General features: G+C 53.7%; 1 protein-coding gene across 1 annotated transcript; it reads right to left on the reverse strand.

The window, feature by feature from the left end:
* Positions 1-30,169: 30,169 nt before the first annotated feature.
* Positions 30,170-54,438, reverse strand: TESPA1 (thymocyte expressed, positive selection associated 1). Its single transcript, XM_074935057.1, has 11 exons — positions 54,326-54,438; positions 43,570-43,776; positions 42,793-42,835; positions 39,986-40,035; positions 39,559-39,612; positions 38,944-38,980; positions 38,400-38,501; positions 36,831-37,039; positions 34,730-35,940; positions 33,169-33,253; positions 30,170-30,649 (listed from the first exon to the last, which is right to left on the reverse strand). Exons 2-11 carry the CDS (start codon positions 43,733-43,735, stop codon positions 30,492-30,494), a joined length of 2,115 nt encoding a protein of 704 aa, XP_074791158.1. The 5' UTR covers positions 43,736-43,776; positions 54,326-54,438; the 3' UTR covers positions 30,170-30,491.
* Positions 54,439-70,592: the final 16,154 nt, after the last annotated feature.

Raw genomic sequence — 70,592 nt, forward strand, 5'->3', positions numbered from 1 at the left:
GTCTTAATACTGAGCACTCTTTGATCTTCCAATTCCATCTGCATCTTCCCAATTCCCTGCTCCTAGCCCTGTGGCCGTTTTCACTCCTGTGTATTGGCCTCACTGGGGCAGCATTTCCATTTCAGGAAGGATCCCTGTTTGGCTCAAATCACCCCTGGATGTGCCATTAGCCAGACTGGTTCACCCCTTGCCCTCCTGCTTCCCTCTTTGCTCAGGGGGTTCTGTGTCGCCATGACTCAGTTATTGGTCCCTGCAGGAGCATCCCAGCCAAAATCCCAGAGTTCAGTTTCCTGACTTTTCACTTTGGAGCCTTTCTGATGCACTTCTCCTTTGTTTGAAATCTCCTTTTCTACGGTCTAGTGTCTCCAAACAAGTATTTGGTACCTTTCCTTTTCCGAGGGTCTTATACTTACCCACCCAACTACAGATCTTCTGGCATCAGCTGTTGCATGGAGTCGAATGCAGTCTCTGGTCTTGTGCTCTCTAGAGCCAGCGGTTCTAAGAAGCCATCTTTTAAAGTGTCAAGAAATTGCTTCTCTAAATCATGACCCCTTGTGAGACTCATGCAGGTTGTGTGTGGAAATTGAAATCCCCGATTAGCATCAGTTTGTTGGGGGACATCTACACTTCAAACTGGGGGTGTTATTCTCGTTCAAGGAGACACAAGCTCTGATCAAGCTAGCATGCTAAAAATAGAAGGGAGCGGTGGCAGTGTGACTGGTGGGAGGGGCTATCCATCCCAAGTACGTACCTATGGTCTTGGACAGGTATGTACTTGGAGTGGCTAGCCCCTGCTGCCACTCATGTTGCTGTGGCTGCTAAGCATGCTAGCTTGGTCAGAGCTAACCCAGGTATGTCTTCGTGAGCTGAGAAGCACACCCCCAGCTCGAAGGGATGACATACCCTAAGACTTTGTTGCATCTTTGATCTCCCTTAACAGTGTCACCGACTCTTGCAATTGTAGTGTGGTATTTGGAGTTTTCCCTAAAGACCCTGCTCCTGGAATCAAGTGGTTGTCAGATAATCTCAGCTTTCATGCTTTTAAAGAAGTTTCTAACCCATGTGGTTGTGCGGGGAAGCTGGACAAGGAGCCCTAAAGATTCCCAACCAGAAGCAAATAAACAGAGCCCAACATTTATTATTTGTAAACACCTCATGATTATTACATCACTTCCATTATGTGGGGGGCTTGGTCCATGATGATGGAGTGGGGCTGGCAATGAGGTAACAATGGGCACCCTGTCTCCTTTTCCTGCTAGTCTATTTCTATTCTCATAGCTTGGAGTTTGGAGCCATATGGGTTCAGTGGTGTGGGCCGCTCCATTTCAAATGTTTGTTTTTGTTTTTCCTGAATTGTTTTAATATTGTGCTGTTCCCCCACCTCTTACACCCAATCTGTGCTTCCTGCATTGTTCACAGCCAGCTATTACAGTATCCCATTGATTTCTTTCCAGTCCACCATGTTTTAGTACTGCTGATTATATAACTGCCCTCTCCCATTGCCAGGCATTCTAGTTCACCTACTTTTTGCACTGCACTTCTGAAAGTCACTCCTTTTAAGAACTGTTATCAAGCCTGTGGTAGGACTAAAGTTCCTTTAGCAGACGGTCGCCTTTGTGTGAAATGCAAACGCAGGCTCTCCTTTCACGCAGGATTACACTGGCCAATACAATAAAGCATGAGGGCCTGCCAGTCAGTTTCTAATTTAAGCGCCACTCTGTTCTGAGTAAATCCATTGTTAATAATTCCACAACCAGCCTCAGGGAACAATTACACTAAGAGGAGCTGTCAGGAATAACTGATTTCATTTCCCAAAGGGAGCTCTTCACTGCAGAGGCTGGCAGCCCAGCTCTGCACAGGACAGGCTTCGCATGTTAAAGCCAGAATTTCCACAGGGGTTCGGCACCCATAATCAGGGCCAGATTTTCAAAAGGTTTCAGCAGCTCCCATTCAGACCTTGTCTTCACTAGGAAAATTGGGATGTTCTTTTAAACTATGCATTAGATTCCCCCCATACTCAAGCTGTCCCCCAGCTCCCTGCAACCCCCAGTGCTCACCTCAACCTGCGAATATGTGTGAACACTACATAAGAACATAAACACGGCATACTGGGTCAGATCAATGGTCCATCTAGCCCAGTATCCTGTCTTCCGACAGGGCCAATACCAGGTGCTTCAGCGGGAATGAACAGAACAGGGAAATTATCAAGTAATCCATCCTCTGTCATCCACTCCCAGCTTCCGGTAGTCAGAGGTTTAGGAACACCCAGAGCATGCGGTTGCATCCCTGACCATCTTGTCTAGTAGCCACTGACCTATCCTCCAGGAACTTATCTAATTCTTTTTTGAACCCACTTATACTTTGGGCTTCACAACATCCCTGGCAATAAGTTTCATAGGTGTGTGTGTGTTGTGTTAAGCAGTACTTCCTTTTCTTTGTTTTAAACCTACTGCCTAATAATTTCATTGACCCTTGGTTCTCGAGTTATGTGAAGGTTCACCGGGGGAAGGAGACCAAAGCCCTGAGGTAAGTGGGGAAGTGGGATACCGGGAGGAAGCACGAGCAGGAGCGGGTGAGAGGGCAGGGCTCCTGCCTCATACAGAGAAAGAGGGACGCGAGTTCTCTCAAGTGCCTATACACAAATGCAAGAAGCCAGGGAAACAAGCAGGGAGAACTGGAAGTCCTGGCACAGTCAAGGAATTATGATGTGATTGGAATAACAGAGACTTGGTGGGATAACTCACATGAATGGAGTACTGTCATGGATGGATATAAACTGCTCAGGAAGGACAGGCAGGGCAGAAAAGGTGGGGGAGTTGCACTGTATGTAAGGGAGCAGTATGACTGCTCAGAGCTCAAGTATGAAACTGCAGAAAAACCTGAGAGTCTCTGGATTAAGTTTAGAAGTGTGAGCAACAAGGGTGATGTCATGATGGGAGTCTGCTATAGACCACTGGACCAGGGGGATGAGGTGGACGAGGCTTTCTTCCGGCAACTCACGGAAGTTACTAGATCGCAGGCCCTGGTTCTCATGGGAGACTTCAATCACCCTGATATCTGCAGGGAGAGCACAGACAATCCAGGAAGTTTTTGGAAAATGTAGGGGACAATTTCCTGGTGCAAGTGCTGGAGGAACCAACTAGGGGTAGAGCTCTTCTTGACCTGCTGTTCACAAACTGGGAAGAATTAGTAGGGGAGCAAAAGTGGGTGGGAACCTGGGAGGCAGTGACCATGAGATGGTCGAGGTCAGGATCCTGACACAGGGAAGAAAGGAGAGCAGCAGAATATGGACCCTGGACTTCAGAAAAGCAGACTTTGACTCCCTCAGGGAACTGGTGGGCAGGATCCCCTGGGAGAATAACATGAGGGGGAAAGGAGTCCAGGAGAGCTGGCTGTATTTTAAAGAATCCTTATTGAGGTTACAGGGACAAACCATCCCGATGTGTAGAAAGAATTGTAAATATGGCAGGCGACCAGCTTGGCTTAACAGTGAAATCCTTGCTGATCTCAAACACAAAAAAGAAGCTTACAAGAAGTGGAAGACTGGACAAATGACAAGGGAGGAGTACAAAAATAATGCTCAGGCATGCAGGAGTGAAATCAGGAAGGCCAAATCACACCTGGAGTTGCAGCTAGCAAGAGATGTTAAGAGTAACAGAAAGGGTTTCTTCAGGTATGTTACCGACAAGAAGAAAGTCAAGGGAAGTGTGGGCCCCTTACTGAATGAGGGAGGCAACCTAGTGGCAGAGGATGTGGAAAAAGCTAATGTACTCAATGCTTTTTTTGCCTCTGTCTTCATGAACAAGGTCAGCTCCCAGACTACTGCACTGGGCAGCACAGCATGGGGAGGAGGTGACCAGCCCTCTGTGGAGAAAGAAGTGGTTCGGGACTATTTAGAAAAGCTGGGCGAGCACAAGTCCATGGGGCCGGATGCGCTGCATCCGAGAGTGCTAAAGGAGTTGGCGGATGTGATTGCAGAGCCACTGGCCATTCTCTTTGAAAACTCATGGCGATCGGGGGAAGTCCCGGACGACTGGAAAAAGGCTAATGTAGTGCCCATCTTTAAAAAAGGGAAGAAGGAGGATCCTGGGAACTACAGGCCAGTCAGCCTCACCTCAGTCCCTGGAAAAATCATGGAGCAGGTCCTCAAGGAATCAATTCTGAAGCACTTAGAGGAGAGGAAAGTGATCAGGAACAGTCAGCATGGATTCACCAAGGGCAAGTCATGCCTGACTAATCTAATTGCCTTCTAAGACGAGATAACTGGCTCTGTCGATGAGGGGAAAGCGGTGGACATGTTATTCCTTGACTTTAGCAAAACTTTTGACAGGGTCTCCCACAGTATTCTTACCAGCAAGTTAAAGAAGTATGGGCTGGATGAATGGACAATAAGGTGGACAGAAAGCTGGCTAGATCATCGGGCTCAACGGGTAGTGATCAATGGCTCCATGTCTAGTTGGCAGCCGGTATCAAACGGAGTACCCCAAGGTTCGGTCCTGGGGCCGGTTTTGTTCAATATCTTCATAAATGATCTGGAGGATGGCGTGGACTGCACCCTCAGCAAGTCTGCAGATGACACTAAACTGGGAGGAGAGGTAGATACGCTGGAGGGTAGGGATAGGATATAGAGGGTCCTAGACAAATTAGACGATTGGGCCAAAATAAATCTGATGAGGTTCAACAAGGACAAGTGCAGAGTCCTGCACTTAGGAGCGAAGAATCCCATGCACTGCTACAGACTAGGGACCGAATGGCTCGGCAGCAGTTCGGCAGAAAAGGACCTAGGGGTTACAGTGGACGAGAAGCTGGATATGAGTCAACAGTGTGCCCTTGTTGCCAAGAAGGCCAATGGCATTTTGGGATGTATAAGTAGGGGCATTGCCAGCAGATCGAGGGACGTGATCGTTCCCCTCTATTCGACATTGGTGAGGCCTCATCTGGAGTACTGTGTCCAGTTTTGGGCCCCACACTACAAGATGGATGTGGAAAAATTGGAAAGAGTCCAGTGGAGGGCAACAAAAATGATTAGGGGACTGGAACACATGACTTATGAGGAGAGGCTGAGGGAACTGGGATTGTTTAGTCTGCGGAAGAGAAGAATGAGGAGGGATTTGATAACTCCTTTCAACTATCTGAAAGGGTGTTCCAAAGAGGATGGCTCTAGACTGTTCTCAGTGGTAGCAGATGACAGAACAAGGAATAACGGTCTCAAGTTGCAGTGGGGGAGGTTTAGGTTGGATATTAGGAAAAACTTTTTCACTAGGAGGGTGGTGAAGCACTGGAATGGGTTACCTAGGGAGGTGGTGGAATCTCCATCCTTAGAAGTTTTTAAGGTCAGGCTTGACAAAGCCCTGGCTGGGATGATTTAGTTGGGGATTGGTCCTGCTTTGAGCAGGGGGTTGGACTAGATGACCTCCTGAGGTCCCTTCCAACCCTGAGATTCGATGATTCTATGATTCTGTGATTTCCTAATGTAGACCAGGCCATAGTGTTAAGTTGTTGTCTTGTACGTTATGTTGTTGTTGTATCTGATCAGGGGTTGTAGCAGGAAGTTCAGTCCTGCTGGTGTGTGCTGGAGTTGGTACTGTGATTCAATAAGCTAATACCTTTCATTTCACATCTTTCAGGGCTTATTACAGGATATGAGATATTACATTGGAGGAACATGGCGGCCATATATAAATATGTAATAGATCTGATTCATAAGTCAAACAATTGCACATATCTAATTTGGTCTGGGTTTCTTGGGGTAACAGGCAGTTTGCCCCGTTTGACCCTCAGTTTTCTGGATCTCACAGCCACTTATTTCTGGTTGGCTTCACTCCTATGGTTTCCACACCTGTCCATGATCTTTGGTTCACGTATCACACACTATAGGTGTTCAATACAGGAAAAGGGGGAAGTTATTTTTTTCTGTCACCTGGCAGGGGTTCTCTTTGGTTTGAAGACCTAACAATAGTTAGGAGATTCCTTCTCAAGTATCAGATCTCTCTTTTCCTGAGAATTGTGTATTTTAGCTTTAGCTTAGTTAATGCTCCCCAGACAAGATGTCCCACTTGTTGCGAGGCGCCTATGGATCATAAGAACATAAGAATGGCCAGACTGGGTCACACAGAAGGTCCACTAGCCCAGTATCCTGTCTGCTGACAGTGGCCAATGCCAGGTGCCGCAGAGGGAATGAACAGAACAGGTAATCATCAAGTGATCCATCCTAGGTCACCCATTCCCAGCTTCTGGTAAACAGAGGCTAGGGACACCATCCCTGCCCATCCTGGCTCATAGCCATTGATGGACCTATCCTCCATGAACGTATCTAGTTTTTTTTTAACCCTGTTATAATCTTGGCCTTCACGATTTCCTCTGTCAAGGAGTTCCACAGGTTGACTGTGCGTTGTGTGAACATGAGCCTCATTGTCTTTAGCGCTGAGAGGGAGCTAATGGTTTGGAATATGCATAAAGGAGATGGGTTTCATAGTAACAGCCGTGTCAGTCTGTATTCGCAAAAAGAAAAGGAGTACTTGTGGCACCTTAGAGACTAACCAATTTATTTGAGCATGAGCTTTCGTGAGCTACAGCTCACTTCATCAGATGCATTGGATGCATCCGATGAAGTGAGCTGTAGCCCATGAAAGCTCATGCTCAGATAAATTGGTTAGTCTCTAAGGTGCCACAAGTACTCCTTTTCTTTTTGCATAAGGGAGACTGGTGGCAATCCTAGTGGCTGTAGAGGGAGTTACAAGGCAGAGAGAGAACTCTAGTTGTTAACAGTGTGTTTTCAAGGCATATGTTAATGTTTGTGCACATGACAATTTACACAGCCCTCTAAGGCACTGGATACCCCATTCATTCCCTTTCATGTTGATGGGGTGCCCAGAACCCCCCTCCCCTTCAGCAATGTTGATAATCTCTGCCCAGCCATTTGCTTGAGAATCATGCTAACAAAAAGGCAACAAAGGCCCTGTAATGAGGAACATCACTTCAGGGAAGGCCAGGTGGGGGCTGGGGAATTTACTCCCCCCCCCTTGATTTTCACCCTCTTTCTTTCTTTCTTTCTTTCTTTCTTTCTTTCTTTCTTTCTTTCTTTCTTTCTTTCTTTCTTTCTTTCTTTCTTTCACTCATCCCCCTCTCCACCTGCCTAAATGTTGTCATTGCTGTATCTGTTGGCCAGAAGCAGATATGAACCTCATGCTGTATTTTGTCAGTTTCATTGGGTTGGGGGCAAGGGAGCAGGGCTGGGGTTCTCCTTAGGCACTGAGGGGGAAAAACCCTAAAGTAGAAGGTTTTTAGAGATAGAACTCTTTCCTATTGGCTTAGGTGTTGCCTGGTAAAGGAGGGTTTGGAAACTGGCTGGAGGCACCTGGGGCTGGGAAATCATCTCTCAGGTGTGTTGGTTTATGGCCAGTTAATCTCTGTGGGAGCAGAAACAAGGACCTAACCCAGCTCATGGGGAAATGTCAAGCCAAGGGGGGGATGGACCCCTGTGCCCCAAGGGTCACAAGGAGGCAGAGGATTTTCCATCCGTTCAGCTGCTGCCTGGGCTGTGCAGGAAACGCAGCCCTCTGAGTTAGGGGTGCCAGGCATCCAATTTTTGACCAGAACACCCGGTTCAAAAGGGATCCTGGTGGCTCTGGTCAGCACCGCTGATGGGCCATTAAAAGTCTGGTTGGTGGGGCTGGCAGGCAAAACATAAGGTCATACATCGAGAAACAAAGAATGTCAGTCACAGTTACAAGATGGGGATTGTATCCTGGAAACCAGGAACTCTGAAAAAGAGTCATGATGGAAAATAACCAATCATGAGCTTACGGTGTGATGCTGTGGCTATGAGGACTGTGACACAGTGACCCATTGGCAAGGGGACCCCTGTTGTTTGCAAACAACTCTTGTCTTAGCCCTGACATATTCACTACACCAAACACATGTCTTGCAGGGTAGTTATCCAGAAGGAGTGACATGTAAGGTATCTAATGAAAGCTCATAACTTTTCAAGACTCATAATCATTGCGAGGTGTATATATGGGTAATATTTGTGAATGAATAATATAACTACATTGAAAGTATGCTTTATGATTTTGGAGTAAAAGTTTGTCACCATCTACATCCCAGTCTGTAACATCAAGTCCCACATGAACCACTCCATGATCTTGTCCAGGACTTATGTCAAACTGACAGGGCTATAATTTCTGAGTCATCCTGTTTATCTTTTTTAAAATACTGGCACAAGATTAGCTCTCTTCTAGTCTTCTGGAACTTCCCCAGTGTCCCAAGACTTATTGAAAATCAATACTAACAGTCCAATTAGCTTCTTAGCCAGTTCTTTTAAAACTCTTGGCTGCAAGTTATCTCAGTCTGCTGATTTAAAAATAACTGACTTTTGTAGTTGCTATTTAACATCCTCCTGAGGTACTAGTGGAATGCAGTGTGTTATCATATGATATAGTCATATCATCTATTTTTCCCAAATACAGAACAGAAATATTTTTGAATATTTCTGCATTGTTATTTATAATTCTACCAATGTCATCTATTAATGGACCAGTACCATTGCCAGGATTATTCTTGTTCCTAATATACTTTAAAAACTCCTCTTATTGTCCTTATCTCTGCTGGCCTAGATTTCTCCTTGTGTCCCTTATCAATTTTCTACAATTGCTGGCTTCTGATTTATATTAATTACTATCATTTTTCCCTTTCTTCCATTTGTTATATATTTATTTATTTGTTATATATATATTTGATAGCTGCCTTCACTTCCCCTCTAAATCAATATTGCCTTTGTCCTTGATTGTGGCTTTTTTGGGCATCTAGTAAAGTGTTCTTAAACAATTGTCAGTTTGATCATGTGCTTGATTGTTTGAAAAGTGTGAATTGGGAGTGCTTTGTTCCAGGTGAGCCTTGAATGGCCTGACTGTTATAAAAAGGCAGTCAGCTGCGAACTAGCTGAGCAGCAAACTGAGGAGCGGCTAACAGAGGGAGTTTGCCTGGGGAGAGCCCACTGAGGCTTTCATCTTGCAGGCTTCTCTGAGCCCTGGTCTACACTAGGAGTTGAGGTCAAATTTAGCAGCATTAAATCGATTTAACCCTGCACCTGTCCACACGACGAAGCCCTTTTTTTCAACTTAAAGGGCTCTTAAAATCGATTTCTTTACTCCACCCCCGACAAGGGGATTAGCGCTGAAATTGCCCTTGTCGGGTCGAATCTGGGGTAGTGTGAATGCAATTCGATGGTATTGACCTCCGGGAGCTATCCCAGAGTGCTCCATTGTGACTGCTCTGGACAGCATTCTCAACTCAGATGCACTGGCCAGGTAGACAGGAAAAGGCCCATGAACTTTTGAATTTCATTTCCTGTTTGGCCAGCGTGGCAAGCTGCAGGTGAGTGCAGAGCTCATCAGCAGAAGTGACCATGGTGAAGCCCCAGAATCGCAAAAGAGCTCCAGCATGGACCGAACGGGAGGTACGGGATCTGGTCGCTGTATGGGGAGAGGAATCCGTGCTATCAGAACTCCGTTCCAGTTTTCAAAATGCCAAAACATTTGTCAAAATCTCCCAGGGCATGAAGGACAGAGGCCATAACAGGGACCCGAAGCAGTGCCACATGAAACTTAAGGAGCTGAGGCAAACCTACCAGAAAACCAGAGAGGCAAACAGCCACTCTGGGTCAGAGCCCCAAATATGCCGCTTCTAAGATGAGCTGCATGCCATTTTAGGGGGTTCAGCCACCACTACCCCAACCATGTGCTTTGACTCCTTCAATGGAGAGGGAGGCAACATGGAAGCAGGTTTTGGGGACGAGGAAGATGATGATGATGATGAGGTTGTAGATAGCTCACAGCAAGCTAGTGGAGAAACCGGTTTTCCTGACAGGCCGGAATAGTTTCTCACCCTGGACCTGGAGCCAGTACCCCCCGAACCCACCCAAGGCTGCCTCCCGGACCCGCCAGGCGGAGAAGGGACCTTTGATGAGTGTACCTTTTTAAATAGTATACATGGTTTAAAAGCAAGCGTGTTTAATGATTAATTTGCCCTGGCATTCGCGGCCAGTACAGCTACTGGAAAAGTCTGTTAAAGTGTCTGGAGATGGAGCGGAAATCCTCCAGGGACATCTCCATAAAGCTCTCCTGGATATACTCCCAAAGCCTTATCAAAAGGTTTCTGGGGAGGGCAGTCTTATTCCGTCCACCATGGTAGGACACTTTACCACACCAGGCCAGTAGCACATACTCGGGAATCATTGTAGAACAAAGCATTGCAGTGTATGTTTGCTGGCATTCAAACAACATCTGTTCTTTATCTCTCTGTGTTATCCTCAGGAGAGTGATATCATTCATGGTCACCTGGTTGAAATAGGGTGCTTTTCTTAAGGGGACATTCAGAGGTGCCCGTTCCTGCTGGGCTGTTTGCCTATGGCTGCACAGAAATGGTCCCCGCTGTTAGCCATGGGGATGGGGAGAGGGGAGGGGCTAGCCACGCAATGGGAGGAGGCAAAATGCGACCTTGTAACGAAAGCACATGTGCTATGTATGTAATGTTAACAGCAAGGTTTACCGTGAAAGAGTGTACCCATTGTTCTATAAAATGTGTCTTTTAAAATACCACTGTCCCTTTTTTTTTTCTCCACCAGGTGCATGTGTTTCAAGGATCACAGGATCTTCTCCTTCTCAGAGGCTAGCGAAGATTAAAAGGTGAAAAAAATGCACTCGCGATTAAATGTTCTCTGCGCTCATGCTATTCTCCCACACTGACAGAGCACAGACGAATGCGTGGAGGCAGACAATATCAGAGTGCAGGAAAGCACAAAATGACCGGGAGGAGAGGTGGCGGGCTGAAGAGAGGGCTGAAGTTGAAAGGTGGCGGCAGCGTCATGAGAGGAGGCAGGATTCAATGATGAGGCTGTTGGAGGATCAAACTAATACGGTCCAGCGTATGGTTGAGCTGCAGGAAAGGCAGCAGGAGCACAGTCCGCCACTACAGCCCCTGTGTAACCAACCGCCCTCCTCCCCAAGTTCCATAGCCTCCTCACCCAGACACCCAAGAATGCGGTGGCGGGGCCTCCGGCCACCCAGCCACCCAGCCTCCGGCCACCCAGAAGATTGCCCAAGCAGCAGAAGGCTGGCATTCAATAAGTTTTAAAGTTTTCAACTTTTAAAGTGCAGTGTGGCCTTGTCCTTCCCTCCTCCACCACCCCTCCTGGGCTACCTTGGCAGTTATCCCTCTATTTGTGTGATGAATTAATAAAGAATGCATGAATGTGAAGCAACAATGACTTTATTGCCTCTGCAAGTGGTGATGGAAGGGAGGCGGGGAGGGTGGTTAGCTTACAGGGAAGTAGAGTGAATCAAGGGGCGGGGGGTTTCATCAAGGAGAAACAAACAGAACTTTCACACCGTAGCCTGGCCAGTCATGAAACTGGTTTTCAAAGTTTTTCTCAGATGCGCAGCGCTTCCTGCTGTGCTCTTCTAACCACCCTGGTGTCTGGCTGAGCGTAACCAGAGGCAAGGCAATTTGCCTTAACCTCCCACCCCACCATAAACGTCTCCCCCTTACTCTCACAGATATTGTGGAGCGCACAGCAAGCAGTAATAACAGTGGGAATATTGGTTTCGCTGAGGTCTAACCGAGTCAGTAAACTGCACCAGCACGCTTTTAAATGTCCAAATGCACATTCTACCACCATTCTGCACTTGCTCAGCCTGTAGTTGAACAGCTCCTGACTACTGTCCAGGCTGCCTGTGTACGGCTTCATGAGCCATGGCATTAAGGGGTAGGCTGGGTCCCCAAGGATAGCTATAGGCATTTCAGCATCCCCAACAGTTATTTTCTGGTCTGGGAAGAAAGTCCCTTCCTGCAGCTTTTGAAACAGACCAGAGTTCCTGAAGATGCAAGCGTCGTGTACCTTTCCCGGCCATCCCACGCTGATGTTGGTGAAACGTCCCTTGTGATCCACCGGTGCTTGCAGCACCATTGAAAAGTACCCCTTGCGGTTTATGTACTCGCCGGCTTGGTGCTCTGGTGCCGAGATAGGGATATGGGTTCTGTCTGTGGCCCCACCACAGTTAGGGAATCCCATTGCAGCAAAGCCATCCACTATGACCTGCACATTTCCCAGACTCACTACTCTTGATATCAGCAGATCTTTGATTGCGTTGGCTACTTGCATCACAGCAGCCCCCACAGTAGATTTGCCCACTCCAAATTGATTCCCAACTGACTGGTAGCTGTCTGGCATTGCAAGTTTCCACAGGGCTATTGCCACTTGCTTCTCAACTGTGAGGGCTGCTCTCATCTTGGTATTCTTGCGCCTCAGGGCAGGGGAAAGCAAGTCACAAAGTTCCATGAAAGTGTCCTTACGCATGTGAAAGTTTCGCAGCCACTGGGAATCGTCCCAGACCTGCAACACTATGCGGTCCCACCAGTCTGTGCTTGTTTCCCGGGCCCAGAATCAGCGTTCCATGGCATGAACCTGCCCCATTAGCACCATGATGCCCACATTGCCAGGGCCCATGCTTTGAGAGAAGTCTGTGTCCATGTCTTCATCACTCTCGTCACCACGCTGATGTCGCCTATTCACCCGGTTTCGCTTTGGCAGGTTCTGGTGCTGCATATACTGCTGGATAAGGCGTGTGGTGTTTAATGTGCTCCTAATTGCCAAAGTGATCTGAGCGGGCTCCATGCTTGCCGTGGTGTGGCGTCTGCATGGAAAAAAGGCACAGAACGATTGTCTGCCGTTGCTCTGACGGAAGAAGGAGCGACTGACGACACGGCTTACAGGGTTGGCTTACAGGGAATTAAAATCAACAAAGGGGGGGTGGCTTTACATCAAGGAGAAACAAGAACAACTGTCACACAGAATGGCCCCCTCAAGGATTGAACTCAAAACCCTGGGTTTAGCAGGCCAATGCTCAACCCACGGAACTATCCCTCCCCCTGGTATTCCAGGCAGGACTGAATCTCCATTAAACTTTTCAAGGTGCCCCGACAGACCTCACCAAAATGATTGTCGGCCGTTGATTTCACGGAGGGAGGGAGGGGGGAGCAAATTAATACAAAACAAATCTGGTCTATTTCTTGTTTTGATCCACTCCATTTATCTTTTACATCTTTGGCTGGCAGCAGACGGTGCAGTAGGACTGCTAGCCATCCTCATCTCCTGGCTGCTTGGCAGAAGACGATACAATAGGACTGCTAGCCATCCTCATCTCCTGGCTGCTTGGCAGAAGACGATACAATAGGACTGCTAGCCATCCTCATCTCCTGGCTGCTCAGCAGAAGATGGTGCAATAAGACTGCCGGCAGGACTAAAGAGAATGACCTGGTCGAGTCACTCCTATTTTAGTCCCTGCACCCATGTCTGCCCAGGCGCTCCTGACCGACCTTACTGAGGCAGCCAAGAGCACCTCCGACATGATGATGATGGTTAACAGGCCTATTGCACCGTCTGCTGCCAAAAGGCAATGAGCTGCTGCTGTGTAGCAATGCAGTACCACGTCTGCCAGCACCCAGGAGACGTAGGGTGACAGTGAGCTCAGCGGGCTCCATGCTTGCCGTGGTATGGCGTCTGCACAGGTAACTCAGGAAAAAAGGCGCAAAACGACTGTCTGCCGTTGCTTTCACGGGGGGGGGGGGGGGGGGGCCTGATGACATGTACCCAGAACCACCCGCGACAATGTTTTTGCCCCATCAGGCACTGGGATCTCAACCCAAAATTCCAATGGGCAGTGGAGACTGCGGGAACTGTGGGATAGCCACCCACAGTGCAACACTCCGGAAGTTGACGCTTGCCTCGGTACTGTGGAAGCACTCCGCCGAGTTAATGCACGTAATGCACTTAGAGCATTTTGTGTGGGGACACACACAATCGACTATATGAAAACGATTTCTAAAAAACCGACTTCTATAAATTCGACCTAATTTCGTAGTGTAGACATACCCCGAGTAGTTACTACAATACCTGAGGAAGCTCGTAGAAGGAAGGTAATATGGATGGTGAGCATTCAGCTGTTGTGACCTGCACAGGATGTGCCATGTTTGTCTTTCTTCCACAGGACAGAAGCGACTTTGTCTGTACACAGCGCAAGCTGGTCTCCATATTGGAAGAGAAGGTTCAAGGTCTGGAGAAACAGGTATCAACCCTGCGTTGCATAAGAGAAACTGAAAGATTTCCTGGACAGCCGTCAGGATATGCTTCTACAGGCTCAACATTCTGAAGATTCACAGCAGGCTGTGCAGCAGGGACAGAAGGGCGGTGAAGAAATTTGGCAGCATGTGACCTCCAGAAGAAGAAAGGGGAGCGTCCGTGTACCAGCAACACAGATACAGGTAAGCAACCGTTTTCATGTTCTCTCCACAGGTACTAATGTGGAGAGTGGTCTAGATGATACAGCTGAGGGAAGGGAACAGAAGGAGACTCCACTGATTGGAAGGCATGAGATGCACTGTCCTAGGGATGGGGGTTCCATGACCACCGCTCCCAAGAGAAGGAGGCGGGTGATGGTGGTCAGGGACTCCCTCCTCAGGGGGACCGAGTCATCTCTCTACCACCCTGACCGGGAAAACCAAGAAGTCTGCTGCTTGCCAGGAGCTAGGATTCACGATGTGACGGAGAGACTGCTGAGACTCATCAAGCCCTCGGATCGCCACCCCTTCCTGCTTCTCCACGTGGGCACCAATGATATTGCCAAGAATGACCTTGAGCAGATCACTGCAGACTATGTGGCTCTGGGAAGAAGGATAAAGGAGTCTGAGGCACAAGTGGTGCTCTCATCCATCCTCCCCGTGGAAGGAAAAGGCCCGGGTAGAGACCGTTGAATCGTGGACGTCAACGAATGGCTACGCAGGCGGTGTTGGAGAGAAGGCTTTGGGTTCTTTGACCATGGGATGGTGTTCCAAGAAGAAGGAGTACTAGGCAGAGATGGGCTTCACCTAACAAAGAGAGGGAAGAGCATCTTCGCAAGCAGGCTGGCTAACCTAGTGAGGAGGGCTTTAAACTAGGTTCACCGGGGGAAGGAGACCAAAGCCCTGAGGTAAGTGGGGAAGTGGAATACCGGGAGGAAGCATGAGCAGGACAGCACGAGAGGGGAGGGCTCCTGCCTCATACTGAGAAAGAGGGACGATCAGCGAGTTATCTCAAGTGCCTATACACAAATGCAAGAAGCCTGGGAAACAAGCAGGGAGAACTGCAAGTCCTGGCACAGTCAAGGAATTATGATGTGATCAGATTTCTTTTGGCCCAATCCTCTAATTTGTCTAGGGCCCTCTGTATCCTATCCCTACACTCCAGCATATCTACCTCTCCTCCCAGTTTAGTGTCATCTGCAAACTTGCTGAGGGTGCAATCTACACCATCCTCCAGATCATTTATGAAGATATTGAACAAAACCGGCCCGAGGACTGACCCTTGGGGCACTCCGCTTGATACCGGCTGCCAACTAGACATGGAGCCATTGATCACTAACATGGAGCCATTGATCACTATTAGGTCAGTATACCTATATGGCTCAGAGCTGTGAAAAATTCACACCCCTGATGGCACAGGTAAACTGACCTAACCCCTGGTTAGGAGACAGTGCTAGGTTGGTGAACAAATTCTCCCATCGACATAGCTACCGCCTCTTTCAGTGGAGCACCTACGTTGACAAGAGAACCCTTCCCTGAAGTCTATGGTTTATGTATAGACAAGCCCTAAGGTAAAGATACAGCGCCATCTATTCATGGAGATGCTGTCTGCACTGACTATTACAGTGTCCTCAGAGAATATGTAGATATATGGATCATGTCCACTATGTTTAGAAGTCTATAAGAGATTTTGTTCTAAATATCTGTTCCACTTTAGAAGTGATAGGAATTGTACAGCACAAAAAGGAATGTTGAAAGATATAAACACCTATTCAGGGTATAACATTGGAATATGATGAGAAATTGCTTAAAATTCCCAATTAACAATCTGAGCGCATACTGCAATGCAATCCATGAAATGAATCAGTTCTTAAAATAACAACAGTAAAAACAATAATACGGTATGACGAAAAGCATGTTGAAGAAATGTGTTATACACTGAGGCCATCTATTGGACACTGATGGAAGCAGCAGAGAAATGGAGAGCAGAAAGCTGAGTGCAATTCAGCAAATGGCCAGTAGCAATCAGAGGGCGGCCCACTCCAAGGAGGCCTGGAAGCTGGGTACATAAAACTGAGGTCACCACGTGGGACCCCAGAGCTTTGCTGAACCCTCATCTGGGAAAGATTTGCCCCTCATTGAGGGTCACAGTCCTAAGAAGATTTGACTGAATCCACAAAGAGGCTGCAGAATCCAGACGTGAAAGCAACACCCACACCAGCCTTCTGAGCAGCCCGCCCCTGCTTCAGGGCGACAGGACAAGCAGCAGTGGTGAGATCTCATGTCAAAGCTTGTCATTCCCCTCTCTTCTTTCATATAAATAACTCCAGGTTATCTTGTTGAGGCTACACTTTCTAGCCATACTTTGTACCATAACTGTCTCATGCTATATGCATTCCCTCTGCTCCATTGTATGTCCAATCAAACTGGCCTAAGAGAGAGCTAAACCCTAGCTTTAAGCCATTGCTTTTGATATTCTAAACTTGTCCCTTTCAGACCAAACCATCCCAATCACAGGGCCCACACCCTTAGGAGTGCCTTTAAGACAAGTTTCAGAGTAGCAGCCGTGTTAGTCTGTATTCGCAAAAAGAAAAGGAGGACTTGTGGCACCTTAGAGACTAACCAATTTATTTGAGCATAAGCTTTCGTGATAAATTGGTTAGTCTCTAAGGTGCCGCAAGTACTCCTTTTCTTTTTAAGACAAGTGCATCCTTACTCCTTGGAGAGGTTCTGGCCATTGAATAAATGTATTAGAAATACTAAAGAATTGGTGATCGATGGTCTTAAGTAAATGCAATAAGAAATCGTGGACATTTGCTTTGTTCCTTAGTAAACTGCTGAGCCTCAACACTTGTCTTCTATTTGTGTTACAGCAGCAATGAGAGATGCCAACAGAGCCTGGTGGTAAACGGAGGGGGCAGGGCAAGACAGCTGAGCACCCCACCTTTCTGCCTCTCCAGCAGCCAGGCAAAAGTTAAACTGACAAGAGCCTTCCACCTCAGGCAGCTGGGAAACCAAAAAATTCCAGTTTGGTTTCGTGGATGGAATTGGTTGGAGATCCCATGAGAAATGTAATGATTTTTGACTTTTCGTTCTGATGCGGGATGAAAAATATTTAGAAAACCTGAATTTTTTGGTGGGAACGGATTTCCATTTCCCACCCAGATTTGGTGCTGCAATTTGCTCACTTGCCACACATCAAATTCCTGGCTCACTGAGGAGTTGTTATTGTAGATTTATTATTTATATTGGAAGGAAAGATAACACTGCCTGAGGGGAGCTAGTCTATAGAAGAGGGTTGGGCAGAGATCATTGCAGAACAGGGGGGCTCTTTCTGGCACATTCATGTTTTAGCTGCTGGGGAGCAATGGGATGTGGGGGAAGGAGGATTGCTGAGGGGCAGGGGGATGTGGGGGCAGGGACAGGATGGGTGGGCAGGGGGATGTGCGGGGCAGGAGGCTTGCTGAGGGGGGAAGGGGGATGTGGGGGCAAGAAAGAGGTTGAGGGACAGGGGGATGTGGGCAGGAGGCTTGCTGAGGGGCAGGGGCATGGGTGGGCCGCAGCCCATTCAGGCCCACTTGTGGCTACACCCCTGCATTGCAGGGAAAGGGATGGGGGTGTGACCTTAAGAGCATCCCTATGCCAGAAGGCTTGGGGCTCCCTGATATCTAGCAATGAATTTCAGCTGGCCTGATCAGCTGAGTGTACCCCAACTCACTGTTGTTATAATCTGTATCTAAGAGGTGTCATGTAATGTGTCTTTGGGAAACTAATAACTCACTGTTCAATAATATTCTTGTGTCAACCCAGAAGGAACTTTATAGATATATGCTGGAAATATGTGAGGGAAGTTGATAAACAGATTTCTTCTAGGCACAGGGAAGAGGCCAACACCCCAAACCAGGTGTGGCCAAATTCAGTGGGCTATTCTTTTGTATCAGAGCTTGAAGCAAGAGATTACATACATTGTCAAAATCCCCAGCAGGGGAGAAGCCAGCCTGGCGTCCACACCGAGCAGGGAAAAGGAACATGATCCGGGGAGAGCTTTCAGAAGAATACCTTTCAAAGGGTCACTGGACTATAAAGAGACGGGTTGAACCCCTAAGTTATCCTTCACCTGTGGAGACAAGGAGAACCAGCATCTTGGGCTCTGTGGGACTCCTGACTAAAAACTAGTTAACTGTTTCTGGAAATGGAAGATTGGTGAGGAAACTACCTTGAATAAAAAGTGTAGTTTAGGTTTAAGCCATTAGAAAGTGTATTTGTATTTTAGTTTGTTTGTATCCCTTTCTATCTTTATCCCTTGTACCTGAATTCACTTAAACCCTCTCTCTTTTTAATTAAATTACTTTTTACTTTTTTATCTGAATCAACCCAGTGCTTTGATTGCACTGCAGTGATTGTTTACTCCAGTCAAGATAACAAGCCGTTGTTTCCATCTCCTTAAAAGAGCAATGAACGTAATAACTTCTGTGTGTGTTCCAGAAGAGGGCCGGACACTGCAGGCACATAGCTTTGGGGAAGTTCAGGATGGGGAAGGGTATTGAGGTCACTCTGCTAACATTCACTGGGCAGTGGAAGCCAGGATGTGGCCTGCATGCTTGTCTGCCGGCTGCTGGTGTTCAGGCCCAGAGCTGCAGGGCAGGTAATGACGCAACCCCTTACTGGTCTGGGTGGAACCCAAAGTGTCACAGCAAGTTCAGTAGGGGGTGCTCTCCCCTGGCAGTTCGTGCTGACCCCATTGACCCAGCATGGTGCTAGGGGGCGCTGTGCTGCAGTGAGGAGAGGGGGGCTCAGTAGGGTGTGCTGTCCCCTTGCAGTCAGTGCTGACCCCGATGCCCCAGCATTGCCTGGCTGGCTGGAAGAGCAGCAGGACCACAGACAGTCTGCTGGCAGGGACCGGCAGAGCAAGAGGCTCCTGGCTGGCAGCTAGGACTGCTAGGAGCCAAAGACAGTCTGCTGGCAGCAACCGGGGGAGCAATGAAGGAGCTCCCGGCTGGCTGCTGGGACTGAGTAGGGCTGCAGGAAGATAGTGTCTCCAGGGAGGAAGCCCTGGGGATATGGCCCCATACCAGGGCTGGGACTACTTAAAGACTGAGCCCAGGGAGGGCTAGAGAGACACCACCAGAGGGGTACTGAGATAGCCCCTGGTGGACGGTATAGCCTGGAAGGGGTCTGTTCTGATTCACATGCAGATAGTGTGTGCAGTCTCAGCCCTCCGGCCGAGTCACTGAAAAAACCGCCTGAGAACCACCAAAAGGGGTCACCAGAACTGAAAGAATGCAGACACACCCAACCAGAGGAGGGTGCTCGTAAGAGGTGGGTGTTGACCTCATTACAGCACTCTTCTCCGGCTGCAGGCCTGCCGGGGCCCAGGGACCATTCCCAGTCTCTAGCCCTTCCTTGTTCACACCTAGTGAAGCAGGTTCGGGTTCTCCTGACTTAGAGACCACTGAGGAAACCAATAAGTGTCTTTACTGTTCAGCCAGTTACTATTAAATGCCATCACAGCCCTGTGCTGCAGCCCCTCAGGGTGGGGGGGCACATGGCTCCGTGTGCTGCCCCTCTCTGCAGGCACCATCCCTGCAGCTCCCATTGGCCGCAGCTCCCCGTTCCCGGCCAATGGGACCTGCAGGGGCGGTGCTGCACAGAGAACCCTGCCCCCCACCCCGGGGCCTCAGGGGCATGCTGGCTGCTTCCAGGAGCCAGCAAACAGAGCTGTAAACAGGAGAGTTTGAGTGGGAGTTTGAAAGGGGAGTTTGTCTTGTGGTGCTTGTTTTTTGCTGTGGGTGGTGGTGTTTTGGTGTGGTTTGTGTTTCCCAGATTAACAGGATTTAGGTGGGAAGGCAATGACAGATACAGAGGCAGCAGTGGGAGTGACCCATGTAGCAGAAGACACAATGAAGATGACTGGATGTGGAAGCTGTGGTATGTACATGATCCTGGAGGGGGCACCTGGTAAGAGTTTTGTCTGTATGAAGTGCTGTCTGATAGAGCTGATGGAGGAAAAGATCCGAGGTTTGGAGATGCAGGTGGAAAGTCTGGTAGAGTTTAGGAAGGGGTTTGAGCAGATTATGGAGCAAAGACATGAGGTATCTGAAGGGAAAAGCTCAGACTTGCAGGTGGAAGCAGGACTGGGGAATTCTGAGGGGAGACTGGGTGAGGAAAGTGGTCAGTGGAAGCATGTGACTAAAAGAACCAGGCAGAGGAAAAGACGGGCTAGTGAAGGAGAAATAGATCTTAAGAATAGGTATGCAGAGTTGGAAAATGAAGAAGGGGCTCAGCAGGTAGTCACTGAAGGTGGAAGGGCAAGGAAGAAGAGAAGAGCGGCTAGTCCTATAGGAAAAGGGGAAGAGTCAATGGAGATTACACCAAATATGAGCCCCAGGAGGATACAGGATGGGTTAAAGAGGATTACAAGGGAGAATAGGAATGGAAAGAACTTGCAGCCAGGGGGAACAGGGGATAGACTGGAGAATAGCACCGTCACTAGGAAAAGACAGGTCTATGTGATTGGGGACTCTTTACTGAGAAGAATAGATAGGCCTGTAACCAGAACTGATCAAGAGAATAGGAGGGTGTGCCGTCTTCCAGGTGCTAGGATACAGGATGTAGACCTGAGGTTGAAAAGGATTCTAAAGGGAGCGGGAAAGAATCCCCTAATTATCCTTCATGTGGGAACAAATGATACGGCTAGATTCTCCCTGGAAAGTATTAAGGGAGACTATGGTAGGCTGGGGAAGACGCTTAAGGAAATTGAGGCTCAGGTGATCTTTAGTGGGATTCTGCCTGTTCCTAGAGAAGGGCAACAAAGGTGTGACAAGATTATGACTATCAACAAATGACTTAGGCATTGGTGCTATAAGGAGGGCTTTGGGATATATGGTCACTGGGAGGCATTCATGGATAGAGGACAGTTCTCTCAGGATGGACTTCATCTGAGTAGGGAAGGAAATAGACTTCTAGGATGGAGGCTGGCACAACTGATTAAGAGAGCTTTAAACTAGGAATTAGTTAGAGATGGTTGGGAGATGTCCAGGTAATCTCCATGCCAGAATTTAGCATTGAGAGGAAAGAAAATGAAGTAAGAGTGGATACAGCCGTGGGGAGGAGGAAGGGCAGTGTAGATACAAGTCTAATAGGTTATACTGTAGTAAAATGACCGTGCCTAATCGAGTACAGAATGTGAGTGAGGCCAAACAGCAAAAATTAAGATGTTTGTACACTAATGCGAGGAGCCTAGGTAACAAAATGGAGGAACTAGAGCTACTGGTGCAGGAAGTGAAACCAGATATTATAGGGATAACAGAAACATGGTGGAAGAGTAGTCATGACTGGACTAGAGGTATTGAAGGGTATGTGCTGTTTCGGAAAGACCGAAATAAAGGTAAAGGTGGTGGAGTAGCACTGTATATCAATGATGAGATAGAATGTAAAGAAATAAGAAGCGGTGAAATGGATATGACTGAGTCCGTCTGGGCAAAAATTAAATTGGGGAAGAAAACTATTAGAGCCTCCCCTGGGATAGTGCTTGGGGTGTGCTATAGACCGCCGGGATCTAATTTGGATATGGATAGAGCCCTTTTTAATGTTTTAATAAAGTAAATACTAATGGAAACTGTGTGATCATGGGAGACTTTAACTTCCCAGATATAGACTGGAGGACGAGTGCTAGTAATAATAATAGGGCTCAGATTTTCCTAGATGCGATAGCTGATGGATTCCTTCAGCAAGTAGTTGCTGAACCGACTAGAGGGGATGCCATTTTAGATTTGGTTTTGGTGAGTAGTGAGGACCTCATAGAAGAAATGGTTGTTGGGGATAATCTTGGCTCAAGTGATCATGAGCTAATTCAGTTCAAACTGAACGGAAGGATTAATAAAAATAAATCTGCAGCTAGGGTTTTTGATTTCAAAAGGGCTGACTTTCAAAAATTAAGGAAATTAGTTAGGGAAGTGGATTGGACTGAAGAATTTATGGATCTAAAGGTAGAGGAGGCCTAGGATTATTTTAAATCAAAGCTGCAGAAGCTATCGGAAGCCTGCATCCCGAGAAAGGGGAAAAAATTCACAGGCAGGAGTTGTAGACCAAGCTGGATGAGCAAGCATCTCAGAGAGGTGATTAAGAAAAAGCAGAAAGCATATAGGGAGTGGAAGAAGGGAGGGATCACCAAGGAAAGCTACCTTATTGAGGTCAGAACATGTAGGGATAAAGTGAGACAGGCTAAAAGTCAAGTAGAGTTGGACCTTGCAAAGGGAATTAAAACCAATAGTAAAAGGTTCTATAGTTATATAAATAAGAAGAATACAAAGAAAGAAGAAGTGGGACCGCTAAACACTGAGGATGGAGTGGAGGTCAAGGATAATCTAGGCATGGCCCAATATCTAAACAAATACTTTGCCTCAGTCTTTAATAAGACTAAAGAGGATCTTAGGGATAATGGTAGCATGACAAATGGGAATGAGGATATGGAGGTAGATATTACCATATTTGAGGTAGAAGCGAAACTCAAACAGCTTAATGGGACTAAATCAGGAGGCCCAGATAATCTTCATCCAAGAATATTAAAGGAATTGGCACAAGAAATTGCAAGCCCATTAGCAAGAATTTTTAATGAATCTGTAAACTCAGGGGTTGTACTGTATGATTGGAGAATTGCTAACATAGTTCCTATTTTTAAGAAAGGGAAAAAAAGTGATCCGGGTAATTATAGGCCTGTTAGTTTAATATCTGTAGTATGCAAGGTCTTGGAAAAAATTTTGAAGGAGAAGGTAGTTAAGGACATTGAAGTCAATGGTAAATGGGACAAAATACAACATGGTTTTACAAAAGGTAGATCGTGCCAAACCAACCTGATCTCCTTCTTTGAGAAAATAACAGATTTTTTAGACAAAGCAAACGCAGTGGATCTAATTTACCTAGATTTTAGTAAGGCATTTGATACCGTGCCACATGGAGAATTATTAGTTAAATTGGATAAGATGGGGATCAATAGGAAAATTGAAAGGTGGATAAGGAATTGGTTAAAGGGGAGACTACAACGGGTCCTACTGAAAGGTGAACTGTCAGGCTGGAGGGAGGTTACCAGTGGAGTTCCTCAAGGATCGGTTTTGGGACCAATCTTATTTAATCTTTTTATTACTGACCTTGGCACAAAAAGTGGGAGTGTGCTAATAAAGTTTGCGGATGATACAAAGCTGGGAGGTATTGCCAATTTAGAGAAGGACAGGGATACCCTACAGGAGGATCTGGATGACCTTGTAAACTGGAGTAATAGTAATAGGATGAAATTTAATAGTGAGAAGTGTAAGGTCATGCATTTAGGGATTAATAACAAGAATTTTAGTTATAAGCTAGGGACGTTAGTCTCTAAGGTGCCACAAGTACTCCTTTTCTTTTTGCGAATACAGACTAACATGCCTGTTACTCTGAAATCAATTAGAAGTAACGGAGGAGGAAAAGGACCTTGGAGTATTGGTTGATCATAGGATGACTATGAGCCGCCAATGTGATATGGCTGTGAAAAAAGCTAATGTGGTCTTGGGATGCATCAGGAGAGGTATTTCCAGTAGAGATAAGGAGGTTTTAGTACCGTTATACAAGGCACTGGTGAGACCTCACCTGGAATACTGTGTGCAGTTCTGGTCTCCCATGTTTAAGAAGGATGAATTCAAACTGGAACAGGTACAGAGAAGGGCTACTAGGATGATCCGAGGAATGGAAAACTTGTCTTATGAAAGGAGACTCAGGGAGCTTGGCTTGTTTAGCCTAACTAAAAGAAGGTTGAGGGGAGATATGATTGCTCTCTGTAAATATATCAGAGGGATAAATACCAGAGAGGGAGAGGAATTATTTAAGCTCAGTACCAATGTGGACACAAGAACAAATGGATATGAACTGGCCACTAGGAAATTTAGACTAGAAATTAGACGAAGGTTTTTAACCATCAGAGGAGTGAAGTTTTGGAATAGCCTTCCAAGGGAAGCAGTGGGGGCAAAAGATCTATCTGGCTTTAAGATTAAACTCAATAAGTTTATGGAGGAGATGGTATGATGGGATAACATGGTTTTGGTAATTAAATATTCATGGTAAATAGGCCCAATGGCCTGTGATGGGCTATTAGATGGGGTGAGATCCGAGTTACCCAGGAAAGAATTTTCTGTAGTATCTGGCTGATGAATCTTGCCCATATGCTCAGGGTTTAGCTGATGGCCATATTTGGGGTCGAGAAGGAATTTTCCTCCAGGGCAGATTGGAAGAGGCCCTGGAGGTTTTTCGCCTTCCTCTGTAGCATGGGGCACAGGTCATTTGCTGGAGGATTCTCTGCTCCTTGAAGTCTTTAAACTACGATTTGAGGACTTCAATAGCACAGATATAGGTGTGAGGGTTTTTTTTTGTAGGATTGGTGGGTGAAATTCTGTGGCCTGCGTTGTGCAGGAGGTCAGACTAGATGATCATAATGGTTCCTTCTGACCTAAATATCTATGAATCTATGAGTGGCACAGGGCCAGGGCAAGCAGGGAGCCTGCCTTAGTCCTGCTGCACTGCTGGACTTTTAGCGGCTGGAGATCGTGATCAGCCCCCTTCAGGTAGTTGAAGGCTGCTATCAAATCGCCCCTCACTCTTCTCTTCTGCAGAATAAATAACCCCGTTTCCCTCAGCCTCTCCTCATAAATCAGGTGCCCCACCTCCTAATCATTTTCATTGCCCTCTGCTGGACTCTCTCCAATTTGTCCACATCCCTTCTGTAGTGGGGGGACCAAAACTGGATGCAATACTCCTGGTGTGGCCTCACCAGTGCTGAATAGAGGGGAATAATCACTTCCCTCGACCTGCTGGCAATGCTCCTACTAATGCAGCCCAATATGCCGTTATCCTTCTTGGCAACAAGGGCACACAGCTGACTCATATCCAGCTTCTCGTCCATTGTAGCCCCCAGGTCCTTTTCTGCAGAACTGCTGCTTAGCCAGTCGGTCCCCAGCCTGTAGCAGTGCATGGGATTCTTCCGTCCTAAGTGCAGGACTCTGCATTTGTCTTTGTTGAACCTCATCAGATTTCTTTTGGCCCAATCCTCCAATTTGTCTAGGTCACTCTGGACTCTAACCCTACACACCAGCGTATCTACCTCTCCCCCCAGTTTAGTGTCATCTGCGAACTTGCTAAGAGGGCAATTCATCCCATCATCCAGATCATTGATAGCGAGCAGATCGAGGGACGTGATCGTCCCCCTCTATTCGACATTGGTGAGGCCTCATCTGGAGTACTGTGTCCAGTTTTGGGCCCCACACTACAAGAAGGATGTGGATAAACTGGAGAGAGTCCAGAGAAGGGCAACAAAAATGATTAGGGGTCTGGAACACATGACGTATGAGGAGAGGCTGAGGGAACTGGGATTGTTTAGTCTGCAGAAGAGAAGAATGAGGGGGGATTTGATAGCTGCTTTCAACTACCTGAAAGGTGGTTCCAGAGAGGATGGTTCTAGACTATTCTCAGTGGTAGAAGAGGACAGGACAAGGAGTAATGGTCTCAAGTTGCAGTGGGGGAGGTTTAGGTTGGATATTAGGAAAAACTTTTTCACTAGGAGGGTGGTGAAACACTGGAATGCGTTACCTAGGGAGGTGGTAGAATCTCCTTCCTTGGAAGTTTTTAAGGTCAGGCTTGACAAAGCCTTGGCTGGGATGATTTGATTGGGGATTGGTCCTGCTTTGAGCAGGGGGTTGGACTAGATGACCTCCTGAGGTCCCTTCCAACCCTGATATTCTATGATTCTATGATTCTATGTTGAACAAAACTGGCCCGGGGACCGACCCTTGGGGCATTCCGCTTGATACCAGCTGCCAACTAGACATCGAGCCATTGATCACTACCCATTGAGCCCAACAATCTAGCCAGCTTTCTATCCACCTTATAGTCTATTCATCCAATCCATACTTCTTTAACTTGCTGGCTAGATCATAAAGTGGGGTCTGGTGTGTGGTTCCTGGGACATTGGGACTGTCACAGCCTCACAGCAGAGGAGTCAAGTTGGCGAGAGCAAATGGGACAAATGCCCGCTTTTGCCAAAGAAGTTGGGATCTCGGGGGCAGGGCTTAAAAAGGGGACTGTCCCAGCCAAAATTGGACATATGGTGACCTTAGGCTGTGGTAAGAGCTGCCCAGGGATCCCAGGAAGCGGCAGGGAGCACCAGCCCCTCCACCTGCCCTGGATGGGGTGCCAGGGTGCCTGAGAGCAGCCGCCGGCCCCTGTCCCTGTCCCCCAGGGTATGCTGTCCAGGGCAGGTGTAGGGTCTGGGGCTCCCCACAGCAGCCCAGGTTCCCCGTGCAACTCTTACCACAGCCTGGCTTCTGGCCAGATCAGGCAATGGGACCTGGGGGAATGGGAGGAGCAGGGGGCGGGACCCCGGAGGGTTGGGTGGGGGGTCCAAATGTTCTTTGTACCCAGGGCCCCAATAAATCTTAATTCGCCTCTGCCCAGGAGAGATTGTGGGAGCCCTGATTGGTGCAGGCCCCGAGTCGGGCTGTGGGAGCCCCGATGAGTGCAGGCCCCGGGTCGGGCTGTGGGAGCCCCGATCGGTGCAGGCCCTGGGTTGGGCTGTGGGAGCCCCATCGGTGCAGGCCCTGGGTCGGGCTGTGGGAGCCCCGATGGGTGCAGGCCCCGGGTCGGGCTGTGGGAGCCCCAATGAGTGCAGGCCCCGGGTCGGGCTGTGGGAGCCCCAATGAGTGCAGGCCCCGGGTCGGGCTGTGGGAGCCCCGATGAGTGCAGGCCCCGGGTCGGGCTGAGGGAGCCCTGATGGGTGCAGGCCCCGGGTCGGGCTGTGGGAGCCCCGATGGGTGCAGGCCCCGGGTCGGGCTGTGGGAGCCCCATCAGTGCAGGCCCCGGGTCAGGCTGTGGGAGCCCCGATGGGTGCAGGCCCCGGGTCGGGCTGTGGGAGCCCCATCGGTGCAGGCCCCGGGTCGGGCTGTGGGAGCCCCGATGGGTGCAGGCCCCAGGTCGGGCTGTGGGAGCCCCATCGGTGCAGGCCCCGGGTCGGGCTGTGGGAGCCCCGATGGGTGCAGGCCCTGGGTCGGGCTGTGGGAGACCCGATCGGTGCAGGCTCAGAGTCGGGCTGAGGAAGCCCTGGTGGGTGTGGGCCCTGGGTCGGCCTCTGGGAGCCCCGATTGAGGGTCCAGGGCAGACTGTGGTGCAGATAAGGCATCTCCTCCCTTTCAGAGACAGTCCCGTAGATGAACTTTTACTGGCTGGAAACCCCATTCACACCCACGGGATCCGGGAGCAGCAAAACCATGTCACGCTTCACACTGTGCTCAGCTCTGCCTGCAAATCGCTGCTTGGCTGGTGGATTTCCTGTAAACACTTATTTGCTGGCTCAGAAGCTGAAGAAGGAAACAGTAGCTAGGATTGGCATGAGCTTTTTTTAGCCTTAGAGCCATCTCTGAGCCCCTCCTATCCTGGCTACACCCCCCTTTCTGAGGCTGCTGTGGGGAACCATGGAGTGGCATCTGTCTAAACCTGCTCTAATCCTTCTGTCTAACCCTGCTCTGAGCAAACCCGCTCTGAGTGGAGGCTGGGGGCTGTTACAGCTACGGTGATGGTAATGAGCTGCACGGCTTGAGTTATTCGTCTTTTCCTGTCCTACACTCTCATGTGGCTCTAATGAAACCCCTGCACAGGTCTTCAGTGGGGACTGAACCACAGGTCATCAGTGCCAAAAGCATAATCCTCTACAGCTAGAGCTAAAGGAGCAGCCCCACTAGCTGATGGGAGCAGTAGGTTCTTATCCTCTTATGTCTCTCTCTCACACACACACACACACAGAAAGACACTTACTGCGCAGGCTTGGGTGACTAGCGCTGCGAGGGACAGCGCTGGGACGGGCGACCCTGTTGGGATCAATTCCCTATTGAACTGGAATCCTCACTCCACTCCTGATGGAACCTGCTCCCAGCATGGGGCAAGGCTGCTTCGTTTGTGACGTTTACCCTGGGGGGCCCCATACTTACGGGTGGGAAAAGCCATGAGAAGCTGCTCCTGAATGTGCTCTGGTCCAGGCAGAGACCCAGAGCCTGTGGGTGCTGACTCTGTGGGTGCTCTGAGGCTGGTGCACCCATGGAAAAAACATAGTGGGTGCTCAGCACCCACCAGCAGCCCCGCCGATCAGCTCCTTCCCCTCCCTCCCAGCACCTCCTGCCTGCCGCAATTGGCTGTTCAGCGGCATGCAGGAGGCACTGGGGGGAGGGGGTCAGAGCGACGGCGGGGTACACTCGGGGGAGGGTGCAGGAAGAGGCAGGACGTGGGCAGAAAGAGGCGGTGGAGACTTGGGGGAAGGGGTGAAGCGGGGATGGCGGTAACCCCCCAGTAGAACAATAGAGAACCCCTGTCCCCTATTGAGACAGTGGAGAACACCCACCACCCCACCCCTGTGGAGAAGAATGGGAGCGGCTGGGTGCTGACCTCTTCTGCAGATCTGGCCCTTAGTCTCACAGGGCCTGTTTCCCCATCAGTAAGTGGGGACAATGCCTCCCCGTCTTGCAGAGATGTAGCGAGTGTCTGGGGCGGAGGGGAGGCTCAGCCACTGTAGGTGGTGCAGGGATAGCCTGAGCTGGAAAAGGGTCAGAACTGAACTGACCAGTCACACCCACACCCCAGATGTTCTAGTGCTGTGCTGGAGTAGCATGGAGCCCAACCCCTGGGGGGCGCTGTCCATGCCCAGGACAGCACAGCTGAGTCCCCATGGCAGGAAGTAAAGTAACAATCCAGGGAGGAAAGCTGCTGGAAGCAGCTGGTTTGGATATTGCAAAGCTATCTACAGGTTGCAGCTCTTGGGAGCCAAGAGCGGGGTGTGGAACCAGACAGACCTAGCACCATGCTACAGATGGGGAAACTGAGGCACAAAGAAGGGAAGTGACTCACCCACAGTGAGTGGCAGGGTTAGGAATGGAACCCAGGAGTCCTCTACCCTGAGAGCCAAGAGTAGAACGTAGACAGGCTGACTCCCAGTCACTGCTCTAACCACTAGAGCATGCCACATCTCCTTGGTTCTGGGGGAGTAAGGTGGACTGATGTTGCAGGGACTGGCAAATTAACGCAGGAGATCAATTCTGTCCCCCCACGCCCAGCCTCCACACTGAGCCCAAATGTGTGGGATGCCCATAGCTGGAGGAAGGTAACTCTCACTTGTGTCCATTCATACAGCTCCATAAAGGTGCACAGACGTCCTCTCCATGTGTTTATTTACAATGTGCACGGGCTGTTCCCGGGAAGGATCCCAGCTGTCCTAGTGTTGCAAGTGCTACAGCGTGTGTAACAAGAACCAGTTCCAAAGTGCTAGTGAGGTTGTGAGTGATGAGCCGCAGGTCACATGGAGCCTGTGGAGCAATTCCCCATTTGTGCCAGCAGGGGGCACTCAACAAGGACAAAGAAACCCCCCTAACTCCACCCCATCATCACCCTGGCAAGGCCATCGCTGTGCCCCAAGGGTTACTGAACTCGCTGGCGAACCAGGGGCTGGGGGAAGAAGGATGATTTTCTGCTGTTTTGGGGAAAAGTTCTGAGTAAACTTTTCTTTTTTAAACACCAGAGAGCTGCCCCTCCTCCTCGCTCCAGGGTCACCCTGGCTGACTGGTGGGTGAGTACCCCTGCCACCACACCCTGCACCATTGGGTCACCATGGCTGTCCACATGCCCCCAGGTTCAACCTTGTGAGTGGATGCCCCTCCCACTCTGCACCCTGGGTCATCCTAGATTCCTAGTGGGTGCCCCCTGCTCCATGCCCTGGCTTGTCCTGGCTGCCTGGTGGGTGCCCCCTGCTCCAAGCCCTGGATCGCCCTGGCTGCCTAGTGAGTGCCCCCGCTCCATGCCCTGGATCGTCCTAGATCCCTGGTGGGTGCCCCCCACTCCATGCCATGGTTTGGCCTGGTGGGTGCCCCTGCTCCATGCCTGGGCCGTGGGTTGCTCTGGCTGCCTAGTGGGTGCCCCCGCTCCATGCCCTGGATTGCCCTGGTGTCTGGTGGGTGCCCCCTGCTCCATGCCCTGGGTCGTGGGTTGCTCTGGCTGCCTGGTGGGTTCCCCCTGCTCCATGCCCAGGGTCGTGGGTTGCTCTGGCTGCCTGGTGCTTTCTGGATTTGAGGTACAATTCTGCTGTTCCCAGGCCCCGCTCTCTGCTCCACACCCCCCCAGCCCCCTGACACAGAACGCAGGGGATGTAGCGTTTCCCAGGCCCAGGAAGCTGTGATCCTGCTGCCCCAGGGATCGTGCCCGGACCCTGTCGTGGCTCGTGAAGGGGCTTGGGACAGGCTGTGTGGAAGGAGCGCGTGGCCTGGAGACAGCAGGCATCTTCCTCCTGCTCAGATGAGTTCTCTCAGCCAGGGAGTCCTGACCTACACAGCCTGCCCTGTGCCACAGGGACCCCCCAGTGGCCTGCCGAGCTCGGAGCAGGCTGTGTCACAAAGCTGGGTGGTGGGCGTTGAGTTGGGCGCCGGCTCCTCCACAAAACCGCTGCTGTCAGAATGCGCACTGTGGGCATGGAGTATGAACCCTAAAGCCAAAGGAAACAAAGACTGAGACTGGGCACCTCTTTTCGGGGCATCAGCGTGAAAACCACAGCCCTCTGCGCACTCCACACCAGCAGGGCTGTGGGCGACATGCAGGGCTAGGGGCTGTGTGAGGGGCTGGGAGTTGTGTGTGGGGCTGGGGGCTGTGTGCGTGGCTGTAGGCAGGGCTGTGGGAGGAGCTGAGGGCTGCGTGCAGGGCTAGGGGCCACGTGCAGGGCTGAGGACTGTATGCAGGACTGCGTGAGGGGCTGGGGGCCATATGCAGGGCTGGGGGCCATGTACAGGGCTGGGGGCTGTGTTCAGGGCTGTGTGCAAGGCTGGGGGATGGATGCAGGTTGTGGCGAGCCACATGCAGGGCTGGGGGCCATGTGCAGGGCTGGGGGCTGCATTCAGGGCTGTGTGCAGGGCTGGAGGCTGGGTGCGGGGCTTGCGGGGAGTCGTGCACTCTGGGAGCCGTGTGCAAGGCTGGGTGCAGGGCTGGGTGCAGGGCTGGGTGAGGGGTAGGGTTACCAGGCATCCGGTTTTCGACTGGAATGCCCGGTCAAAAAGGGACCCTGGTGCTCCGGCCAGCGGCCATTAAAAGTCCGGTCAGCAGCACAGCAAGGGCCCGGGGCTAAGGCAGGCTCCCTGCCTGCCCTAGCTCCACGTGGCTCCCAGAAGCAGCCACCAGGTCCAGGCAGCCCCTCTGCACATGGGCTGCCAAGGAGGCTCCGCACGCTGCCCCCGCCCCAAGTGGCGGCTCCACAGCTCCTAGGGGCTGTAGGGACCTGGCGGCTGATTCCTGGGAGCAGAGGTAAGTGCTGCCGAGACCCCGCACCCCAGACCCTCTCCCACACCCCAACCCTCTGCCCCAGCCCGGAATCCCCTCCCGCACCCAAACTCCCTCCTGGAGCCTGCACCCCAGCCCTGAGCACCCTCCTGCATCCAAAACCCCTCATCCCGGCCCCACCCCAGAGCCCACACCTCCAGCCGGAGCCTGCACCCCCTCCAGCACTCTGAACCCCTCAGCCCCAGCCCGGAAGCCCCTCTTCTCTGGGTCCACCCGAGAACCTGCACCCCCAACCAGTCCTCACCCCCCCCGCCACACCCCAACCTCCTGCCCCAGCCTGGAGCCCTCTCCTGCAACCTGAACCCCTCATTTCTGGCCCCACCTAGAGCCCGCACCCTCCCTGCATCCCATACCTCCCTGCACCCCAATCCCCTGCCCCAGTGAGGGTGGTGGAGAGTGAGCAACAGAGGGAGGGGGGATGGAGTGAGCGGGGCAGGGCGTCAGAGAAGGGCTGGGGCTGGGGCAGGACCTCAGGGAAGGGGCCGGGGGTTCCTTTTTTTGTTCGGTTTTGTGCCGTTAGAAAGTTGGCAGCCCTAGCTGAGGGGCAGGGGGCTGCGTGCGGGGCTTGGGGCCATGTGCAGGGCTGGTAGCTGTATGCAGGGCTGAAGGCCATGTGCAGGGGGCTGGGTGTGGTGCTGGGGGCAGGGCTGTTTGAGGGGCTGGGGGCCACGTGCAGGCCTGTGTGCAGGGCTGAGGGCTGGGGGCAGGTCTGGGAGCAGGGCTGAGAGCTGCAGGCAGGGCTGTGTGTAGGGCTGGGGGCAGGGCTGGGGGCTGGGGACAGGGCTGGGGTCAGGGCTGAGAGCTGGGGGCAGGGCTGTGTAAGAGGCTGGGGGCCATGTGCAGGCCTGTGTGCAGGACTGAGGGCTGGGGGCAGGGCTGTGTGAGGGGCTAGGGGCCACGTGCAGGGCTGAACGTCATGTGCAGGGGGCTCGGTGCGAGGCCGCGTATGGGGCTGACTCTCCCACAGGCTGGGCCCACTCTGCTGCCCAGGGCGCTCCCAGTCAGGCACCCAGTCTGGCCGAGACGCGCTCTCCAGGGTCAGCTGGGCTCTTGTAGGTTCACCGATTCTAAGAAGGGCCCATTGTGATCATCTCGCCTGACCTCCTGTGTCACACAGGCCAGAGACCTGCCCCCAAAACAATCCCTAGGGCAGAGCTTTGAGAAAAACATCCAAGCTGGACTTAAAAATTGCCAGTGATTGAGACCCCACCACTACCCTTGGGAAGTTCTTCTGATAGTTATTCCCCTCGCTGTTAAAAATGTACAGCACCTTACTCCCAGTCTGAATTTGTCTGGCTTCAACTTCCAGCCGCTGGATCACGTTCGACCTTTCTCAGCTTCCCCTGTCTCGTGCAGCTCTGACACCCCTGTGCTCACCCCCCCACCTCCCAGACTGCCTGGTTCTGTGGGGCACAAGGGGCGGGCATCGGGGTGCAAGGTTCCAGGCCCACAGGCTCCAAATGGGGCTGGAGGGGCTGAGCTTTACCCAGAGCCAGGCCCGGCCCATCCCACAGGCAGGCAGCTCCGTAGAGGCTCCCTGCCCCCGAGATATCGCCACTGCCCCTCGCCTCAGGCCCCAGTGCCCCAAACCATCCCCCTGCGGAGACTGGCTGACAGCTGGAGCAAGGCCATTCCCCGCGCACGGCTCAAGCCAGAGCCAAGGAGCCTACTTACGTCTCCGGTGTCTCGTCAAGGCGGGAGCGGGCAGCCAGGCTGCTGCCTCGGGGGTGCCATCCTCATCCTCGCTGGTGCTTTGCACCTGAAAGCAAGAGACCGCACACTGGGTGATGGCACTGGGGGCAGGGGGGCAGACTCAGGGGCCAGCAGCAAGGGGCCACTGGCGCTCTGTGTGTGAGTGAGAGAGACTAGTGCCCCCTGCTGGAGAGAATGAGACCCGTGTGCACAAGCCCTGACTTTTGTTTTTGCTGGTGGGTGCTCCTCTCCGACCCCCGCTCCCCCCTGTGCGAGCGGCGGGTGTGGCCTCGGGGGGAAGAGGCCAAGAGGGGACAGGGTCTCAGGGTGGAGCGCAGGCGGAGGTCACGGTCCGGGAGCCAGGGCCCACAAAAGATTAATCCAGCCCTGCAGGTGCTGAGCACCCCCTATTTTTTCGGTGGGTGCTTGAGCCCCGGAGCACGCACGGAGTAGCGCCTACGCCAGTGTGCGTGTGCGTGCGCAGGTGCGTGCCAGCTGGAGGATGCTAAGGATGCCATAGCCTGGGTACTCAGTGAAGGGGCAGGGGGTGGGCAGCAGCTGCCCTGCCGCGAGGGGCTCTGTCAAAATGCTGTTGGACGGACTCATTGCACCAGCTCGTGCTTCAAAGAGATACGAAAAAAGTAAAGGAGGACTTGTGGCACCTCAGAGACTAACCAATTTATTGGAGCATAAGCTTTCGTGGGCTACAGCTCACTTCGTCGGATGCATTCAGTGGGTGAGCTGTAGCTCACGAAAGCTTATGCTCCAATAAATTGGTTAGTCTCTGAGGTGCCACAAGTCCTCCTGTTCTTTTTGCGAATACAGACTGACACGGCTGCTCCTCTGAAAAGAGACACGAGTCTGTGTCACTGCCTCTGTTCCACCTGCAGCTTCCTCCCCAGCTGCTGGAGGGGGCTGACCCCATCATCCTCGGCGCCCTCCCCTCCCGGGACCAGCTTCATTTAAAGCTTTCGATCTTTCCAACCCAAACAGCCTGGATCATTGTTAGCGTGTCAGGGACGTTTGCTGCACCGGAGCCCAGCTGCCCTCTGTTGGCAGTTCATCCTTGACTGTGTCAGGCCATCCCACTCAGCGTCTAGCAGGCTACCACTCCTGTCATTCCGGCTCCTTGAACTCTCACTGCGCCCAACCAACAGAAAGGGTCAGATCGTGTCCCCGAGCCCCACCCAGGCAGCTCCCTGCATGTGGCCCACAGCTGCCCTGCAGTGGATCCGTCCCAGGCAGCTGGTGCATCCCATGTTCTGTGACCAGGCGAGGGCATGGCCAGCTGTCCCTATGAGGCGCTGGCCTAGTCAGACTCCCTGCTGTGGGAACTGAGTGCTGCGTGCAGGAGCTGCAGGAGGTGGGGAGGTACAGGCGCACCGGGCCAGGGGCAGGACCATTGAGGCGTGCATGCAGTGCAGGGATGCAGTGCCCATGGCTATCTACAGGGCACTCCCTGCAGGTGGAGGGCGGACCTTCCTCCCCCGCCCCCCAAAGGGCTCAGTGATTAGGCTCAGGGCATCCCCATGTCTATACCCACCTCTTCCAGTTCAAAAGAATCATCCTCCTGGAGGGGCAGCGTCGGTGCCCAGCAAGGCCCATGAAGCATGGAGCCCCCGCCTGCCACCTCCCCCAGGGAGTGCAATGCTGGCCCTGGGGCTTTGGTGTCCTGCCCCTGGGGATGTGTCACGTCCCGGGAGCCACACGCGTAGGAGCTCCCTCTGAGCGGTGAGTGCCCTTTGCCTTCGGCCCTCAGCTCCTCTGGGCACATGAGAGCTTCTCTGTAGGCCTCCAGCCCGTCCTTCCCTGGAGGCCCCCCCGGGTGGGGCAGCCGGGCTACGCAGGAGCCTGCATTATCTGTGCTCAGGGCCCTGGACAAGTCTAAGGCAAACCCGGCCTCACTTCTGAGCCCCTCTCTGGGCTCCGGATGGAACCATGTTGTCCCGACAGTGCCCAGGGCTTTGGTGGCCACGGAGTGTGTCCCAGGAGATGGTGCAGCCGTGCCTCCAGCATAGGAACTCTCCTCATCAGACCCTACTCCCCCTGAGGGGCAGGACGCATCCATGGAGAACTCCCATTTGGAAGGAGCCATCTCCATAGGGGCTTCTCCAGGGCCTTTCTTCTCCTGGAGGCCTGGACTACCCGCTCCCTCTGTACACGCCCCAACTGTGCCAGCAGGTAGCCCCTGCGGGGCCCATTGCAGCCTTGGCGGGGCTGGCACTGTGTGGAGCTCTCCTTTCCCTCCTGGAGGCGTGGGGGCTGCCTCGCCTCCGTGGCAGAGATGCACTGAAACATGCTCTGCCAGATCTGGTGACGGTGGCTCTTGGAAGGAGCTCTCCACTCTATGCTGGCACTGGAATGTCCCCGTGGGCATCTCATGGGCTGCCCCTTCCATGTCCTCTATGTCTGTTTGGTCAAATCGGAACCGCTCCTCCCTCGCCCTCTCCAGCACCTCCTGCACCACCCTGCCCAGGATGCTCCTCCGGCAGCTGGGTACCGTGCTGGCTCTCCGCAGGGACTCGGCTCTGGGTGAGGTGTACAGGCACATCTTGGAGATGGCTTTCTTCAGACGGTCCACGGGAGACTTAGCCTCCGCCTTCGCGGGCACGACCCAGCAGTTGGGGATTTCTGGGCAGGCCCAGAAAATCTGGGCTGGCGAGATCTTCTGCAGGGGCGTCTTGGAGACGTAGGAATAGAGGCAGAAGAAGGCGTCCGCTGTCACAGCCAGAGCCTCCACCTGCTGGAACCGACCTGGCAGCATGGAAAGGAGAGAGGAAGGTCAGACACTTGGCAGAGATCGGGGATGTTCAGGGCCAAGCAGAAGTTACAGAGCCAGAGGCAGGAGTCCCTGGGGGCAGTCTCTCGCCCAGGCCATGCCCAAGGCTGGAATAGGTGGTCAGAACAGTCCCTGCTGGCCTGGACGCCTGTGGATCTATTAGCAAGGTTGCTGTGGGGAGCTGGTGAATGGAACCACACTGTAGTAGCCAGGCTCTTCTGATCGCCCGTTCAGTATTGGTTGAAAAGGGTTCCTGGGGGTGGGGGGAAGAAACACAACTCCCCAAGTATCAGAGGGTCTCCGTGCGCTTCACTACAGTGGATCTCGTTCTGCCCAGCGCAAAAGTGGGGAAACTGAGGCACTAGAGGGGAAGCGACCTGCCCAAGGCTGCTCAGAGTGGGATGAGTTGGGAATAGAACCCAGGAGTCCTGACTTCTAATGGCTTGCTCTTACCTGCTTTTACCCCACACCATCCACTGCCATGACCCGTCCCAACACCTCATTTCCCCACTGGCACATCCCATCCCCACCCCAGCCCAGCTGTACTCCCAGGGCAGAGTCCCAGAGCAGGCCAGCCCATGCCTCTGCTCCAAACACCAGACTCTGAGACGGTGCAGTGACCGAGATGGGAACCTGCCTCTGGCACCACGGGTATGAATCCCTTGAGTGCAGTGACTGGCCAGTAAGCTGGGCTTGGCTAGGCAGGGTGGCAGGGCTCAGAGGCTGTCCCAGCCTTGGGCACAGCTCATGGCCTCTGACTCCCGACTGCAGGTTTATCGGCCAGGCTGCTTTAACCCCCCGCTATCCAGGCTCCTCTGGAGTGCCCAGGCGTTCCTATGGGAGCGGAAAGCCCAGCAACACCTACTGGCCAGGGTCAGACAGGGATCCTCCATCTCCAGGCGCTGCACCTGGGCCTTCAGGAAGAGCTGGAAATCGATGCCCTTGGCTTGGGAAGGAGCCGAGAAGAACCGGGCCGGGATCCGGGCTGTGGCCTGAGGCTCATCCCGCACGAAGCCCAAGTTGTAGAGAATCTCCTCAGCATCCTCCTGGCACAGCTCCAGGATCTCAGAGACGCTGCAGAGAGCGACATGGTGCGCTGAACCAGGAGTGACGGGGCTCGATCATCCCTCCCGCCGGGGCAGCGGTCAGAGCAGTGGGAAACTCCACACACCATCCCCACTGGCATAACCCATCCCCATGGCATGTCCCCACTGCCATGCCCATCCTCACCACCAGGTCCCAGCCACCAGGGCCCCAGCGCCACGACCATCCCCACACACCGTCCCCACCAGCATACCCCATCCCCACACCCCAACTGCATACACCATCCCCACCAGCATACCCCATCCCCACACCCCAACCGCACACACCGTCCCCACCAGCATACCCCATCCCCACACCCCATCCGCACACACTGTCCCCACCAGCATACCCCATCCCCACACCCCATCCGCACACACTGTCCCCACCAGCATACCCCATCCCCACACACCGTCCCCACCAGCATACCCCATCCCCACCGACATGCCCCATCCGCACACACCGATCCCACCAGCATACCCCATCCCCATACCCCATCCCCACACCCCATCCGCACACACCGTCCCCACCAGCATACCCCATCCCCATACCCCATCCCCACACCCCATCCGCACACACCGTCCCCACCACCATACTCCATCCCCACACCCCATCCCCACACACTGTCCCCACCAGCATACCCCATCCCCACACCCCATCCCCACACCCCATCCGCACACACCGTCCCCACCAGCATAAGCCATCCCCACACCCCATCCGCACACACCGTCCCCACCAGCACACACCATCCCCACACCTCATCTGCACACACCATCCCCACCACCACCACTCCCTATATCCCATTCCCAAACACTCCCTGTAGACATGAGCCATCCCCAAATACCCTCCCCACTGCTACCCCCCATGCCCCATCCCACGCACCATCCCCCACCACACACCATCCCAACTGCCACACCTCATCTCCACACACTGTCCACACTGCCACACCTCTTCCCCATGCCCCATACCCCCACCACACACCATCCCCACACACTGTCTCCCACACCACACCTCATCCCCATGCCCCATACCCCCCCCATTACCTATCTGCCCTGGGCCTTCCTTTCCAAGTGCCCTGGCTGAAGCCAGTGGGTCTCAGGTTGGAGGTTGTTGGGTTGGGGTGGGGGATATTCCAAGGTATTTGCTACTGCTCTATAGACACCAAAGGGGAATGCTTGGCTATGGCTGAAGGACCCCAAAGAGATCCGGCTTGGCTGCAGCTGAGGGCCCTCCTGCCCAAGGCACTGGGACTGGCTGCAGCTGCCTCACCAGAGCTGAAGGTCAGATGGACTCGCTGCCCCGGGAAGAACCAACCAATCCCTAGGGTCCTGTCCTGAGGTCCTCGGGGTCCTACCTGGAGGTGGTCTTGTTGGTGCCACCGGAGATAGCACTGGATGCCATGCTTTGCCCGAGGTGGAGGTACCGGCCTGGCCAGGGCTTCTCCAGCAGGGTCCTGCTGCGGGAGAGAAGGCAGGGGAGGGTCAAAAACAGTTGGGGGTAGCGTGGCCTCGCCGGGGTCATGCCCAGGCAGTGTCCTGGTCACCATCCCCTGGGCAGTAACACCCGTGCTCCAGATCCTGCCCTACATCACTCCAAGGATCAGGCCCTGCGACTGGGTATGAGGCCCACAGACATGGTGCAAGGCCTGATCTGGGGGAGGGTTTCAAGGGGGCTGCTGGGAGCGAGGCCTGCAGGTGCGGGGTGGCCACTCAGGGTGTGCTCCTGCCCAGGTATGGGCTGGCAGGTGGAGATGAGGTGTGAGGGGGCAGACAGCCTTGGTGCGGGACCTGTAGGGCCCTGTGAGGGCACAAGGGCCTATGCTCAGGGCTGGCTGGGGTGGGGGGAGCCTGAGCTCAGAGTCCCCTGGGGGCATGGGGGGTGGGATTCAGGTCTCTCACCTGCCAGCGGCTTTGTCATTCCCAGGTAACAACAGAGCTGGAAGAGTGAGGAGAAGCAACGGTGAATAACACAGGGTGTCTCCGAATCCCAGCTTGGCACCCCCAGCAACCCCACCCCCTGTGGCTCCCCTTGCCTTGGGCACCCAGGGGCAGGCCTCACGTGGGGCACTGGGGAGAGTGAGTCAGCACCGTGTCCTTGGCCCAGAACCAGCTGCCCTTGCCAAGGTTCCTGGGGCCCAGGTTGGTCAGGGTGTTTACCAGACGCTGTACAGGGTGGCTGGGTCTGATGTGCTGGACCGGGGGCAATGGGGGATCAACCTGCTGAGGGAGGGAAAAGGGATCTGAGCACATTCAGCCCCCTCCATCCTCCCTCCCACAAGCCCCCTCCCCCACACGAGATGTGGGATTCGGGCTCAGCTCTTCCCAAGTGTCTGGTCTCCTCCCACTGGAGGTGGCAGGGAAATCACATGCTTGCTGGGTTCAGGGCTGTGCAGCCCCATGGTGGCTGACACTGGTGAGAGCAGATGTGAACTGCCCCAAACCAGGGGTGACTTTGGCCCCACTCCCTGCTGTCGGGGGAACCGTCTGGGAGCTGGCATCCCTCACGGCTGGTACCTTCTGCTCCCAGTGTCAAGTCGTCCTCAAAGCTGGTCCCGTTACTGCTGCATCCTGCAAGAGAGCAATGGCTGAGCAGATCCCTGGGAGCTGGGCCAGCAAGCCCCGGGCTGGGCATGGCGCTCACTGAGGGCAAAGGGGGTCATGGTTCTGGGAGTGCTCAGAGCACCCAGGGCTGGGCAGCTCGGTTCATGGACTCTCCCCTGCCCCCTGATGAGTGGGGCTCGCCGACCACAGGCTGGTCCCTGCACAGGGTCATGATTGGTAACATGCAGCGACCTGCACAGGGGCTCTGCTCCCCCGACCCCGGCTGGGCCTGCAGTTCCCTCCCCCAGGACCATTCCCTCTCAGCTCCATAGCTCAAACCAGCTCCGAGTGCCAGCTCCTGACACCAGGAAGGGGCCAAGAACAGGGGAGAGCAACCTACCATAGGGGGCAGGCAGGGCAGGCTCCTCAGGCAGGACCTCCATGGATGCCCTGAGCCAGAGAGAAGAGCCCGTTAACAGCTATTGTTGTCATTGTTATTTCAAGTGTCACGGTCTCCCCAGTACCCCTGAGCCCCTTGCAGACTGAGGGGGTCTCTCCCTACTGCCCCCAATGCAACTTCTTACCCCTATAACTTCGCTGACCCTCCTCTGCCCCCAGAGAGAGTAAAAGGCATCCAGCCCCATGGAAAAAGGGAGTGATGTGCAACGGGTGTGTGGTGGGAGTGGGGAAGGGAAGCATGCGAGGGGAGGGCTGGGATGGGTGTGGAGAAGGGGGCAAGATGGGTTTGAGGGGAGGGGCTGGAATGGGATGGATGTGAGGGGGTGGGGATGGGGTTGGATGTGGGGATGGGGGTATGGGGAAGACTGGGATGGGGTGGGGATGAGTGTGAAGGGGATGGGGTGGGGACAGATGTGAGGGTTTGGGGATGAGTGTGAGGGGCAGGCTGGGATGGGGTGGGATGGGTGGGAGGGGGCAGGGATGGGGATGATGATGGGGTGACGGTGGTCGGGATGGGGGTGAGGGGAGGGTTGAGATGGGAGTAGGGATCATAGAATCATAGAATATCAGGATTGGAAGAGACCTCAGGAGGTCATCTAGTCCAACCCCTTGCTCAAAGCAGGACCAACCCCAACTAAATCATGGGATGGTGGTATGGGGTGGGGATCAGTGTGAGGGGAGAGCTGGATGGGGGTGGGGATGGGGGCAGAGATGAAGGGGTGATCACTAGCAGCCAGCATGGATTTACCAAGAACAAATCATGTCAAACCACCATGATTTCCTTCTTTGTCAGGGTAACTGATTTGGTGGATAGGGGGAATACGGTGGACATAATATACCTGAACTTTAGCAAGGCTTTTGACACAATCCCACATGAAATTCTTATAAGTAAGCTGGAGAAATGTGGGCTTGGTGGAACTACCATTAGGTGGATACATAATTGGTTAAACAACCGCAAACAAAGAGAAGCTGTTAATGGAATGATGTCAGATTGGAAGGAGGTCCCAAGTGGGGTTACACAGGGATCTGTTCTGGGTCTAGTGTTATTTAAAATCTTTATTAATAACCTGGATCATGGGTGGTGGGTGAACCACAGATATAGGGAGTCTAGCCCCCATCCCATCCTGCCTCTCCCACTCCCCTTCCCCTGCCGAAGCCCAGAGGCTCCCTCCCCTGCGGCCGCCAGCCCCTCACCCCCATCCCTGGGCTGCCCAAGTGCTGGGTGGGTGGGCAGGTGGCGTGCGCCCCCCCCAACCCCGGAGCACCAGGTGGCGCAGCCCCAGCCACCCCAAGCCCCACCCAGCCGGCTTCCCAGAAGAGGAGGCAGCCTGCCTGGGCTCGGGCAACTAGCGTCAAGCAGGAGGGAGCCTTGGGGCGGAAAATGGGAGGAGCCAGGTGAGGCTGTTTGGGGAGGCACAGCCTTCCCCAGCCTATGCTATGCATTGCCCATGACCTGGATGTTGGTACAGAGAGCACACTGATCAAATTTGCAGATGACACAAAGCTGCACGGGGGAGTGCCAACACTTCAGAGGATAGAGCTAAAATTCAAAGAGATCTTGATAAATTGGAGAACTGGGCTATAGACAGCGAAATGAAATTCAACAAAGACAAATGTGAGGTGCTACACTTAGGGAAGAAAAACCAAACGCACAAATACGGAATGGGGGATAACTGGCTTGGCAGCAGCACTGCTGAGAAGGATCTGGGAGTTGTAGTGGATCACAACCTCAACATGACTCAGCAATGTGCTGCTGTTGCAAAAAAAGCAAATGCAATTTTGGGTTGCATTAACAGAGGCATAGCATGCAAGTCACGGGAGGTGATAGTACCACTCTACTTGGCGCTGGTGAGGCCTCAAGTGGCGTACTGTGTCCAATTTTGGTCACCATTGTATAAAATGAATGGAGAGACACTGGAAAAGATCCAGAGGGGAGCAACAAAGATGATCAAAGGGTGGAATGCCGACCATATGAGCAAAGGCTGAAGCTACCGGATATGTTTAATTTGGAAAAGAGACGATTAAGAGGGGAATCATAGAATCATAGAATATCAGGGTTTGAAGAGCCCTCAGGAGGTATCTAGTCCAACCCCCTGCTCAAAGCAGGACCAACCTCAACTAAATCATCCCAGCCAGGGCTTTGTCAAGCCGGGCCTTAAAAACCTCTAAGGATGGAGTTTCCACCACCTCCCCAGGTAACTCATTCCAGTGTTTCACCACCCTCCTAGTGAAATAGTGTTTCCTAATATCCAACCTAGACCTCTCCTAGTGCAACTTGAGACCATCGCTCCTTGTTCTGTCATCTGCCACCACTGAGAACAGCCGAGCTCCATCCTCTTTGGAACCCCCCTTCAGGTAGTGCAATCTTCAGATACTTGAAAGGTTGCCATAAAAAACATGGAGCAAAGTTGTTCTCTCTTGCCACAGAGGGCAGGACAAGAGGCAATGGATTTAAACTACAGCACGGCAGATATAGATTTAATCTCAGGAAAAACGTCCTAACTGTAATAACCGTAGGACCACGGAACAGACTGCCCTGTGAGGTTGTGGAAGCTTCTTCACTGAAGGTTTTCAAAAGGAGGCGGGACAGCCATGTGTCTGGGATGGTTTAGACACAACAAATCCTGCATCTTGGCAGGCGGTTAGATTAGCTGACCCTTGCGGTCCCGTCTAACCCTATGGTTCTACGATTCTATCACACACACACACACACACTCTCTCTTACACACAGAGGGCAGTTGGACTCACCCACAATTCTGCAGCCAAGTCTCAATCTTGCTGGAGGGGCTTCCTGTTGGAAATACAAAAGTCCATCAGATAAACCAGGGAGAACCCTTCCCCTTCCCCTCCCCCTTCCCAGACCCACACTCCCAACCTGCACCTCTCTGTGCCAATAGCCCCATGACCTCCCCAGGGCCAGTCCCAGAACAGCATGCTCATTGGGATGAGCAGGGTGGGTGCACCAGCCTGGGGATCTCAGTGGGTTTCCCTGGGAAGTGGGCCCTGCACTGGCTGGGAGCTTCACATCTCAGGCTGAGCACTGAGCCTCTTCCTCCTGTAGACAGAGGGTGCAGGGCCAAGAGGGAAGGTCCAGTCACGGCGCTGGCCACTCTATAAGGAGAGGTCTCAGCCCCAGGAACAGGGGAAGGGGTTGGGATTGGGGGCTGTGGCGTCAGGAATGAGCTATTAGGGTCAGGGATGCAGCCACAGGGCTGGGCCCAAGGTCCAGAATGGGGTCATCAGGGTCAGTTGTAGGGTCATTTGATGGAAATTTTTTCCAGTTCCTGGAACTTTTTCAGGGATGTTTTTGCAGCTCTGAAAAGGGGACTGGGGCGGGGGGGGCGGGGGGGGGCAGGTGTTGTTCTGCCCACTGCTCAGGGTGAACAAGAGCAGACACAGTCCAAGTCCCACCGTGCACACCGGCCCCTTGGGAAGCACAGCACAGGAGTTAAAGGAAGAACCCATTCCCCTCCCCCCCCCAAACACGCACCCCACCCCTGCCCACTTCCCCAGCTGCTCTCCCACCTTCGAAGAAGACATCGTCTAGATGCGGTGGCTGCAGCCCGGACACATCCCGCACGACCACCGCTGCCTCCTCCTCCAGCACAGTGGTACGCCAGCACCGGCTCTGCCGGACCCACGCTCTGCGCTTCTCCCAGGATGAGGGGCTCAGCACTGATGCAGCCTCCATGGCTCGCAGGGCCACAGGACTTTCTGGGCAGAGCCAAGACCCTGAGAGAAACCAACAGTCAGTCACTGCATCCACGTCTGAGCTGAGCCACACCTCCTGTGGTCTCTGCTGACAGGGCACAGCCGGGGGTCGCCTTCTGCAGCTCACCAGGGGAGCCATGCCTCCCACGGGCTCCCAGGGCCCAGAACCTCTCCCCTTCCCCAGAGCCCAGAACTGCTCCCGTTCCCAGCACCCAGAACTGCTTCCATTCCCAGTGCCCAGAATCTCTCCCATTCCCCAGCACCTGGAATCTTTCCCATTCCCAGCGCCTGCAATTGCTCCTGTTCCCAGTGCCTGGAACCTCTCCCATTCCCAGTGCCCGGAATCTCTCCCATTCCTAGCGCCCGCAACCGCTTCTGTTCCCAGTTCCCAGAACCTTTCCTGTTCCCAGTGCCCGCAACCGCTCCCAGTCCCAGCTCCCGGAATCTCTGCTGTTCCCCAGCACCCAGAATTGCTCCCGTTCTGAGCACCCAGAACCTCTCCCATTCCCCAGCACCTGGAACCTTTCCCATTCCCGCCATATGCAAAAGCTATTTAAGGCAGCGGAGTGACATCATCGTGGTTCTTCATGGACTTCCTGCCCAAAGGAGACTCTTGGAAACATCTGAGGAACAGAGACTGAACTGGGGGAGAAGGGCTGAACCCAGGCTAGAGGGATTTCTAGCCTGTGAAAGAAATACCTGGGGGTTTAAGCTGCAAGCAGGTGCAGCTTTCCCTCTGCAAACTGCCTAAACTAACAATTAGGGTGAGAATTTGGTATTCATATCCAATTTATTTAGTATATTAAGCTTAGATTGCATTTTTGCTTTATTTGCTAGGTGATCTGCTTTGATCCATGGGCTATCCCTTATAATCGCTTAAAATCTATCTTTTGTAGTTAATAAATTTATTTTTGCTTTGTCTAAAACCAGTGTGTGTGCAAGTCATTGCTAGGGGCAGAAAGCTGTGTATATCCCTCTCCACACTGAGGGAGGGGGCGAATTTTATGAGCTTACGCTGTACAGTTCTTTGTGCAGCGCAAGATGGTATAACTTTGGGTTTACCCTTCAAAGTGGGGTGTGCACTTGAGTAACTGGGCAGTTCCTTAGCTGAGCCTTCCCATGCCGAGCTGATCTCAGCATCTGTGTGTACCTGCAGCTGAGTGTGTCCCTACCTGTATGTGTGCTGGAGGGGGCTTGAGGACCTGTCACGGCAGTACAGTGTAAAGGGAGCCCAGGCTGGTGGGTCAGGAGGGCTCAGTGGTACCCCAGTTCCAGGTCGCACCCCAGGGAGAACCGGTCACACCCAGCACCCAGAACTACTCCCATTCCCAGCACCTGGAACCTCTCCCATTCCCAAAACCCGGAACCGCTCCAGTTCCCAGTACCTGGAACCACTCCCATTCCCAGCATTTGGAACCTCTCCTGTTCCCAGCACTTGGAACCTCTCCTGTTCCCAGCACTTGGAACCTTTCCCATTGCCCAGTGCCCAGAACCACTCCCGTTCCCAGCACCTGGAACCACTCCCATTCCTAGTGCCCAGAACTGAGAAAGTTAAGAGTGAGTTGATCAGAGTCTGTAAGTACCTAAATGGGGAACAAATATTTCCGAATGGGCTCTTCTATCTAGCAATGAAAGGTCTATAAGGTGGATAGACCTTTAAGGTGGATAAAGGTCTATAGGGTGGAAAGGTCTATAAGGTGGATAGAAAGCTGGCTAGATTGTCAGGCTCGACAGGTAGTGATCAGCGGCTCAATGTCTAGCTGGCAGCCGGTATCAAGTGGCATGCCCCAGAGGTCGGTCCTGGGGCCAGTTTTGTTCAACAACTTTATTAATGATCTGGATGATGGGATGAATTGCACCCTCAACAAGTTCGCAGATGACACTAAACTGGGGGGAGAGGCAGATACGCTGGAGGTAGGGTTAGGGTCCAGAGTGACCTAGACATATTGGAGGATTGGGCCAAAAGAAATCTGATGAGCTTAAACAAAGACAAGTGCAGAATCCTGCACTTAGGACAGAAGAATCCCATGCACTGCTACAGGCTGGGGACCGACTGGCTAAGCAGCAGTTCTGCAGAAAAGGACCTGGGGATTACAGTGGACGAGAAGCTGGATATGAGTCAACAGTGTGCCCTTGTTGCCAAGAAGGCTAACGGCTGTATTAGTAGGAGCATTGCCAGCAGATTGAGGGAAGTGATTAGTCCCCTCTATTCGGCACTGGTGAGGTCACACCTGGAGTACTGTGTCCAGTTTTGTTCCCCACACTACAGAAAGGATGTGGACAAATTGGAGAGAGTCCAGCAGAGGGCAATTAAAATGATCAGGGGGCTGGGGCACTTGACTTACAAGGAGAGGCTGAGGGAGCTGGGGTTATTTAGTCTGCAGAAGAGAAGAGTGAGGGGGGATTTGATAGCAGCCTTCAATTACCTGAAGGGGGGTTCCAAAGAGGATGGCTCTAGACTGTTCTCAGTGGTGGCAGATGACAAAACAAGAAGCAATGGTCTCAAGTTGCAGTGGGAGAGGTCTAGGTTGGATATTAAGAAACACTATTTCACTTGGAGAGTGGTGAAGCACTGGAATGGGTTATCTAGGGAGGTGGTGGAATCTCCATCCTTAGAAGTTTTCAAGGCCCATCTTGACAAAGCCCTGGCTGGGATGATTTAGTTGGGGATTAGGTCCTGCTTGGAGGAGGGGGTTGGACTAGATGACCTCCTGAGGTCCCTTCCAACCCTGAGATTCTATGATTTTGTGATTCTAACATGATCTAGTGCTGAAAGTTGAAGCTAAACAAATTCAGAGTGGGAATAAGAGTAATTAACCATTGGAACAGTTTACCAAGGGCCATGGTAGATTCTCCCTCACTAGCAATTTTCGACTGGATTTATCTTATGCTCTAGTTCAAACAGGAACTTTCTATGATTCTATTTGGGGCAGGTCTCTGGCCTATGTGACACAGGAAGTCTGACTCAATGATCACAGTGGGCCCTTCTGACCTTGATTGTATGAATTGCTGCCCTTCCCAGCGCCCAGCATGATTCCCAGGGTGTGTCTATATGGGAAGAGGGGCATGTTCTGAACTCGAATTAGGCAGCACAGGACACCTAGCAGTGAAGACAGGGCAACTTGGCTTTAACTCAGGTGAGGCACGTTTGCCAGGGGATCTTTTTTTAAGCTTTTGTTCATTTCTTCATGGGCTCTGTGGGCTCCTTCCCCCTCACCCCCAGCTTATGCCATCTGTGAGCGGGTGGGTGGGATGAGCCCTGATTTTGACATGTCATAAATTCCAGGAAATTGGGGCCCTGGCATGCAGTTCTGCTGTGCAGCCAGATTGCTGGGGTTACTGTCAGGCACCGTGGCCTGGCAGCACAAAGCACATTGTCTGGGGCAATGCAGATCAGAGTCCTGGGTGCTGCACAAGAGAGCGGGGCCCAGGCTGTCTGCAGTGAGCGGATCCAGCTCCGGGACAAGTGAAGAACCCAGAGACTGGCTGGCGAGGAAACACTGAGGAACCTTCCCTTCCCTGAGCTCTTCCCAGCAACCATGACCAGATTCCCGTCACTGACCCCCCAGCCCAGCACACAGGCTCCGAGCAGTTCCATCAGCAATGGTCCTGATGGCAGCTCCAGCTCCCGCTCTCACCAACAGAGCTAAGGCGGGGGAACCCTACGCTGAGATAGCAGGGCTGTGGGTCAGGACTGAGGGGCATTGACAGAGCCTGTGTGTGGGGACCCTGGAGCTGGAGCACTGAGCAATCTGAGGGTCACATTCTATTGCCATGGCCCAACCCGGGTAGTTGGGCTGGGCATTGGGGAGGTGCCACCCCAGGCTGCAGAGATCCCAGAGGTGCTATTACAGCCTATATTGTGCCCAGTCCAGGGTAGAGAAAGGGAAGGTGTGAACCCTCAGCCCCTCCCTGCTCCACCCCCCTGCCCAGCACCCTGCCCCCGTGTGCTGCTCCACGGGGAGTCCACACAGAACGGGGCATTGTTCCATGCAGCGGGTACACTCCCTACCCCTCATCCCTCCGCTGCCACAGCCTGTCCTCGCCCCGGCTGGTTCTCCAGCCAGCGACCCGCCATGCAGAACATACCCCTGTGAAGGGGAATGATCTGTTAGGATCTGACAGAAATTCCAGGAAATTGGGGCCTGCCCAGGCATGCGGTTCTGCTGTGCAGCCAGATAGCAGGCGTACTGGCAGGCAGCACCCCAGCCTGGCCAGCAGCAGCACTGTGGCCTGGTAGGCAAAGCACAGGCCGCCGCTCCTCTGCGCAATGCAGCTCAGAGTCCTGGGTGCTGCACAGGAAAGCAGGGCCCAGGCTGGCTGCAGCAAGCGGATCCAGCTCCAGGACAAATGAAGAATAAATGGTCAGTTTTCAGACTGGAGAGAGGCAAATAGTGGTGTCCCCCAGGGATCTGTAGTGGGACCCGTGCTGTTCAACACACTCATCAATGATCTGGAAAAAGGGGTAAATGGTGAAGTGGCAAAATTTGCAGATGATACAAAACTATTCAAGATAGTTAAGCCCAAAGCTAACTGGGAAGAGCTACAAGGGGATCTCGCTAAACTGGGTGACTGGGCAGCAAAATGGCAGATCAAATTCAATGTTGATAAATTCAAAGTAATGAACATTGGAAAACATAATCCCAACGATACATATAAAATGATGGGTCTAAATTGGCTATTGCCACTCAAGAAAGAGAACTTGGAGTCATTGTGGATGCTTCTCTGAAAACATCCACTCAATGTGCAGTGGCAGCCAACAAAGTGAACAGAATGTTAGGAAGTATTAGGAAAGGGACAGATAATAAGACAGTAAATATCATAATGCCACCATATAAATCCATGGTACCCCCACATCTTGAATAGTGTGTGCAGTTCTGCTCATCCCATCTTTAAAAAGCTATATTAGACATGGAAAAGGTCCTGAGGAGGGCAACAAAAATGATTAGGGGTCTGGAACAGCTTCCGTATGAGGAGAACTTAAAAAGTCTGGGACTGTTCAACTCAGAAAAGACACAAGTACGGGGGGATGTGACAGAGGTCTATAAGATCATGAATGGCGTGGAGAAAGTGACTAGGGAAGTGTTATTTACCCCTTCACATAGCATGAGAACCAGGGTCACCCAATGAAATTACTAGGCAGCAGATTTAAAACAAACATAAGGAAATATTTCTCCGCACAACATACAGTCAACCTGTGGAACTCATTGCCAGGGGATGTTCTGAAGGCCAACAGTATAACTGGGTTCAAAAAAGAAAGAGATACGGTCATGGAGGATAGATTCATCAATGGCTGTTAGCCAAGATGGTCAGGGGTGCAACCTCATGCTCTGGGTAGCCTTAAACCTCTGAGATAATTGCCCCATTCTTTCATTCCTTCTGAAGCATCTGGCACCAGCCACTGTCGGAAGACAGGATACTGGGCTAGATGGACCATTGGTCTGACCCAGTATGGCCGTTCTTATGTTCTTATGTCCTACCCACAGTGGCTACCACATGTCCTCCCCACACATATACACAAGGGCAGTGGGGGGTGTGGCCTGTGATAATCCCACCCAACCACTGAGTGGAAAATTGCGGCCCCCTCCTGCAGATGGAAACTCCTGCAGCATGACAGCTGGGCAGGCACCAGGTGTCCAGGCGAGGGAGGCGAGCTACTCACCCTCCATCAGCTTAGCTCAGGGATTCCTGCATCACCAGCAGCTACCGAAACCACCGCCCACTCCCTGCAGCCGTGAGGATATCATAGACGCTGCATAGCTAAATCACGTGAACAACAGCCCTGGGGCCCATGGCCTCCCCTTCCAGGCCATCCGTCTTGTGCTGGCCCAGACCAGGAGTCATGAGCGTCGGAGAGTGGCTCAGGGCCTATGTAAAACAAGCTGGGAGGGTCTCAGCCCAGTTCCCTGAGTTGCCTTCTCTGCTAGGCTGGTGTGAGGCACCTGGCCAGGAGCCAGAGGGGGAGCTCTCTTCACCGTCCCCCTGCTGAGGGCAAACAGATCTCAGCCCTGCGGCGGAGCAAGCCGTGCGCAGCGAGACATTCACCGAGAAACTGGAAGCAGCAACCCCCCCGTACGTCCACGGCCCACGTGGGAGAATTACCAGGGCCAGTCAGTCAGAGAGACAGAGTTCACTGTACCATCAGGGCCAGTGCCCCCACCCCACCCCACTGAATGTGTGGCCATGCCCCAATCACAGCCAAGGGGCCGCTCAGGGCAGCGCTCGGGCCCCAGCGTGCCCTGCACCATCATTTCCAATGCCAGGATTTGGGTTTAGCTCTCATGGCTCCCACCACCGTGAGATCTGGAGGGGGATCTGCCTGAGGGACAAGCAAGATACCGGTGTTTGGAGACCCCCTTCACCCCCCACGATTGGGTTGATGCTGAAGAGCTTGAGGTCACCACAGGCAGCAACAGGCTGTGGCATGTGACTGCAGGAAAGCACTTCAGAAATGTCTGATTTCTTCTAACACTGAATAAGGAACTCTTCTAGAGTTCTCCCTATCACTACCCCATCTCCGCTTCCACTGCCATCTTCTCCAGCCTCCCTGTGCACTCACGGATGGTGCACAAACCCACATGCGTTTCCTGAACACCCATGCAAGCGGGATTGTGTCTGTGCAAATATTGGCCGCATGGGGAAGTGCTGTGAATCCTCCTGCAAATTGATCTTCTCTTCGGGGGAGTGTCTGGGGCTGAAGTGCCTGCGTGGCCATCTTGTGGAGAAGACTTGTAACATGACTGAGGAGGTGCCAGTCGCCCAGCTCAGCCAGCAGATTACAAACACCCGCTGCTCAGAGCAGCACCAAGGAGAGTCTCCAGGAGCCACTGGGAAATTATTCATAGATCCACCGAAGGGGCCATTAGACCCTCTAGTCTGACTCCTAGATAGCTCAGGGCAGAGAATGTCACCCAGTCGCTCTGTGCTGCTGAGCCCACTAACTTGGGTTTGCCTAACGCCTCTTGCAGAGAAAGGCTACAGTCCACATTGGAAGAGACCAAGAGAGGGAGACTCCAGCCCTTCCCTTGGGAGTCTGTCCTAATGGTTTCAGAGTAACAGCCGTGTTAGTCTGTATTCGCAAAAAGAAAAGGAGGACTTGTGGCACCTTAGAGACTAACCAATTTATTTGAGCATAAGCTTTCGTGAGCTACAGCTCACTTCATCAGATGCATACTGTGGAAAATGTAGAAGATCTTTTATATACACACAAAGCATGAAAAAATACCTCCTCCCACCCCACTCTCCAAGGTAACCTATTTCCCCTTGTTTTTTCCTCCCCCCCCCACCCCAGACGTTCTTGTTAAACCCTGGATTTGTGCTGGAAATGGCCCACCTTGATTATCATACACATTGTACGGAGAGTGATCACTTTAGATAACCTATTACCAGCAGGAGAGTGGGTTTGTGGGGGGGGTGTGAGAAAACCTGGATTTGTACTGGAAATGGCCCAACTTGATTATCATACACATTGTAAGGAGAGTGATCACTTTAGATAAGCTATTACCAGCAGGAGAGTGGGGTGGGAGGAGGTATTTTTTCATGCTTTGTGTGTATATAAAAAGATCTTCTACACTTTCCACAGTATGCATCCGATGAAGTGAGCTGTAGCTCACGAAAGCTTATGCTCAAATAAATTGGTTAGTCTCTAAGGTGCCACAAGTCCTCCTTTTCTTTGTCCTAATGCTGTCGTTCGGGAAGGGGAAACGCTTTGAATAACTGGCCAAGCTGTCGCCACCTTCCATCCAAGACTCCAGCCCCCAGCGGTCAGAGCCTCAGGGTGCTGTGTGACCCCTTGCTGAGCCTGGACCCCCAGCTGCCCTCAGTATAATGCTGCCTTTCACCTCCAGCTTGCTGTGAAACTCTGCCTCTCCTCTCTGGCTCTGGGTTACCCTACCTCCGGGCTAGGTTACCCTAACTCACTGCATCTGAGGCTGATTGATGTGCAGGCTCCAGCTGGTGCAGCAGGAGTAGGGTGACCATGCGTCCTGTTTTGCCCGGGACAGTCCCTTTTTTGAGCCCTGTCCCGGTCGTCCCGACTTTTTTGGAAAAACTGGGCATTTGTGTGATTGTCTGTTGGGAAGAGCAAATGGGACAAATGCCCAGTTTGGGCAAAAAAGGGGGATGCGACCCCTAGCGGGGCACAGAGGAACTTGGGGGGGGGCAGCAGCAATGCCAGCTCTGCATGGGAGGGAGGGCTCAGGAGAGCGGCTTGGGCCCCGTGGATGGCAGGGGGCTCGGGCCTCCTTGCATGTGGGGAGAAGAGAGGCAGGCCTTGGGCTGTCCGTGCGCGGGCGGGCAGCTGGGGGCCTGGGCTCCCCCGCGCACAGGGGAGAGAGGGGGGCCTCAGGCTGGTCCCAGGGGTGGGGAGAGAGGACCTCAGACCAGCCCTCTGTGGGCAGGAGGCAGGGAGAGCTCAGGCTGGTCCCATGCGGGGTCCCATTTTCCTTTTAGGAAAATATGGTCACCCTAAGCATGTGGCTGCCCGCCTTCTCCATGGCTCAGCCCCTGGGAGCAGATCAGGCCTGTGCTCAGCTCCCTCCACTGGCTCCAGCTCCCTGTGCTGGTTTAAAGCTTTCGTCCAAATCAGCACATCAGCTAATGGGTCGAGCCCCAGCTACACCAGAGATCGAATTTCGATCTGTGACCCACCACAACAGCTGCGCTCCCCTGGGACCGTGCAGATCACAGAGTCCAGGGGGAGTGCAGGAGAGCTGGGGACCCCGCATTCCCAGTCAGGGGGGTCTGGCTATGGGATGCACTCCCAGAGATCAGGAGAATCCAGTGTCTGACCACCACCAGGAAACATCGCAAGACCTTCCTCTTTGAGAAAGCCTCTCTACCATGAGAATGACAGCCATACACTGACCCCACTTCTACCTGCAAACCCCAGCACTGGCCCGCCTTCTCCCCGCAGACCCTGACCCCCCCTTCAATCCTCAGACCCCAGCACTGAGCCCCGTTTCTATCCCCCAAACCCAGACACTAACCCCCCTTCCCCCCAGACCCTGACCCCCCCTTCAATTCCCAGACCCCAGCATTGAGTCCCCTTCTCCCCCCCGACCCCGACCCTGACCTCTTCATTCCCCAGGCCCCAGCACTCCCCCCCTTCTATCCCCTAAACACTGACACAGACCCCCAACTTCTATCTCTTAAAACCTGTCACTGATCCCCCACCCCCCCACCCCTCATCCTGCCCTCTCCCTCCAAAATGGAAATCTTAAAGAAAAGAAAAGGACCCGAAGCAGACCCTGGCCCCTCCCTGACACAGAGTCAAACTTTTGGCCCCTGCAGGCAGAACTAGCCGAGGCTGCGTGGCCCACTGCAGGGACGCCGGCGCCTGCCAGGCTGCCCTTGTGCTGGCTTTGCTCTGTTGCAGCTGGGCAGCGTGCTGGGGTTGGCACCTCCAGGAGCGTAGGGCTCCCGGGGCACGGTACCAAGGCCACAGGGGTCATTAGGAGTATCCTGCCCCCTCCCAGGCACTGCCCTGGCTGGGCCAGCCCCCATGCTGCCACATGCTGCAGAGTCCATGGGACGAGGCCGCCCCAGCCCTGGCTCCCGGGCAATGAGGAGCACGCTGGGAAGCTGCGAGTCTGAGGGCCCATGACGCCGTGGGGAAGGGCACACGCAGCACACAAGCCAGCCCCCCACCCCAGAGCCACAATGGCAGCTGCAGCCCCACTGGAAGCTGCAGCCCCGCCCACCAACGAAACCGACCTGCCCCCAAGTCTCCGACAACAAGCTGGGAGACAGCAGCCACAGACCCTCCCGAGAGAGAAGCAAAGGGCCACGAATGCTTCAGCATGGATATGCCAGCTCTACTCGGGTGATTCCCTCTGGCCTCCCTGCCCCCCACCCTGCCCCTACAGCCTGCCCCTGCCCTCCCCACCCTGTCCCTACCCCCTTCCCTCCCCACTCCCAACCCTGCCGCCCACCCTGCCCCTACTTCCTGCCCCTGCCCCCTGCCCTCCCCACCCTGACCCCTCCCACTGCCCTGCTCCCTGCCCGCCCCACCCCTCACTCCTCACCCTGCCCCCTACTGCTTGTCTTTGCCTTCTCCACCCTACCCCCTGCCCCCACCCCCTGCCCTGACCACCACCCTCTGCCCTCCCCATTCCCAACCCTGCCCCCCACCCTGGCCCCTACTGCCTGCCCCCATCCTCCCCACCACCTGCCTTGCCCCCCACTCCCAGCCCTGAGCCTGCCTTCCCCACCCCGCTTCCCTACCCCCCTGGCCCCCATCCCCTGCCATCCCCACTCTTAACTCTTCCTCCTGCCATCCCTTCTACTTCCCCACCAGTCTCCACTCCCCATCTCACTTCTGAAAGAAAGCCTCAAGAGGGTAATTTCCCTTTGTTACATGTACACTGTCCTGCCCACCATACAGCCCCTCCAACACCATCCCTCTGGGTCCCTCTTTCACCTCCCATCCTCACCCTCTTCCTCTCCAGCCGTGCCCCCTCTTTGCCGGCGCACCTGCAAACCCTGCCCTGAGGAGCGCTTGCCCAGCATGCTCTCAGAACAGGTGCTCAGAGCAAGGGGTTTTGGCTGCTCAGCGGGGTCTGTCACTCACCGGGGCTGGGGGGTGCCAGCGTGACCCTGGTCACTGGCTGACCAGCGGATCGCCGTTTAGCTCCAGAGAGGGACCATCAGTCGTGGCGTCCCGTCGCAGCACTGAGGCACCACAGCCCACGCATGCATCTGTCGTCAGCAGGGAGGGAGGAAGCTGATCTGTTTTGAAGAGGAAATTTAAAAAAATCAACAACGAAACCTCAAACGTTGACCCACATCCGCTGCCTAGACGGGAAAACATAATGATCCACCAACGCAGGAGGGGGCGGCTAATAATAGTATACAGCCCTGATATAGCCCTCTGTCATCGCCCGTCCAGAGAGGGGAAATTGAGGCACAGAGAGGGGAAAGGAGGTTCCAGAGATACAGATAGAACCAACTGTCTTGGCTCTGGGCTCTAGCGCCATAAGGCTCAACCAAAATTGGTCCTTTGGTTACTCATGCTCTGCAAGGTGCTGTCCATTCAGTGACTGAGCACACTGGCCAAAGGCTCCTTTATCCCTGACCCCAGCAAGGTAGGCCACAATTATCACTGGGGGAAACTGAGGCATGGAGACAGGAGAGTCACATAGCAGATTGGTGGCCCGGCTGGCAGTCAAATGCAGCTCTCCAAATTCCGAGTTCCATGTTTTCAAGGTGATCTGCCCAGTGGGGGCGGGGAGTGAGTTTGTCCCAATATTCTGCTGTCTGTGATGGAAACAGGCCGGAGAAGCTGGAATAAAGACTTTGCAAATCCCATGGGCAAGCAGGGCTGGGATCTTAGTGTCAAGCAATGCAAACAACCCCAGCTGGCAGTGAGAGCACCTGCAGCTGATCTCCTGGGCCTGGCACTTGACTCCTGTCACAATGTTTCACAAGGGGGTTTGAAATGCTGGCACGTGCCCATTTGCGGACAGCAAAGTGTTTTACAGAAACCTGCTGGGATGCTGGAACAATGTGTATTGTGGGGGTGCTGAGAGCCATTGAACCAAACTGCAAACCCTGTATAGGATGGAAACCACTTCAAGCCAGGGGGTATGGCAGCACCCCCGCACCCCTAGCTCCAGCACCTATGAAAACCTATCCATTTAGATAAATCTTTCCTTAGAACACATTTTCAAAATATGCCTGGTCTCCTGCCAGCACCTCCACCCTGCTTCTCAGCATCCCATCAGGAGGGCTGGCCAGGGCTGGGGACCCCAGGCCTTCCCGCCTGCTGGGCTAGCTGGCTCCCTGTGCTGTCTGACTCCCTCAGCCTGAAGAACCAGCTGCCCCAAGTGTTGGGCAGCTCAGGGAGCCCTGGGGAACCCGGCCTTGGGGCAGGCCACATGGCAGGGCTTGGGTGGCTCAGAGAGCTGAACCACAGACCTTGGAATCCCTCAGAAATCCCCCCGAGGCTGTCTTCTTGGAAGGGCAGACATGGAGCAAGGGACCCTGCAAGACCTTGCAGGGGCAGAATGAAATTAACATGATTCTTATAAAAAACAACAAGGAGGAGTTCCTTGTTGTTTTTGTGGATACAGACTAACAGGGCTCCCCCTTGTTACATGATTCTGATCAGTTTCACCGCTGTTCTGAAACTGGGGTCTTCCTACACTGCCAGCTAGGGCACAGAAAGCTGGTGCACTGTGGACTCACAGCCTGGCTTGCCTTGCAGTAACTCACCACCTAGACAAGCCCTGGGTCAGTTTGATTGCTGCTATTCAGTGGTGCACAGCTAGGAAACTGACAAAAATTATGTCAATTTCAGTGCACAGCTGACCTGGATCCTGGGGAGCACATTTTGTTGCTGAAATGTTTCAGGAGCTCCAAACATTGTGGGGTTTCAGTTCTGTGAAAAGTTCTGACTTTATGGCTCTTTGTCCCAATTTGAAAATGACCATGGAACAGAAACTGGGTTTTCTGGATGGCTCAGTCTCACACCCAGTTTGCACTAGTGCAAATGGCTGCACAGTGTGAAGGAGGATCAGGCCCCCGTGTCCACCTGTGTAATTGTAAGAAGAAATTGGCTCATAAATACACTGTCCCCAGGTGTCTTGGTCATGGATAAATGTGCAGCTGCAATGGAGGAAAACATTTCCAGCGCTCGTACTGACGGTGCAATCACCCCGCGGAGGTAGCCTGGTGTGTAGGGGATGCTGGGTGCTTGGAACAAGTGCAATAAAATACTGCAGCCTTAAGAGAGGCTGAAACGAAACAGGGGCAGAACCTGAGCTGGTGTCAATGGACCCAGGTCCAGTTGCGCCAAGGGAGCTGTGCTGTGCTGAAGTAGCACGCACAGACTCCAGCACCACATGTGTTCATGAAAGCCCAGGCTGGGATCCAGCCACTACAGTCACTCCGTCCCTGCTTCGAAGCCCCTGTAGAAATCAGACTGGATTTTCCATAAAGCATCAGTCCAAGGACTGACCGTGCTTCCAGCTTGGCACCTCTCCTGGAAAGATCCTGGTGCAAGCAGCACACTGGCGCCAGAGAGACCCTGCCACAGAAATAGATGCTCTCTGGGGAGGGAGCGTCAGGGCGGGGTCTTTGCCAGCAGTGTCAACACTCTTGCCTCTCACACTAACTCCTGCAGAAGGTCAGCAAGAAGTGCTGGTTGAATATCCCCTACCCCTGACCTGGGGTGAGGCTGGGGCAATGGGACAGAACCATGACCTTCCTGATTCACCAGCCAGAGGCTTTCACTGAGGAAAGACCAGGGCTGCAAGAAAGGGGATGCGACAGCATTGTCCATACCTTAGGCCTTGTCTACACAAGAAAGTTGCACCAGTTGGTTTAACTTAAACTGGTTTTGTTAATCTGTGTGGATGCTCTGATTTGGGTTTAAAAGAGTGCAGTTTAGTTCAAACTGGTTCCTGTTTGGCTTTGTGTGTGACAGTGCAGTGGCTAGGCTGATCGGAATCAGGCTTACTGGAGAGCATCCACACAGGGGGTGGCACTGCTGTAAAGGGCTCTACCCTGCACCCCTCTTCCTGGGATTCACTGAGACTCTCAGCCAGCCAGTAAAACCGAAGGTTTATTGGACAACAGGAACACAGTCCAAAACAGAGCTTGTGGGTACACCCAGGACCCCTCAGTGAAGTCCTTCTGGGGGAGCAGGGAGCTTAGACCCCAGCCCTGGGGTTCCCTGTGTTCCTCCACCCAGCCCCAAACTGAAAACTAAACCCACCGAGCAGGTTCCCTGCTGCAGCCTCCGTCCACATTCCTGGGCAGAGGTGTTACCTCCCCCTCCCCCTCCTGGCTCAGGTGACAGGCTCTCAGGTCTCCCGTCCCCAGGGCACATTCCCAGGTCAACACTCCCCCCTCCCTGCTGCGTCACATCGTCACATCTCTCCCCCCTTCGAGACTGAACTGAGCGGGGTCACTGTGACCAGTGACCTGGGGAAGTTCGGGGCCCCCTCTCCGGGACAGCGCATCCGCTATCAGGTTGGCACTTCCCTTCACGTGGACCACGTCCATGTCGTAATCCTGCAGGAGCAGGCTCCACCTCAGGAGCTTGGCGTTGGCTCCTTTCATCTGGTGCAGCCAGGTCAGGGGAGAGTGGTCGGTGTAGACGGTGAAGTGTCGCCCGAAGAGATAGGGCTCTAGTTTCTTGAGGGCCCACACCATGGCCAGGCACTCCTTCTCGATGGCCGCGTAGTGTTGCTCCCGGGGTAGCAACTTCTTGCTCAGGTACACGATGGGGTGTCTCTCCCCCTTTTCATCCTCCTGCATTAGCACCGCCCCCAGTCCCGTGTCGGAGGCGTCGGTGAACACCACAAAGGGCTTGTCAAAGTCTGGGTTTGCTAGAACTGGGCCACTGACCAGAGCCTCCTTCAGCGCCCGGAAAGCCTCCTGGCACTGCTCGGTCCAGACCACCTTGTCTGGCTTCCCCTTCTTGCATAGCTCAGTGATGGGGGTGGCTATGGCGCTAAAGTGGGGCACAAATCTTCGGTAGTATCCTGCCATCCCAATAAAGGCTTGGACCTGCTTTTTGGTGTGGGGAGCGGGCCAGTCTCTGATCACCTCCACCTTGGCCGGTTCCGGCTTTAGGCGGCCGCTCCCCACCCGATGGCCCAGGTAAGATACTTCAGCCATCCCCACCTTGCACTTCTCCGCTTTGACAGTCAGCCCAGCCCCCTGGAGTCGGTCCAGCACTTGTCTAACCTGGGACACGTGGTCCTCCCAGGTCTGGCTAAAGACACAGATGTCGTCAATATACGCCACGGCAAAACTCTCCATCCCCCTCAGGAGCTGGTCCACCAGGCGCTGGAAGGTGGCCGGCGCTCCCTTGAGGCCGAAAGGCAGGGTCAGAAACTCATAGAGCCCCAGAGGGGTGATAAAGGCCGATTTCAGCCGGGCATCTGCATCCAGCGGCACTTGCCAGTAGCCCTTTGTAAGGTCCATGGTGGTAAGGTACCGAGCTCCTCCCAGCTTGTCTAGGAGCTCGTCCGGCCTGGGCATGGGGTAGGCATCCGATACAGTGATGGCATTGAGCTTCCGATAGTCCACACAGAACCGGACTGACCCATCCTTTTTGGGGACCAGCACCACCGGCGAGGCCCAAGGGCTGGCCGATGGCTGGATCACCCCCAAAGCCAGCATGTCCCGGACCTCTCTTTCCAGGTCCTGAGCAGTTTTCCCTGTGACTCGGAAGGGGGAGCATCTTATCGGCGGGTGCGACCCTGTCTGCACCCGGTGGACAGTCAGATTAGTGCGTCCAGGCTGGTTGGAAAACAGCTGTCGGTACGGATGCAGCACCCCCCTGACCTCAGCTTGCTGGGCAGGGGTGAGCTGATCCGAGAGGGGGATTGTTTCCAGGGGGGAACCAGCTCTGGTCCCAGGGAATAGATCTACTAAAGGGTCATCTCCCTGCTCCTCCCACTGACCACACACAGCTAACACCACATTCCCCCTGGCATAATATGGCTTCATCATATTCACATGGTACACCCGGCGGTGGTGGGCCCGGTTCGACAGCTCCACCACATAGTTTACCTCATTGAGCTGCTTGACGACCTTGAACGGGCCCTCCCAGGCGGCCTGTAGTTTGTTCTTTCTCACGGGGATGAGAACCATCACCTGATCCCCGGTGGCGTAGGCACGGGCCCGCGCCGTGCGGTCATACCAGACCTTCTGCTTCCTCTGGGCTCTGGCCAGATTCTCCCTGGCCAGGCCCATGAGTTCAGCCAGTCTCTCTCGGAAGGTCAGGACATACTCCACCACTGACTCTCCATCGGGAGTGGCCTTCCCCTCCCACTCGTCTCTCATCAGGTCCAGGGGGCCCCTCACCCTCCTTCCATATAACAGTTCGAAAGGCGAAAATCCGGTAGACTCCTGGGGCACCTCCCTGTACGCGAACAGCAGGTGAGGTAAGTACTTGTCCCAATCCTGCGGGTGCTGGTTCATAAAGGTTTTCAGCATCATCTTTAGCGTCCCGTTAAACCTCTCCACCAGCCCATTGGACTGGGGGTGATACGCTGAGGCCCAGTCATGCCGGACCCCACATTTCTCCCACAAGCACCGGAGCAGGGCCGACATGAAGTTGGAGCCTTGGTCTGTCAAGACTTCCCTGGGGAACCCCACTCGGCTGAAAATGGTCAGGAGCGCATCTGCCACGGTGTCTGCTTCAATGGAAGCTAAGGGCACTGCCTCGGGGTAGCGGGTGGCGAAATCTACCACCACCAGAATGTATTTCTTCCCCGACCGGGTCGTCTTGCTGAGAGGCCCCACGATGTCCATGGCCACCTTCTGGAAAGGCTCCTCTATGATGGGCAAAGGTCTCAACGCCGCTTTCCCCTTGTCCCGGGCCTTCCCCACCCTCTGACAGGGGTCACAGGATCGGCAATACTGCCGGACGGTGGTAAAGACCCCGGGCCAGTAAAAGTTCTGTAGCAACCTCTGCCGGGTGCGCCGGATTCCCTGGTGCCCTGCGAGGGGGATGTCATGGGCCAGGGACAGGAGCTTGCGGCGGTACTTCTGGGGGACCACCAGCTGCCTCCTGATCCCACAGGACTCCCCTTCCCCTGGGGGAGCCCATTCTCGGTACAGGAACCCCTTCTCCCACAGGAACCTCTCCTGGCAGCCTCTCCTCATGGTCCGTCCCTCACTGAGGTCGGCCAGGTCCCTGAGCTTCTGCAAGGAGGGATCTTTCCTCAACTCGGCCTGGAACTCAGCGGCTGGGGAAGGGATGGGGCCCGGTTCCCCCTCCGTGGCCAGGTCTGAGGCCGCAGCCTCTCTGAGCCGTGCCCCTCGGCGCTCCCTCCCCACCCGAGTAGGGTCTCGCGCCTCCAGTGTGGTACCCTCCCCAGGGTCAGGTCGCAGTGCCCCTCGCCGGCTCTGGCTACGGGTCACAACCAGGGCGGTCTGGGGGTCGCTTGGCCAGTCCTCTAGGTCTCCCCCCATCAAAACTTCAGTGGGCAAATGGTGGTGTACCCCCACATCCTTGGGGCCCTCCTTGGCCCCCCATTTCAGGTGTACCCTTGCCACGGGCACCTTAAATGGGGTCCCGCCCACCCCCGTCAGGGTCAGGTAGGTGTTGGGCACCACCCGATCTGGGGCCACCACCTCGGGCCGGGCCAGCGTCACCTCCGCGCCCGTATCCCAGTATCCATTGACCTTCCTCCCATCCACCTCCAGGGGAACAAGGCACTCTCTCCGGAGGGACAGCCCCGCACCCACCCTGTAAACCGAGCACCCTGAGTCCAGAGCCTCCAGCCCTCTGGCGGGGCTGGCTGGGGGTACTCTTCCCTCCTGAGCAGGTGGCAAACTGGTAGCCCCCCTTTCCTGGGTCGCCTGCCCCTCGTCCAGCTGAGTCCCTACCCAGTTAACCCTGGGTAGGTTGGGTCTGCTCAGTTTGTCCCTGAGCCCGGGGCACTGGGCCCGTACGTGGCCTCTCTGGCCACAGTGATAGCAGCTCAGGTCACGTTGGTCCCCTCGAACGGGTCGGAGGGGCCCGACACCAGGCGTTCCCCTTTGGAGGGGGTTCTCCCTATTTCCCCGCTGGGAGGCCCCATGGTGACTCTCTCTCTGCATCGGGGGGGGCCTGTTCTTTTGGGACTCCTCCCGGCTACCCCCTGACCGACTGTTCACAAACTCGTCGGCCAGCTGCCCTGCATGCTGGGGGTTCGCGAGCTTTTTGTCCACCAGCCACAGCCTCAGGTCGGAAGGGCACTGTTCATACAGGTGCTCCAGTACAAACAGGTCAAGCAGGTCCTCTTTAGTTTGGGCCCCCGCTGTCCACTTGCGGGCATATCCCTGCATCCTGTTGACCAGTTGTAGGTAGGTGACCTCAGGCGTTTTACGCTGACTCCGGAACCTTCTCCGGTACATCTCGGGGGTCAGCCCAAACTCACGGAGCAGGGCCTGTTTGAACAGTTCATAGTCCCCTGCCTCTGCCCCTGTCATCCGGCTGTAGACCTCCACGGCTTTGGGGTCCAGTAAGGGGGTGAGGAACTGGAGCCTGTCTGCAGGGTCAACCCTGTGCAGCTCGCAGGCATTCTCAAAGGCCGTCAGGAAGCTATCTATGTCCTCCCCCTCCTTCCGCTGGGCCAGGAAGCACTTATCAAAGCTCCTTGCAGTCTTGGGTCCCCCCTCACTCACCGCAGCCGGGGCCCCACTGCTCCTCAGCCTGGCCAGCTCCAGTTCATGCTGTCTTTGTTTCTCCTTCTCCTGCTGCTCATGTTGACGCTCCCTCTCCTTCTCCTGACGTTCCCTCTCCTTCTCCTGACGCTCCCTCTCCTTCTCCTGACGCTCCCTCTCCTTCTCCTCCTGCTCATGTTGACGTTGTTTCTCCTTCTCCTCCTGCTCATGTTGACGTTGTTTCTCCTTCTCCTCCTGCTCATGTTGACGTTGTTTCTCCTCATGTTGACGTTGTTTTTCATGATCCTCCAGCTCCCTCATTTTCCTCTCCCTCTCCCATTCCAGCCGCATCCGCTCCAGGGATGGGGAGCTCCGCTGGGAGGATCCCCTGCTGGCTGCTGGGGTCAGGGGGCCCTCGGTATTCGCTGGGCTTCCCACAACCCCTCCCCCAGGCATAGGTAGGAAGGGTCTCGGGGTGTCCTGGGCAGCAGTCTGACCCCTCCCAGCCTGGTCAGGCCCCAGGGCCCACGCTGCGTCCGCCGGGCGGCTTCCCTCAGGGACAGGGATCGGGTCATCCAAGCGATCCCTCTCCTCCAGCTGGGCAATCAGCTGTTCCTTGGTGGACCTCCCGACGCGCAGCCCCCTCTGCCTGCACAGCTCCACCAGGTCGCTCTTAAGGCGTTTAGCGTACATCTCCCGGCTGGCCACTCGCAGGCCGGGCAGCTGTCCACGGTTTCCAGGAAAAGCCCCTAGTGTGCCAGTCCTTCTTGAGGTCACCACCTCTTTGCCAGGGTCGAGTTGCAGACTCCTCCGCCCCTGGGACCGCTCGCTGCAATCCCCCGGGGGACCCTGTTACTGCAAAAGTCCTTCTCTCTGGTCACACACTCCCAGGGGTTAACCGCCCCCTGAAACCGTCTCTCTCTCTGAATCTTCAGCACGCCTGGTCCCCGTCAATCCCCCTTCGTTTTACTGTTCCCCAGTCACTTACTGCAGGAAGCGCCGTTCACGGGGTGCAGTAGATCCCACCGCTGCCACCAGTTGTCACGGAGTGTGGGGGAGTCCAGGCCCTGCACCCCTCTTCCTGGGATTCACTGAGACTCTCAGCCAGCCAGTAAAACCGAAGGTTTATTGGACAACAGGAACACAGTCCAAAACAGAGCTTGTGGGTACACCCAGGACCCCTCAGTGAAGTCCTTCTGGGGGAGCAGGGAGCTTAGACCCCAGCCCTGGGGTTCCCTGTGTTCCTCCACCCAGCCCCAAACTGAAAACTAAACCCACCGAGCAGGTTCCCTGCTGCAGCCTCCGTCCACATTCCTGGGCAGAGGTGTTACCTCCCCCTCCCCCTCCTGGCTCAGGTGACAGGCTCTCAGGTCTCCCGTCCCCAGGGCACATTCCCAGGTCAACACTCCCCCCTCCCTGCTGCGTCACATCGTCACAGGGTGGCACTGCTGTAAAGGGCTCTTACACTGATGTACATCAATCCAGTGTACTTGTGTGTGTAAATGAGTGTGTGTAAATTCCTAAAAGATCCAGGGCCACACAGCATTCCCTGGCAGAGCCACGAAAGCGTTGGGAGAGGACAAGGGCCCGACGCAGAGCCTTTATCACTGGGACTTTGCACACAGGTGACCAGGGCACCAGCGCTTATTCTCATACCATTTCACACCCAGACTTTCACACTTCAGAGGGGTTTTGTGAAGAGGTTCACTTGTCCTCATTTGGCCAGATGCCCAGCCTAGGTGACGGGCAGGTTTCAGCTTGGAAAGGCCCCAAATGGTCAGACCTGGGCAGTAACTCTGGTGCCCAAATCAAGACACTTTAACAGAGGCCTGTCTCTGACAATGTTGTGCCCCCAGCCCTGAGTCAGGTTGCTGCAAAGGTCACGGGTTAAGGCCCAGCATCTCCCAGGCTCCGTCACTTTGGACATTTTTCATAGAATCATAGAATCATAGAATATCAGGGTTGGAAGGGACCTCAGGAGGTCATCTAGTCCAACCCCCTGCTCAAAGCAGGACTGATCCCCAATTAAATCATCCCAGCCAGGACTTTGTCAAGCCTGGCCTTAAAAACTTCTAAGGAAGGAGATTCCACCACCTCCCTAGGTAACGCATTCCAGTGTTTCACCACCCTCCTAGTGAAAAAGTTTTTCCTAATATCCAACCTAAATCTCCCCCACTGCTACTTGAGACCATTACTCCTTGTTCTGTCATCTGCTACCACTGAGAACAGTCTAGAGCCATCCTCTTTGGAACCCCCTTTCAGGTAGTTGAAAGCAGCTATCAAATCCCCCCTCATTCTTCTATAGACTAAACATCCCCAATTCCCTCAGCCTCTCCTCATAACTCATGTGTTCCAGTCCCCTAATCATTTTTGTTGCCCTCCGCTGGACTCTTTCCAATTTTTCCACAACCTTCTTGTAGTGGGGGGCCCAAAACTGGACACAGTACTCCAGATGAGGCCTCACCAGTCTCGAATAGAGTGGAACGATCACGTCCCTCGATCTGCTGGCAATGCCCCTACTTATACATCCCAAAATGCCATTGGCCTTCTTGGCAACAAGGGCACACTGTTGACTCATATCCAGCTTCTCGTCCACTGTCACCCCTAGGTCCTTTTCTGAAGAACTGCTGCCGAGCCTTTCAGTCCCTAGTCTGCAGCGGTGCATGGGATTCTTCTGTCCTAAGTGCAGGACTCTGCACTTGTCCTTGTTGAACCTCATCAGGTTTTTATTTTTTAATTCTTCCTTTTTTATTCTTCCTCTTGTTTTAGGCAAAAGTCTGGGGACTCTATGCAGGGGATTCTCTGGCCTGTGTTACGCAGGCGGTCAGACTGATGAAGTAATGGCCCTGTTCATGAGCTGGGTAGTTCTGGGCTGATGTGTGAATGGGTCCTCCATTTAAGACAGTTGTAAGAGACAGTTAAGGAGCCACAACTAAAACAAAGACTACAGGATAGGGCCCTATCAAACTTATGGCTGTGAAAAACCCATTATGAGCAGTGAAATCTGGCTACTGTAGGCGTTGTGGTGTTGCCACCCTTACTTCTGTGCTGTCTTCAGAACTGGGTGGCCAGCCAGCAGCCACTCCTCTCCAGCCGCGCAGCTCTGAAGGCAGCGCTGCACCACAGCAGGGCAGAAGTGAGGGTGTCAGGGTTCCTTTCCCACTCTGAACTCTAGGGTACAGATGTGGGGACCTGCATGAAAAACCCCCTAAGCTTATTCTTACCAGCTTCGGTTAGAAACTTCCCCAAGGTACAAACTTTGCCTTGTCCTTGAACAGTATGCTGCCACCACCAAGCGTTTTAAACAAAGAACAGGGAAAGAGACCTCTTGGAGACGTCTTCCCCCAACATATCCCCCCAAGCCCTACACCCCCTTTCCTGGGGAGGCTTGATAACAATATCCTAACCAATTGGTTACAAAATCATCAAAGACCCAAACCCCTGGATCTTGGAACAATATAAAAATCAGTCAGGTTCTTAAAAGAAGGATTTTATTTAAAAAAAAAAAGGTAAAAATCATCTCTGTAAAATCAGGATGGAAAATACTTTACAGGGTATTCAGATTCAAAACACAGAGGATCCCCCTCTGGGCAAAACCTTAAAGTTACAGAAAACAGGAATAAACCTCCCTCTTAACACAGGGAAAATTCACATAAAACAAAAGATAAACTAATCCGCCTTGCCTGGCTTACCTATACTGGTTACAATATTGGAGACTTGGATTAGGATGGGTTGGAGAAGATGGATTTCTGTCTGGCCTCTCTCAGTCCCAAGAGAGAACAACCACGTAAACAAAAAGCACAAACAAACCCCCCCCCCTGCCCCCCGCAAGATTTGAAAGTATCTTGTTCCCTTAGTGGTCCTTTGGGTCAGGTGCCACCAGGTTAGCTGAGCTTCTTAACCCTTTACAGGTAACAGGATGTTGCCTCTGGCCAGGAGGGATTTTATAGCACTGTATACAGAAAGGTGGTTTCCCTTCCCTTTATGTTTATGACAAGGGTGTTATGGGGGGAATCATTTTTTCAGGGGGGCAGGGCCAGCCTTACAGGTGGGTGATGTGGGCGACTGCCCAGGGCGCTGTGGTCACCCGCCCACCACACACATACACAGTCAGCCCAAGGCCCCTTTCACCCTCAAGTGCTGGGGAGGAGCAGGGTCAGGTGTGCCCTGGCGGAGAGTTCCTACCATGCAGTGGGCTCCAGCTGCTAGCCCCAGCTGGGTTGTGGAGGGACGGGACTTCCTCTTTCCCTGCACGGGACGCTCCTGGGGCTGGTCAGACCCACTTCTGGTGGTGTCGAGGAAGCAAGGGTGGCAACACCATACCAGGCCACCCTCACTTCTGCGCTGCTGCTGGCGGCGGCCCTGCCTTCAGAGCTGGGCTCCCAGCCAGCAGCCGCCGCTCTCCAGCTGCCCAGCACTGAATTAAGGGTGGCAATACCGCGACCCCTCTACAATAGCCTTGCGACCTCCCCCCCTCACAATAGCCTAGCGACCTCCCCCCCCCCACAATAGCCTTGCGACCCCCCCCCATGAGCCCTTTTTGGGTTGGGACGCCCACAGTTACAATGTTGTGACATTTCAGATTTAAATGTCTGAAACTGTGAAATTTCAGATTTTTAAAACCTATGACTGTGAAATTGACCAAAATGGACCATGAATCTGGTAGGGCCCTGTTAATGGAGTCTGCCCTGAAACTAGCATCAGGTTTGCAGGGGGTTTGACTGGGTAGTCTGACCAGATTAGGGGATAGGATGGGGAGAGAACAACAGACAAGTGAAAAAAGGCTGCAACCAAGAGGAAGAGCCAGCTGTGTAAGGAGTAGCTGCCAGCACAGCAGCTGACTCCGGAAGAAACCTGGGAGAGGTTTTTGGGCGAGGGGGCTCTTGGGGCTGGTTCCTGCTATTTGATTCCCCCTGTGTTCAGGAACACAGGACTTTGCCCATTCTTTGTAAATAAACAAAACTCCAGCAAAGAAATACCCGACTAGCCCCAGTTTCTACTCCTAGCAGGAACACCCACAGGGCCCCAAACTCTGACTAGCCACTCGGGTTGAAAAGGGGCAATGGGCCAGATCTGGACCCAATATCCCGAAATCCATCAGCTGTACATGTGGCCAGTCAGAGCCCAATTTTAAATTGAAGGCGGGATCCGGTGTCTCAAAGTCCCCCCGGATTTGGGAGGTGAAATGCCCCTCGGGCTGCCACAAGCAGCGTCGGTGCCTCACTTGGGCCTGGGAGGCCGATTGCTGGGCTTTGCTTTAGACTTTCCCGACAAACTCACCAGTTGCCAAGAGCTGGCTGTCCAGAGGGAGTGGCACCACTGGGTTCCAGGGGCTGCCTGCCGCCCGCTCCCTGGGGCTCTGCAGGCCACGGCTGTGCACAGGGGAGCTCTGGCCCAGCAGCTAGACAGATGAGTGCAGGCTCCAGGCAGGCAGCATGAAGAGCTGCTTCCCCCTTGGAAGGGGCAGGCTGGCCGGACTCGCTGCCCTGGATCAATGCATGGAGACTCAGGGAATCCCAGTTCATTCCCTGTCCCAGGCTGTCACCACACTGAGCAGAGCTAACCGTTGCCCTGTCAGATCGAGGTGGCCATAAAAGGGCTCAAGGAGCTGGGAATGAACCAGTCTCTCCTCCCCGTTCCTTGGGGCTGGTGCAGGATGGCACATCGATATTCCAGAGCAGGGTGGGACCACTGCAGGGCTTGGAAACTTACCGCGGCTGTGCCTGGCTCAACCCAGCACCCCCCAAGGGAGAAGGGGAAGAAAACAAGACATAGCAGGGAGAACAGACCCTCCTCCAGGAGCCACCTGCTCAGTGCCAGGCAGAGGCCCAGGGAGCAGGGCCGGTGCAAGGATGTTTTGTGCCCTAGGCGAAACTTCCACCTTGCGCCCCCCGCCCCCCGCCCCGAGGCGCTCCCCCGTGGCAGCTCCCCGCCACCCCCCCTCCACCCTGAGGCACCCCCCCTGCGCCCTGAGGCTCCCCACCGCCCCCTTTCCCCTCGGGGAGATGTGCGGCAACTCCCCCGCTCCCCTCGGCCCACGGAGCCATGCGGCAGCTCCCCCCGTTCCCGTCGGCCCGGGGAGCCGTGCAGCAGCTCCCCCCGTCCCCGTCGGCCCGGGGAGCCGTGCAGCAGCTCCCCACCCCAGCTCACCTCTGCTCCGCCTCCTCCCCGAGCACGCCACCACCGTTCCGCTTCTCCCGCCTCCCAGGCTTGCAGCGCCAATCAGGTGTTTGGCACCGCAAGCCTGGGAGTGAGCGAAGCAGAGCGGGGCAGCATGCTCAGGGGAGGAGGCGGAGCAGAGGTGAGCTGGGGTGGGGAGCTGTTCCCCTGTGTGCTGCCCCCCACCCCCATTACTTGCTGCAGGCGGCCCTCCCCGTGCCCCCCTACCCCAGCTCACCTCCACTCCACCGCCTCCCCGGAGCGCGCTTTTGGCCGCCCCCAACCACTTGGTGCCCTAGCCTAGTTCGCCTAGTGGTTGCACCGGCCCTGCCAGGGAGCCCCAGTCATGTGACACATAGTGGGCGCTGTTTAAGCGTCTGTTAATACTGTGTGCTGGCCTGGTTCTGTGGCTCCTAATAGGGGCTGTCTGGGATGGTCCAGCCAGAAAGCAGGAAATGGATCAAGATGGTCCCCTAACAGCTTCCACTGCAGGGTGTTTACAGGACAATGCTGGGTGCTACGGGCCAATGCCAGCACTGCTAGCTCTGCCGACTCTGACTCAGGTCCTGGATGGGACCTCGTGGACCAGGAGAGGCTGAAGCAATCAACATGAGAAGACACGTCCTGGAGAACAAAGGGCCCGGCCCCTTGCAGAGTTTAATGGGACACTCCAGGGCACAGGAGGAACCAGCCTGAGCCACACCAGAGCTGCAGACGCTGCACCCGTACGAGAGCGGCAGGAGTTCAGGGCAGCTGGATGTGCGCACTGGGGTTGTTACTTTAAAATCCTTTGAGCTCCAACACATTGATCCAGCTGCTAAATAAAGACAGGTTGTTTTCAGGAGGCTGCTGGGCACTCATGCTGCTCACCAGTCAGCGAAGACAGGAAATGCAGCCGGGGCCGGGAACCCCACCTGAACTGCAGGGTGATGAGCAGCTGGTGCACGGGGCAGTGCACCCAGGGCCCAGTCTGAGAGCAGGAGAGTCATGAGATTCCAACCCCAGAACCTCAGGTCAGGGCAAGAGGCTGTTGCTCAGAAGTGGGTGCTCCCAGCGACACCCACAAAGCAGCAGCAGTGCTGGGAAACAGCTGAGCACAATGCTGTGGACACAATGGCTAGTGGGCTCCTTGGCTGTATAAACAAGGGAACAGTGAGCAAAAGGAGGGAGCCAGACACATTTCAATTAGAAATTAAGCACTAATTTTGAGTGGTGAGACTGATTAACCATTGCAACAACCTGCCAAGCGACAGGGTGGATTCTCCATCTCTGGATGTCCAGAGACATCCAGTCAATGCTTGTCTGGAAGATGCTTTTAACAAATACAAGTTAGTGGGCTCCACACTGGGGTAACTAGGTGGAAATTGATGGCTTGTGATATACTGGAGACGAGACTAAATGTTTAATGGTCTCTTCTAGGAATCTGAAACATTTTTCATTTTGTTTGACATTTCTGACATACATTGGGGGCGGGGAGGGGTCAGCAAAATGAAACAAAAATGTCATGAGTTTGGTTCAAAGCAGAATGCAAACTTTTCAGTTTTTAGAGGGTATGGGGTGCTACTGTAATACACCTAATAAGCAACGTATAGCTCCTGGCACACTGGGGTCCTGGCCTTGATGGGATCCAGGGCGCTACCATAATACACCTAATAAATCATCATCGTATTCTGCTAGGTAAATAGCAGCACATGAGAAAGAAGCCTCAATATGGGCATGAGAGAGGAGAGAAAGCTGAAGGCACATGAGGGAGAAAGCAGCTTCCTAGCACTGAACATGGCAGATTGTACATGAATCCTTCCTCATCAATAATTGACAGTCTCTGAGTGGGATCACAGCAGGACACAGTTGTGTTTGCAGCCGTTGGGAGTGAAGTGGGTTTAGCATAGGGTTTCTCAATCCAGGGGTCATGACCCAAAATTAGGACACCAGCACTTGACAAAGGGTGACATGCAAGGCTGTGGTGGGGTTGCAGAGCTCACCCTATGCTCATCCTGCAGTAGTGACTCCTGTGGCTCCGGTTAGGGTGACCAGATGTCCCGATTTTATAGGGACAGTCCCGATATTTGGGGGGTTTTCTTATATAGGCTCCAATTACCCCCACACCTTGTCCTGATTTTTCACACTTGCTACCTGGTCAGCCTAGCTCCGGTCCCGTGGGAATGGCTGGGCTCGACTCTCCACTCCAGGCATTGCGAGTCGGTGAATGGGGTTGCAGCTCTGCTCAGGTTTGGCCCAGCACCCCTCTGTGCTGGTGACACTGGCCATCTGGGCTGAGACCCCATGAACCAGGTTGCAAAGCCACTTGCACAAATTTCACCCAGCTGCACCCCCCGTCTGGACCAAACCTGAGTGGTGCTGAGACCCTGGAGATTGCAAGGTCCAGAGCAGGGAGCTGAGCCCAGCCAGCCCCACAGAACAGGAGCCACAGGAGGTGCTGTTACAGTGAGCCCAGTGTACTTATTGAGAACGTATTACATGAATGTGTATATTACATATCGTGGGTAAGAAATATTTAGTAAGCCAGGTGTTTTTGCACGATAGCTATTTCCTGGGTCATGACATGCCCT

This window comes from Natator depressus, chromosome 20 (assembly GCF_965152275.1).
Source record: "Natator depressus isolate rNatDep1 chromosome 20, rNatDep2.hap1, whole genome shotgun sequence".
NCBI lineage: Eukaryota > Metazoa > Chordata > Testudines > Cheloniidae > Natator > Natator depressus.

Excerpts from the sequence above, each read along its gene's own strand:
- TESPA1 (XM_074935057.1), bottom strand. The coding sequence starts at position 43,735 with ATGGAGGCTGCATCAGTGCTGAGCCCCTCATCCTGGGAGAAGCGCAGA. Across the intron at positions 40,036-42,792 it reads ACTTGGCTGCAGAATTGTGG|GGCATCCATGGAGGTCCTGC; the intron begins GTGAGTCCAACT and ends TCTCTGGCTCAG. Across the intron at positions 33,254-34,729 it reads ATTCTTTTGAACTGGAAGAG|GTGCAAAGCACCAGCGAGGA; the intron begins GTGGGTATAGAC and ends TCTTGCTTTCAG.